General features: G+C 42.1%; 2 protein-coding genes across 3 annotated transcripts; one reads left to right on the forward strand and one right to left on the reverse strand.

Moving 5' to 3' along the window:
- Window positions 1-1,751: 1,751 nt before the first annotated feature.
- On the forward strand, window positions 1,752-22,076 carry LOC139364960 (monocyte to macrophage differentiation factor-like). Of its 2 annotated transcripts, none has more exons than XM_071102236.1 (7): window positions 1,752-1,847; window positions 10,190-10,271; window positions 12,054-12,214; window positions 12,734-12,808; window positions 18,898-18,999; window positions 19,264-19,333; window positions 20,400-22,076. In XM_071102236.1, the coding sequence occupies exons 1-7, from the start codon at window positions 1,810-1,812 to the stop codon at window positions 20,601-20,603; spliced, it is 732 nt and encodes a 243-aa protein (XP_070958337.1). In that variant the 5' UTR covers window positions 1,752-1,809; the 3' UTR covers window positions 20,604-22,076. The 2 variants fall into 2 exon arrangements, with proteins under 2 accessions (XP_070958337.1, XP_070958338.1); XM_071102237.1 differs by lacking the exon at window positions 1,752-1,847 and adding an exon at window positions 7,770-8,173.
- A 2,537-nt stretch (window positions 22,077-24,613) lies between these two features.
- LOC139364961 (hepatic leukemia factor-like) lies at window positions 24,614-36,317 on the reverse strand. The gene is made up of 4 exons (XM_071102238.1): window positions 35,967-36,317; window positions 32,796-33,152; window positions 26,987-27,204; window positions 24,614-26,487 (listed from the first exon to the last, which is right to left on the reverse strand). Exons 1-4 carry the CDS (start codon window positions 36,076-36,078, stop codon window positions 26,272-26,274), a joined length of 903 nt encoding a protein of 300 aa, XP_070958339.1. The 5' UTR covers window positions 36,079-36,317; the 3' UTR covers window positions 24,614-26,271.
- Between the last annotated feature and the right edge of the window lie 24,667 nt (window positions 36,318-60,984).

Below are 60,984 nucleotides of genomic sequence, written 5' to 3' on the forward strand. Positions count from 1 at the left end.
GTGTGTGTGTGTGTGTGTGTGTGTGTGTGTGTGTGTGTGTGTGTGTGTGTGTGTGTGTGTGTGTGTGTGTGTGTGTGTGTGTGTGTGTGTGTGTGTGTGTGTGTGTGTGTGTGTGTGTGTGTGTGTGTGTGTGTGTGTGTGTGATGGCAGTCTGGGTCAAAGTTCAGATTATCATCCTACAGATGGTGCTGTTCCTACTGCGCAGCTCATGTTGACGATGATGACTGCCCTCTGCTGCTCATCTAACCCTCTCGCTTGAAAGCAAAAGGATGAAAACCATACCACAGGAACAACACTAGCTTCACTCAGTAAAAAGATATCAGTAAATAAATATGGTAGAGAAATGTCCTTGTGGTGGACGTTTTCTCTTCCACAGAGCATGTGTATTTGAAAATGAAAAATGGCATGCGTCAGCACAGATTATTGACCTCATAGGAACGCTTTCAATTCCGTTAATCCGCCCTCTGATATCTCTGCAGCGGCAGCCTACAACGACTGTGTCAATCCTCTGCTACACACAGTGAACAGAAGAGTACTGATCACACATATTTACCACAATAAATATGCCTGCATTGATATTTAACATTGAAATATGAAAGTCAAAGACCCCTCTTTCACATCTGAGTAGCTTTTTAAGTCTCCATCTCGGGTCTCTATTTAGCCAGATGGCTCCTCTCTCAATCCCCACTCACAATCAAGATTAAGATTACACACACACACACACACACACACACACACACACACACACACACACACACACACACACACACACACACACACACACACACACACACACAGAACACAGTGCTCATAAATGCGTCATACACATGTTCATACTAACGACAGACTGTCCGTCCCCACCCTGCTTTTTCTGTTAATTCTCTAAATCCGTGCTGTTTCCGACATTAATATGCCCTTGATAAACAGATTCTGGTGATATAACACAGGCTTTCAAAAATGGTCTTTTTAAATGGGCAGAATCCTATACGAGATTCAGTTGTTGAAATTACAACTGAGGCTTAAGTTATTAAACAGAGCAGCTTTAATCATTGATCACAGAAATTCAAGGTTGGAGGAATGGCATGGATTAAAGTATTTTTACCACAAAGCCACATATCCACTGTGATCTGAGAGAGAGAGAGAGAGAGAGAGAGAGAGAGAGAGAGAGAGAGAGAGAGAGAGAGGGGGAGATTGACGAGGATAGATTGACAAGGATAGAGAGACCGCAAATACTGTCATTTGCTAGTTTAGTGATTCCAGCTCCACTGAAGGCGACCGTCTTCCATTCTCCGTCCCATCCACCAGCTGTTTCTTCTGGGCCTGTGGGCCGCACAGTATGAGGCAGCTACCATGGGCTTTAAGGAAAACTTCTCGGAGATTGATCCTGTCACTTTGAACCTCTGCATCCTTATCGCCAGCTATGTTATCTTGCTTCTGGTGTTCCTGATATCTTGTATAATGTATGACTGCCGGGGCAAGGATCCAACCAAGGAGTACGCGCCGGACCCTGTGCCGACCCAATCCCCCATCAGACTGGTGGTGATGCAGCAGACCACCCCTTCTCCGCAACATCAACGCTGGGACCAGACCAATATGGTCACCTCATATGAGCCTCAGCCCAGTCCAGACTTCAGGGAGAAGAAGAGCACCATGGTCTAGATTCTAGAAGGACTACTGTGGTGCTGAATAACTCAGTCCACCACCCGTTGGAATTATCGCAGCGGAATAAACTTTTGTACATATATGTTTTTTTAAAATCTGTTTCTACATTTATTTTTTAGATTGTATTTTTCCCTGGTGGCCAGGACAATGCTAGGATTGGACCTGCAGAAGACCAGTCTGAGACGGTAAGAGAGAAGCATGTGTGTGCAGTGTTGATGCACATGAAATCCGTCTTTTAGAAAGCTCTGGTGGATCACAGAAGCCTACAGCCTGTTCTAAAACAAGAAATGTCACAACTGATAATCAACATGGAATTCAGGAGCTGTACTATTAACAGTGGTTTGTGTTACACAACATGAGAGGGAAATGCAATTGACTGAAAAAGGGTTGCAGTTTTCAAACCTTATCTTTGCACGTAGCTCAACTATTTACTACATCACAAAATGCCTCAGTGTTTAAATGTGATACAAAGTATTACCAGTTATAATTGTTCATTTTTAAAGAGAGACAGGTCTGTCCCCTCTCAGTGAGCGTTCATTGTCATCTTGCTTCACTACTTTGTCAAATGTTACTTGATAGACATTTGTATGATGCTCTGCTAGTGTAATGTTTTCATCGATGACAGACTTGTTGTCCTATCTCAACCAGGACTCAGGAAGAGTGTATTACAAAGTGTCCCCTGGCATTTTCAGATTAGGAGACTGCCCAACATTTCCTCGTATTGTTTATAGGTAAACTAAGGTAGCCATTAGCCAATTACATAACTTGACAGTGTTGAGTCTTTATGAAGTAACCAACCACAGTTCAGCCAAGTGCTGTCCAACCATGGTCCTGACCTGTGAGGCCCAGATTATTCTGCTATTTTGAGACTTGCTTCTTTAATCGCTCTCCCACCCGCCATGAGAAACAGGTTATTTATGGAGCCCTTTTCAGATATGTACCTGCTAACCCTTTGATGTCAAGACATGTGACTTGATTCAGCCAACGGTATATTGTGAGACAGAGGTTGTAGCTAACACTTATCCAATTATTCAGTCAATCTCCTTGAATTAGGATCTCTAAAAGAGAGTGCAAGCTGAAGCTATTAACTGAATTAAGTCCTTGCATGTAATATAATTAAACACCAGTAATCATACATTCACTCGAAGGTGTGACGGAAATCCGTAGTAGTCACTGCCAAAACTAGCACCTGTACACACCGAAATAGCTTTGCCCATGCCGTCTTACCTGGAGCATAAACAAATTAAGCTGTTTTAGTCCTTATACTTAGAAATGCTACATGTATGCACCTTGCCCTGAGCTGACACACCTGGCAAAGCAGCTCCAATAGCATGATTACAGTACAACAACATCAACACCTACAGTACCAATAGAATATTACAGTACATCAACATCAACACCTAGAGTACCAATAGAATATTACAGTACAACAACATCAACACCTACAGTACCAATAGAATATTACAGTACAACAGCATCAACACCTACAATACCAATAGAATATTACAGTACAACAACATCAACACCTACAGTACCAATAGAATATTACAGTACAACAACATCAACACCTACAGTACCAACAGAAGATTACAGTACAACAACATCAACACCTACAGTACCAATAGAATATTACAGTACAACAACATCAACACCTACAGTACCAATAGAATATTACAGTACAACAGCATCAACACCTACAGTACCAATAGAATATTACAGTACATCAACATCAACACCTACAGTACCAACAGAAGATTACAGTACAACAACATCAACACCTACAATACCAATAGAAGATTACAGTACATCAACATCAACACCTACACTACCAATAGAATATTACAGTACAGCAACATCAACACCTACAGTACCAATAGAAGATTACAGTACAGCAACATCAACACCTACAGTACCAATAGAAGATTACAGTACAACAACATCAACACCTACAGTACCAACAGAAGATTACAGTACATCAACATCAACACCTACACTACCAATAGAAGATTACAGTACAACAACATCAACACCTACAGTACCAATAGAAGATTACAGTACAACAACATCAACACCTACAGTACCAATAGAAGATTACAGTACATCAACATCAACACCTACACTACCAATAGAAGATTACAGTACAACAACATCAACACCTACAGTACCAATAGAAGATTACAGTACAGCAACATCAACACCTACAGTACCAATAGAAGATTACAGTACAACAACATCAACACCTACAGTACCAACAGAAGATTACAGTACAACAACATCAACACCGACAGTACCAATAGAAGATTACAGTACAACAACATCAACACCTACAGTACCAATAGAAGATTACAGTACATCAACATCAACACCTACACTACCAATAGAATATTACAGTACAACAACATCAACACCTACAGTACCAATAGAAGATTACAGTACAGCAACATCAACACCTACAGTACCAATAGAAGATTACAGTACAACAACATCAACACCTACAGTACCAACAGAAGATTACAGTACAACAACATCAACACCTACAGTACCAATAGAAGATTACAGTACAGCAACATCAACACCTACAGTACCAATAGAATATTACAGTACAACAACATCAACACCTACAGTACCAACAGATGACTACAATACAACAACATCAACACCTAGAGTACCAATAGAAGATTACAGTAGAACAGCATCAACACCTAGGGAATCACACCATCTCTTTATCAGTTATTGACAGAGAGAGACACATAGATTATTGAAGTAATTTACTTGGGAAAATGTATTTCTCAAAAGCTGGAATCAAGAGATTCCAACTGATGAGAAACTAGCAATCTGAAAGGATCATGATCAGCTGAGTATTCAGATGTAAAAATAATTACCACTAAGATAGAACATCACGGAATCCCATCTAAGAATATACTGTATGGGAACAAATAATTGTACCATTTAGAAAAGGCGACATGTTGCAGGACAATGGGGCTCCTAAGGTCTAATGTGAACATAAATCCGAATGTTCCAAATATCTGAAAATGCTTGCAGTATTTTTGTCAACAGTGAAGAGCAATGTTACACCAATGTATTAGCTGGGTGCAGGTCGACTGTCATGCCTCTATGCAGACACTACACCAGTAATCCTTTGCTACAGGGGGAAATGTGCTTTACAGTCTAAGAACACGCCATACTCAGCTTGTTAGCTACTAGATCAATTCTGATCTCTGTTGAGGCTGGGACACTACACAGGCTCTATCTTACTTTACAGAAGTTTGATTTATTGATTGAAATGGGAATTGACAGCATGGCTATAACATACACTAATATATCCACCGTGAATTGCAAAAAGCAGCCATTTTATTTTTTCTCTTTACTGAAACCTCAAAGGGCATAGCTATGTATTTAGATGTTTAGCCTTTTCACATTGACAACATTGATTCATCAAGCATCTGAATATCACACCTTTACATTTCTTGTCATCTTTGTCAGACAGAATTAGCGTTGTTGTTATTCTAAGTGTGAGGATGGGAATATTCCGTGGCTTTTCCTAGAGGTGTTTCCAGCCTATTGTAATCCACAGTATTGGGATTCCCATGTCTTCCCTTTTTAGAGGTACTGCATTCCAGCATGAAACAGTAAACCAATTACAGAGCTGTTTAACCCTGGCATCACGTGTCTTCACAAAGCCTCTGTTATCCTGTGCGTAGTCCCACCAGTGTCTGTCTTACAGTAGCCACTAAAGATGTCATATTAACAGCATGGCCTGCTGTGTGCATGTACAGTACAGTACATTGCTGTTGGGCAGTATGGAGCATTGTTTAATACTGTTGATCTACATGGTGTAGAGAGATTTACATCCTGGCAGAGGGCTTTGTTGGGCAAGCTTTGAGTGTTTAAAAGCAATCAATGAAAATAGGTCACACACAGCCTTTACAGTATGTGTAGTTATATTGTGACACAGAGGGTGATTCTTGTGAGATGCTTAACATAATACCTGACCTGACGGACCTTTAACCACACTTCCACTGTAACATGATCTCTTCCACTTGCACTGCCTGTTGTGGCTAGTGGAGTAAGTGAAATGGGTCTTCAGGTTGTTGACTGTGAGCAGAGTGGGGTAACGAATGAACTCTGCATGTGCCTCCAACATGTAACAGTGTCAGAAATAGAATGAGCTAAACACTGTTTTATAGCATATTTAGAAACACAGGGACACTCTGCTGAGCTGCTAAACCTTGTGTTGTATGACAGAATGCCAACCTCCATGTCTCAGTCCTGTATCGCATTAGGGGTGTTATGGCACCATGGGGGAACTGCAGCTTTGCAGCAAGAACAAGGAAACGCTAAACCCTAACATATGGCTGCTCGCATCCTCCCGTTGTCTCTGCTAATGTCATTCTTAAAAACCCTGCCTGCCTGCCACCCACCATCTCAGCTGTACTTCCACAGCTCGTAAACCATGAGCTCCTCCTGGGCTGGATAAACAACATTTGAACTGTCTGATGCATGGTGTACCCTAGGGATAGGATCTTGTGCAAAAAGTGGATTTTACTTTCATGAACTACAATACACATTAGGCTAGGGCTACTTTTGTAATCCTTTGGCATCACAACATATAAAACCAGAGAGATTAATTCATACTTAGAGGCTTACCCGTCTGTCCAAATATAACATGTGAAATCTTTCTCTAAGGGGTTGATTATACATCTTATTCTGAGTTTACCAATGCAAACATTTAAAATGGATACATTTGGGAATGTTATCTTCTCATGCATAAATGTGCTGGTTATTAATGGTTCTGAAAGGTATTTTGCAATGCCACTGCGTTGAAGTTGAGTCAGTATGGGCTTATGTTTCACTCTGGTTGTAATAGCCCAAAGATAAAAAAAACTGCAGGCATTTGTCAGTTTGAAACTCATTAAGACTGCATATCGCACTTAAAGTCTTATGTAAACAGCTATGTGTTGTGTTATCTAATGTTGTTCCTGAATGATCCAGTTACATTACTGTCACTGTTATGTAACTCTATGGGTTAGAGAGTGCTCATCAGATACATTGCTGAGTTACAATGCTGTCACTGTTATGTAACTTTATGGTTAGAGAGTGCTCATCAGATACCTTGCTGGTGTGCAATTCAACATTGGCTAGCAGCACAGCACACTTATGATCCAAGATGGCGTAGCAGTGAAGACGTGTTTTGTTCGTGTCTCGTGTACTTTTGTATTTTTTGTATATATATTTCAACTTTATTTTCAATCTCTTTATTGACTTGTTTATTGTTTACTCCATGTGTAACTCTGTGTTGTTGTTTGTGTCACACTGCTATGCTTTATCTTGGCCAGGTCGCAGTTATAAATGAGAACTTGTTCTCAACTAGCCTACCTGGTTAAATAAAGGTGAAATAAAATAAATAAAAATTGTTTTGTGTCCTGTCCACATACAGCACAACACTATTACCCATAGGGACATATTTGCATCTGATAACATTGTGAATTAATCTCTTTGCATGCAAGTATGCATCTGTTGAAACAGGCCTATGATGTAATATCAGTTTATTTGCTCAAGTTTATTGACACTGAGATAAAAAGTCAATACTAAAAGGCTGAATTCAGAAAAATACATGATTAATTCATGACACAGGACATGATATTGGACTCTGAACAGAATACAAAAATAATGTTGATGCATATTCAGGTTTTCGTCACTAGTTGCCACACCCACAAAGTCATAAACCCCGGCAATTTATACAACTTCTCTTCTTGAAATTAAAATCTGATTTAAAAGCTAACGCTAACATGAACCTTAACCACACTGCTAACCTTATGCCTAAACCCGAACCTTAATTTAAGACCAAAAAGCTACTTTTGGCTCTCATGAATTTGATCGATAATGTGTTTTACTTTAGGGTTGTAGTAACTAGTAGAAACCCATATTCAGGGTTGCTGGTTGAAAAACAAAAGTAACTACTACTGTTACATCTGTCTATCATGGTGTGACAGATTTTGAGACCTCCTCCAGCCACCCACACTGTCATCAGATCTTTGATTGGTCTGATAGGTTGATGTCCCACACTTTTAGTGCTATTATTGGTTCAAGCATCCGTCATTCAAAATCTCTTTGCATGAACTAAATACATTTTAATCGTGAAAAAGGGAACAACGCCGGTGTCTACAAGGGGACACAAGTGTTAGGAGGATATGTCTTTGCTAAATGATTGTATTAATGTAATCGATTGAAGCTAGTTTATATTTGCAGCACAATGGTATTAAGGAAAATACTAAAATAGTGTATCGATTTGGACTGGGGGTATCTTATTATGTGTACAGATTACTGATTAGTTGATGACGTTAGCTGGGCCTTCAATTTCTCTTGTTTTGGCTAGCTTTCTAATTTCCCATTTGGCTAACTTGCGGATTTTCTATTTGATTGTAGCTCGCTAGCTTAATCTTGCTTCGTGATTTCCTCCCTTCGTTTTACGTGAAGGCATTGAAATGAAGAGAGTGAACAGCCTTCAAAGGTGGGTTAGCTAAAAATGTGGCAGTCATCCAATGTTTGCGTTATGATGAATTTAGCTATAGATAGATAGCTGGCGTTTATTTGTTCAGGCAAGTGGTCTTGTTAACGTAAGTGAACCTAGCTATTGGCATTTACTGAGCCTTAATCTGAGATGGATTGTTTGTTTGTAGCCATGAATGAAGCAGAAACATGGTTATTGTATCATGCAGTATCATAGCCTACGAGCTACAATGTTCCCACCAGGAAATGCGATATAGCGCAGGGAAATGGAATCCGGTAAAACAAGTCGCCATACATGTCCAATCATGGCTTTGTAATTAATTGGTATATGTCCTTGATGAAGGGTAATTCCATGTTATCAGAGTGACGCTGAGACTCACTTTAAAATGTGTGGCAAACATAAACGATTGATCGCAATGTTTAAAAAAAAACATACACCTATATGCAAAAGTATAGTTTTAACAATTGCCACTGAACATTTTACAAAGATACTTATTTGAGGAACAGTGCAGATGCAAAGTTTGGTAACAGTATAACAGTAAAATCTCCCTCACTTTTTTATGTGACCACGTTTTTCAAAAACGTAAAAAGTACTTCGAATTAAGATTCAAAGATGATCGCATTAAGAATTAGGTTTCAGCTATGATATGACACCTTGAGTATGAACAAATCTGTTTTGGTTATTGAACTACACTAAGTGAAGTGGATCAATACCCGGTAACAGAATGACTGTAACAGATTGACATCATGGGTCTGTACTATACATGTATAATTATGAATATCATTCTCTTCATGGTGATGTGTCCTATACAAAGGTAGAAAAATGTAATATTCTCCTTTGCATGTTTGAGTATTATTCTACACACTGGCTATTATTCAAAATGTTATTTTTTAAATTTATTTAACCCTAATGAGCTCTGCCTCCATACTTGACCAAATGTGGTTGGTCCAGACCGGACCAAATCTCTACCAATCATGGATGTCTATGTTTTACAAGTTTGGACATTACAGTAAATTAAAGGTATAGTACAGTATAGTGCTGTAGAGTAAATAGTTCAATATAGCACAGTATATAGTTCAATACAGCACAGTATAGTTCGGTCCAGAAGAGTATATTACATTATATGGTATAAACTTCCATCTCTGTGCCCAGAAATCAAAGCTTTTGCATATTCCACATTTTTAGGATTTAAAATGGTTGAAAAATGTATCTATGTCTTAATTAAAATTAAAAAAACACAGACTCTTAGCTTTCATTTGGAACAAGATGTTATATGCTCCTATAAGCTCCTATAAACTCCTGTAAACTTCAGGATAGTGCTGATGGGTCCTTTTTACATGGAAATGACCTGAAACTAAGCAACTTTAATTTGTTTTCTGTGGTCATCACTAAAATGTGAATGTACCAGTAGGCCTTCTTGTGTTAGTTATATGCTATTTTTCTTTGGTCAATCACTAAAATGTGAATGTACCAGTAGGCCTTCTTGTGTTAGTTATATGCTATTTTTCTTTGGTCAATCACTAAAATGTGAATGTACCAGTAGGCCTTCATGTGTTAGTTATATGCTATTTTTCTTTGGTCAATCACTAAAATGTGGGCCTTCACGTGCTTCTACACCTGCATTGCTTGCTGTTTGGGGTTTTAGGCTGGGTTTCTGTACAGCACTTTGAGATATCAGCTGATGTACGAAGGGCTATATAAATAAATTTGATTTGATGTGTTAGTTATATGCTATTTTTCTTTGGTCAATCACTAAAATGTGAATGTACCAGTAGGCCTTCATGTGTTAGTTATATGCTATTTTTCTTTGAGATGTACTGTATGTCAGTTTCTGGTCTTCTCGTGTTATTTTCCTGCTTCCTTCAATTGGCATGGCATACTGTTGCATGAACAACCCAGAACAGTGTGAGAACAGCCCTGAATCAGGATAACCTCTAACACCGGTATTGTAACAGCCCCTAGTCCTCCCCGCTACCTGCCCCACTAACACTTGCTGCATGTTGCTGTATGTTTCAGGTTCATGAACAGGCGGGCCAGTGCTAACTGCCGCTACCAGCCCACCTGCTATGAGCATGCTGCAAACTGCTATACTCACGCGGTGAGTTCATCTTCCCTAAGTGTAGGCCTACTGTACAGTCGTGGCCAAAAGTTTTGAGAATGACACATTAATTTCCACAAAGTTTGCTGCTTCATTGTCTTAAGATATTTTTGTCAGATGTTACTATGGAATACTGAAGTATAATTACAAGCATTTCATAAGTGTCAAAGGCTTTTATTGACAATTACATGAAGTTGATGCAAAGAGTATATTTGCAGTGTTGACTCTTCTTTTTCAAGACCTCTGAAATCTGCCCTGGCATGCTGTCAATTAACTTCTGGGCCACATCCTGACTGATGGCAGCCCATTCTTGCATAATCAATGCTTGGAGTTTGTCAGAATTAGTGGGTTTTTGTTTGTTCACCTGCCTCTTGAGGATTGACCACAAGTTCTCAATGGGATTAAGGTCTGGGGAGTTTCCTGGCCATGGACCCAAAATATCGATGTTTTGTTTCCCGAGCCACTTAGTTATCACTTTTGCCTTATGGCAAGGTACTCCATCATGCTGGAAAAGGCATTGTTCGTCACCAAACTGTTCCTGGATGGTTGGGAGAAGTTGCTCTCGGAGGATGTGTTGGTACCATTCTTTATTCATGGCTGTGTTCTTAGGCAAAATTGGAGTGAGCCCACTCCCTTGGCTGAGAAGCAACCCCACACATGAATGGTCTCAGGATGCTTTACTGTTGGCATGACACAGGACTGATGGTAGCGCTCACCTTGTCTTCTCCGGACAAGCTTTTTTCCGGATACCCCAAACAATCGGAAAGGGGATTCATTAGAGAAAATGACTTTACCCCAGTCCTCAGCAGTCCAATCCCTGTACCTTTTGCAGAATATCAGTCTGTCCCTGATGTTTTTCCTGGAGAGAAGTGGCTTCTTTGCTGCCCTTCTTGACACCAGGCCATCCTCCAAAAGTCTTTGCCTCACTGTGCGTGCAGATGCACTCACATCTGTCTGCTGCCATTCCTGAGCAAGCTCTGTACTGGCGGTGCCCCGATCTCACAGCTGAATCAACTTTAGGAGACGGTCCTGGCACTTGCTGGACTTTCTTGGGCGCCCTGAAGCCTTCTTCACAACAATTGAACCGCTCTCCTTGAAGTTCTTGATGATCCGAAAAATGGTTGATTTAGGTGGAATCTTACTGGCAGCATTATCCTTGCCTGTGAAGCCCTTTTTGTGCAAAGCAATGATGATGGCACGTGTTTCCTTGCAGGTAACCATGATTGACAGAGGAAGAACAATGATTCCAAGCACCACCCTCCTTTTGAAGCTTCCAGTCTGTTATTCGAACTCAACCAGTATGACAGAGTGATCTCCAGCCTTGTACTCGTCAACACTCACACCTGTGTTAACGAGAGAATCACTGACATGTCAGCTGATCCTTTTGTGGCAGGGCTGAAATGCAGTGGAAATATTTTGGGGGGATTCAGGACTTTGCAATTAATTGCAATTCATCTGATCACTCGTCATAACATTCTGGAGTATATGCAAATTGCCATCATACAAACTGAGGCAGCAGACTTTGTAAAAATTTATATTTGTGTTATTCCCTACTTTTTGCCACGACTGTACAAAGACTGGTTTTCAAATGTCAGACCTCAATTGCTCTTTTTCCCCATGCTTAATTCTATTGACAGAATTCTACCTGGTGTTGATAGGGTTATGGAGAAAACACATTTGACCAAAAACACTGTCATTGTAGACTATACTGAGTGTATGTTACAAGGATAGTTTTCAACAGTTGGTCATGTTAATCTGTCTCCCTTTGTCTGTACCCTGCAGCTACTCATCGTACCAGCCATTGTGGGCATGGCCCTGCTGCACCGGCTCTCAGACAACCGCTGGGAGAAGATCACAGCCTGGGTGTACGGAATGGGCCTGTGTGCCCTCTTCCTGGTCTCCACTGTGTTCCACATCATCACCTGGAAGAAGAGCCACATGAGGTGAGGAGGCAGAGGAATGTTCTATCACACTAGACCAGGGGTCTTCAACCTTTTCTTGCCAAGGGACCCCCTCCCAAGCCAAACGGTGACCCAGGGGCCCCATCATAAGATATCACTTTTTTTTCTTTCTTTTTTTACATGTCTTGTCTTATCAGGTGAATGGAAAGGAGAAGTAATCAACATTTTCAAATGAATAGATTTGTTTGATTATTTTGACCTCCCCACATTCTAATTGAAAGAGGAAGTGTAAACTCAAAGCCTATTAGTTAGAAAGGTAACTCCAAACTCATTTTCGCTAAAAGCAGCTGTTTATCTGGTTAAACAAAGGTTTGCCATGTGTTGGTAAAAATGAATGTCTAAGCCGAGAGCTTAACAGGTCTGATTACAGTAACCGGTCTGACTACCTGAGTTATATTATACAGCACCCAGCACATCATTTTAATTGCATACTAGGTATGAGTGTGCAGACACAATCAAAGGCCAAAGAGAGAAAAACTGAATGCTTGGTCTTGATTCTAGGTCTGTGGAGCACTGCTTTCATATGTGTGATAGAGTGGTCATCTATTTCTTCATCGCTGCCTCCTACACACCATGGTAAGTTCTATTTCTAATACCAATTTCCATATGTCACTTATGGGATGCACCTAAGGGGTGGATCGCAAACTCGAAGTATCCAATCACACAGCGTCTGTTGGAGACAGCGTGACGAATGAGGTGAGCCCCTCTCCTTCATTAAGGTAGCCACTCGTGGAATTGGCCAAGATGGCGTCGCTGTGAGAGGGAGTGTTTTCGCGCTCTTCAAAGCAATATTAAAGGTTAGGTGGTTAACAGTCAAATATTGGCTATTAATATTGAAAGAAACTAACTATAACTTTTTTATGGACATGAGATAAGTTTAGAGTTAGTTTTTGTCAAGTTGAATGGGAAGAACACGACAGAAAGACAAAAGTAGACGAAATATCCAAGTCTCACAGAAGACGTCTGACATGCTAGCTAGCCACAACGAGGACCAGAGCAGCATGGATACACAAGAAGCCGCGATCTCAAGCAAGAGAAAGAACACAACAGACCAGGATGAGATCCTTGCAACCTTTTTACCTCAGACCCCAAGTAAAAATCCACCGGTGAAAAAAGTAAAAGAAGACATTTCCATGTCGGAACCTTTCTCTGCAATCCAGTCCCTGTCTACTAAACAAGACGACAACGCTCTCCAAATATAAAATAAATAAATGAGAAAGCAAAAACAGTTTTCGAAATGCTTGCAAATGTGTATATATAAAAAAACAATACCTTATTTACATAAGTATTTAGACCCTTTGCTATGAGACTTGAAATTGAGCTCCGGTGCATCCTGTTTACATTGGTCATCCTTGAGATGTTTCTACAACTTGATTGGAGTCCACCGAGACTCTTCCTAGAGCTGGCCTCCCAGTCAAACTGAGCAATTGGGGGAGAAGGGCCTTGGTCAGGGAGGTGACCAAGAACCCGATGATCACTCTGACAGAGCTCCAGAGTTCCTATGTGGAGATTCCAGAAGGATAACCATCTCTGCAGCCCCACCAATTAGGCCTTTATGGTTGAGAGGCCAGACGGAAGCAACTCCTCAGTAAAAGGCACATGACAGTTTGCCAAAAGGCCCGTAAAGGACTCAGACCATGAGAAATAAGATTCCCTCGTCTGATGAAACCGAAATTGAACTCTTTGGCCTGAATGCCAAGTGTCATGTCTGGAGGAAACCTGGCACCATCCCTACGATGAAGCATGGTGGTGGCAGCATCATGTTGTGGGGATGTTTTTCAGTGGTAGTGACTGGGAGACTAGTCAAGATCGAGGGAAAGATGATTGGAGCAAAGTACAGAGAGATGTATTGATGAAAAGTGCTCTGGAGCAGGTTAGGACCTCAGACAAGGGAAAAGGTTCACCTTCCAGCAGTACAATGACCCTAAGCACACAGCCAAGACAATGCAGGAGATACTCTGAATGTCCTTGAGTGGCCCAGCCAGAGCCCGGACTTGAACCCGATCGAACATCTCTGGAGAGACCTGAAAATAGTTCTGCAGCGACGCTCCCCATCCAACCTGACAGGGCTTGAGAGGCTCCCCCATAAGAATGGGAGAAACTCCCCAAATGCAGGTGTGGCAAGCTTGTATCGTCATACCCAAGAAGACTCGAGGCTGTAATCGCTGCCAAAGTACTGAGTACATGGTCTGAATACTTACGTAAATGTTATTTCAGTTTTTGTATTTTTAATGTATTTGCTAACATTTCTGAAAACCTGTTTTTGCTTTGTCATTATAGGGTATTGTGTGTAGTGGGGGGGGTGGACTATTTAATACATTTTAGAATAAGGCTGTAACGTAACAAAATGTGGAAAAAGTGAAGGGGTCTGAATACTTTCTGAAAGCACTGTATATGAAGACTGTTTTGTGCCAAAAATAAGGGGTTAAATACATTTATCTGGGACTATCTGTTCTACCATATAGTCAATGCGTTTGTATGGGCCAATAGCACTAAGGCCCAACATTTTTAATTAAATACATTTTTTTATATATTTTTCTGATAACTAAAGAGGTCTTAAAATTCCAAATCAAATAGCAAAATTATCCTTGGTATGACCTTCTTTAAAATAATTCCATATAGCTTAGTAGTAGCTCAAGCCCTGATGTCTCTGTATCGATTGGCCAGCTCTGGAAAAATACTCCTATCCCGCATGGCCCCGCTAAGAAACTGCTTCCCACGGTGACAGCCTGCCTCAGAGAGGCTAGGAGCTCATGGAATAAGCCCCTTACCAGCAGCATCCTGAATCGGGGTTCCCTAGCAAGAACATGTATGATCTGGGTTTCGCAACCCTCCCAAGGTGGAGCCGTCACTGGCTGACCACCTCCACCCCACACACTGTGCTGCTAGCACTACTGGCACTTCCCTCCCTGGAAAGATGGATCACTTTATTGCCTCCATTTTCCATAAGTCAATGGACCTTTTGGACCTTTAAATCTGAGAACTTAATGTGACCTCTTTATTGTTGGCCTACCAGGCAGAGTTACAGGAGGATGTGGGGGAAGCAACTGGATTCAGGTACTCTGAATCTGTTTTTTTGGGATGAGATCTGTATGGCTACAGATCTAAACCTCTGTGCCTCCCATAATGCCATCCAAGGCTGTGGTCATACTATGAGTCTGGCGGTGGTGGGAGAATGGGCTCTTTGGCTAAGCTTGTCCAGCTTGACAGACAAAGAAAAAGTGGACCTCCTGGATGCCCCTGTGATACCCAAGGAGTTGTTCGGCCCGCTGTCGCCGCCATGCAGCAGAAGTGCGACGTGTATGGAAGGTGAAACCTTCAACTTCTGCATGCCCTGCAAACCAGACCCTTTGGCAGCCCGTTGGTCACTGCAACTCGTCTTAGCCTCACAGGGGGCTAAGGGGGCCCTAAACCCAGGGGGCCCTAAACCCCAGCGACACAGCAGACTGCCAATACCCAGGCTAAGCCCTTGAACCAAGGCAAACCTGAAGCCAAACAATCCTTTTCTGCGGCCTCAGCAAGGTTCCGCCCTCCTAACCCCCCTAACGGGGGCAAGAAGTGCCAGTCAAACTAGGTCACAGCTCTAAGTGGCAGAGGAGGATAGTGTGCAAAGCCTACGGTCTCTCTCTCGGGTTTAACGTAAGCTGTCCCTCCCCCTCGCGTGACAGTGGTGAGGCACATCTGTTAAAAAATATATATATATGTATACACTATTCCCTTTTGCAACAGCGCACTTTCGTGACATTGCTCACATGGGAAGATGGAGGATGTGCACTCTTACCACGAGTGCCATCCCCCTTGGACTCTCCGCTTAGCACCTTCTCAGGTTTTAGCCAGGGATGAAAAAGTTAGCATGTTCGTTCTCCCTCTGGTCTCTTCTGACATACGGAGCTGGATGACAGATTGACTTTTGCTATTATACCATGGCTTCCTTATTTTTCCTTGCCTTACGGCATTGTTGCCTCTAACTGTCTTTTGCACTAGCAACACAGTAAAAACAGGCTAATGTGGGCACCACCTCGGTGCTACCACCAGGAGGAGTTCGCCATCACGAACTGAGCAAGGCAGGGGAGAAACCTTGCACCTTTCTCTGTTTTCATAGTGACAAACAGGAAATCAGGTTTCCGGGGTTCACTTTAAGGATCAGTCTTTTTTGGGCAATTTTATGGCAACTTAGCTCTATTGATAGAAAACTATTTTTGTTGAGCTATAGGAGAGTCAGTACAGCATTCCATATTCCAAAAATAAGAGGGGGAAATGGTTACCTTTTGCTGGGCCCCGGAGCCCCAGATAGCAATATGGTACACTAAGTCCAACGTGCTCTGGCGTTTTTTTCCTTGTCCCGTTCTTACCTGTGCTTGGTTTGCACAGTCTGAGATTAGTTCAGCTCCACCTTTGCTTTCTGAACGAGCGGCTGAGGAGATCTTTTCTCATTCTAACCCTCCCTTCCGGGGTAGGGCCAAAACAGACCAGACACATACAGGCAACTGCCAGAATAAAGGAAACACCAACACAGAGTCTTAATAGGGCGTTGGGCCACCACGAGCTGCCAGAACAGCTTCAATGCGCCTTGGCATAGATTCTACAAGTGTCTGGAACTCTATTGAAGGGATGCGACACAATTCTTCCACGAGAGGCTTTGATGGTGTTGGAAACCACTGTCTCAGGCACCACTCCAGAATCTCCCATATTGGGTGGAGATCTGATGACTCTCACACACACACACACACGCTTTGAACCCCCTATGCTTCTTTGAGACCCCTCTTTCAAAGACCATGAACTAATGGGCAACTGGGCATTTTTATACATGAGCATGATGGGATATTAATTACTTAATTAACTCAGGAACTACACCTGTGTGGAAGCATCTGCTTTCAATATGCTTTGTATCCCTCATTTTCTCAAGTGTTTCTTTTATTTTGGCAGTTACCTGTAGCTTAGGATTAGGATCTGGGTAATAAGCATATTTCATTATTTTGGCTACAGGGGTTGCCCCTGTTAGTCATTCCATTGGCCGGTCTCTCTTGCGCAAAGAACCCCGCTCAGTGACACGGTATAGCCATACCTATAGCCACTTGTAGTCCAAGAGGATCAAGCAGGTTTTGCAAGAAACATTCATGCTCATATGCCTTCGACCCATTACGAGGTATCCTAGTTAACTGGGACACTTTGCCTCTCCCCCCGTGGTGTTATTCTGCCCTGGGATGAGCATGACACTCACGTGCTGGCACTTCAAACCAGTCCCTGAGAACACGGCCTCCCCATCTATCCAGACTGACTCGAGAAGACACTGTTAGACGGAAGGAAGGAAGGTTTTTATGGCAACCTCTCAAGGGTAATACCGTATGCTTTTTCTCTCTCCTAGGCCTGACACCCCCACTCTAAGCAGAGCGATGTAACAGGCTTATCCCTGATCTTCGACTCCTGCAATGACTAGGTGCATCCTGGTTAGCGGAGACCACTCTCTTGTTCTATAACTAGTCCTGATAGCCACTGTTATGCAGGGATCCACGGACCCTAACATACGGAGATATTTGTACCCTCACCCAGTAGCCGTGACCCTCTGAGCATAGCCCGTGGGAGGATAAATCTGAATGTGACAAGCCGGCCACTCAAAATCTTTCACAATCCAGAGTGCCAGTGCCACACATACATGCCCATTGTTGAGAAACCGACAACGCGTTTTTTGGAGAAGTGGTGTAACCTACACAGATCATTCCTTAAATGCTCCGTATGCTTCATTGCAGGACTTTTTTTGGACAGAGGGAAGATCTCCAAACGTCCAGTTGACTGCTATCTCGCCTGTCACACAGGCCTCGACAGGTGTTATACTTCTCTTTCTAACCCGCTTTACCGTCTGCCCTATGCCTGCAAAACGAATAAGCGGGCTGTACTCACTGGCAGCCAACCCCTTTTTTTGGGGGCACCTCCCTGCAAAGGGAGGCCCCCTACATTGTTAACGGCTATATTGAGATAGTGTAGGCTATTGTTTTGGAAAATATAATAGCAAGGTTACAGCCTAGAAGGGCTCATTCCACTAGAGATATGACTACCTCTTGGGCACTGGTCTAAGGCATCTCCTTAGGGGAGATTTGCGCTATAGAGTGTTGGGCCACCCCTCATATGTTTGTGGTCTTCACCGACTGGATGTCACTGCACCTTCGTGGGGCATACTCCCTCAGTGTCGTAGCCTCTGAGGGGTGATGCTGTTGGAGCTACCCTGGCTTCAGAGAGCATGTCTGTGTTAGTTGTCCATATCCCATAAGTGACGCATCAAAACAAGTATAAGAAATATAGAACCCTGGTTCTATGAGAATATGAGTGAGATGTGTCACCGCTTTTCCCTGTTCGCAAGAGCTCAAGGACTAGAGGCATGGTTGAAAATGACCAGTTGACTGGCGAATGGCTCCCTTTATGGGGGAGAGGGGCTCACCTCATTCGCCATTCCACCAGTTTGTCTTCAACAGACACTGTGTGATTGGATAATTTGAGCCTGTGACCCGCCCCTTAGGCATATCCCGTAAGTGACACATGTCACTGGTATTCCCATAGAACCGGGGTTACACAAGTAATTCAAAATGATCTCGTATGTGATGAGGATCCTGTAGTTAGTATGTTTCCCTAGGCTAAAGTGTGGAATGAACATCATCTTTCTCTCCTGCCAGGTTGAATCTTCGTGAGCTTGGCCCACTCGCAGTTCACATGCGTTGGTTTGTATGGCTAATGGCTGCGGCAGGAACGATATACGTCTTCAACTACCACGAAAAGTCAGTATAATAATCTTTCTGCATTTTAAGTGTGCCTTTTTTGCAATGTAAATATATATATATATTTTTTTTAACTAAATCTTCAGTGGAGTAATTGGATATGTACAGACTACGGTCTCAATGAATCCTATAACAATGAAGCTGATGAACAGGGCCATTGTTATATCTGCTAAACATCATCACTTTTGTTCTCAATTTTGTAGTTGTTCTGGTGATAAAGTAGGTATTTTTTATATGGAATATTCTGTGTGTTTTTTGTTCTAGGTATAAAGTTGTTGAGCTCGCCTTCTATTTGACTATGGGTTTTTTCCCTGCGTTGGTTGTAACATCAATGGTAACGTACTCAGTTTTACATATTGACTTTCTGCTGTAATCTCCTTACTCAGTCACCACCCACACTCACAGTGGTAGTGGCAGTGCTGCTTACATCTGCATCTGCTGCTTACTGTTTGCTTTGACACTCTGTTTCGAGCTCTCTGGCAGACGCATTAAACATGACCGGTTCTCCATAACTTAATTAAAAAGGCCCTAGAAAATCTGGAATCTGTCAATTCCACCAAACCGGTGGCTCCATATGTGAAAACAGAGCATTTCTATGATCTGTGGTTAACAAAATAAGGTCCTAAAAAATGCTTCTCTGTGACATCACAGGGTAGGATTAAAAGGGAAAAACAGATTTTCAGAACCTTGTGTTTCTTGCCCAAGGGAGGGTATTTTCTTACTCCCCACATCTCCATCAATCTCATGGTGTTTGAAAATCACTGTTTTTAAAATGGTTCAACTTTCGATGATGGAACTTTTCACTTAATTTTTTTCTATAAAACTTAGAAATGGGCCGTTGACGCTGGAGTTGTGCTGGAGATAGTGAAAATGAGGTTGGAAAGTGGTGGAGTTGTTCTAAGGTGCTCTATCATTTTGCACCTTTGTAATGCCTACCGTCATCTGGTGTTCTTGCAAAAACATCATGTTAATGTGTGTATTAGTGACTTACTATACATTATCAGTAGCATCCATCACCAAGGCGTAGTGATCACAGCCTCCATCACCACCCTTCACTTGTGTACCACTATATCCCTCAAACTCAACTCTGGACCTTGAAGCCAGTCCCACTGCATTTTTTCATTATTCCCCTCTAATCAGGGTCTGATTTAGACCTGGGACACCAGCTGTGTGCAATTGATTATTAGGTAGGACAGAAAACCAGCAGGCTCCGGACCTCGTAGGGTAAGAGTTGAATAGCCCTGCGCTATATGATCAGCAGAATATCTGTTGTTCAGCTTCCCATGCCCCCCTGTGGACTTCTTGTGGTAGTTCACTCAGACTCCAAAGGTTTTTAGGGTTTGTATTACTGTACTATATTCTAGTCCTTTACAGGAGATTTTCCCCCACATTTTCCACAGAACAACACGGATGGACTGTACGAGTTGGCCTGTGGGGGACTCATCTATTGCCTGGGCGTGATCTTCTTCAAGTCGGACGGGGTCATCCCGTTTGCCCATGCCATCTGGCACGTGTTTGTGGCGCTGGCTGCAGCCGTGCACTACTACGCTATCTGGAAGTACCTCTACAGGAGTCCCCCTGCTAATACTATTCGGGACGCCTGACCCCCACCGCATCAAGTAGGCTAACTGAAAACACATTGCCCTCCAGTGCCTCTCGACATGGGCACCAGCAAATAAAGACTCCCACAACTGCCCACCGAGGATGCAACCACAGCCGGAAAGTTTACGAAAATGACCATGCATTGTTTACTGTTTCCAGGTAGGGAACAGTTTTTCTGTTTATCTTTGACTGTACAAACGTTGAACAAAGGTTATTTGTAATTCTGTTTGTGTACAACTGTTATTCAGTTGGAACCCCCAAAACAACTAAAATGATCAACTTTTGACTTCCATTTGGAAATTGTTCTCATCTTCTACACACGTTGGGCTGAGTTGATATCAATGCTTTGTATCACTTCACATTCCATACTTAGTATCTTCTGTCAGTTGTAGTGATTTTGTCAGTCATCTTATTGATTGGAAAGCAGTTGGGAAGGACATTCAATAGAGTTGGGCTTTTCACTCTGAGGTAAATGTGCACGGTACACATTGGACACAAAATGTCTGAATCAGTATTTATCAGTATCTAAGTGCAGTCTTATTTTTCAGAAGCACTTTTGTATGATAAGAACCACAAAGAACCATTGGATATGATGTTTAATAAGTACTCTGATTTGTGTAATTGTATTCTTTCTCACAAATATGGAGCCTTCAGAAGGTGAGTATTTGAGTTGGTGTAGCTTTTAAAAAGGGTCTCTGTGATTGGACTGAACTTCCAGAAAGATACAATATCTACAGTACATCTGAGATGTCCTGTACTTCTGCACATATCACTGCTGCCACTTTAATGGTATAGTAGATAGTTCCATTATATCACACACTTCCTGATTTAAAAACTCTTCACATCCTAAATGACCCTTCTGTTCTTTGTGTTCATTTGAACCTGTTATGTGTTTTTGGATCTTCAATGGTACTCCATTCCCTATCTTTCTTTTGAGGAGTATTTGCCATTTCAGTTGAGAAACTATGAAGACCAGTACCATTATACTATGAAGTTGAATTGATTGAGAAACGTGTCATGTACAACCAACCCTATAATGATTTTTAATGGTTGGTAGATTTATCCATTTTTAGCTTTCTCACTTGTTTCTCAAATTGCCAGAGACAGTTTTTGGAACAGGTGTTCACAAATGTTCCTTGTGTAAAACACTGTACAGCCCTTGGTGAGCATGCCTTTTGTTTTCCCCTCCCTGACATTTTGTTAGCTATGCTAAGTGGAGAAGTCAGATGATTTTTGTTATGGATTGTAGCCATTCTGAAATGTCTTGCTCCCTTTACCATAATGTTTTGTAATATTTGTACATTCTGTTTTGGCACATGATCCTGTACTGGCCTTTTTAGGGAAAACATCCGCTTCTTATTAACTCCCTACTTTATCCATTGGGTGTATTGGTGCTGTACATATAGAAAACAATGTTCACTCTGTAAGACATAGGTTACTAATGTGTTGATGAAAAATAAATACCCTCAACATCGTTCCTTTCTTCTCAGTTTGTCCATGTCTTGTAAATGTGTACTAGATCTATAGGTTGAAACTATAGCTGACCTCTGGGGGCTTGTCACAGCACTTCATACAGACAGAAAACACATTTCTCCATTGTTCTGTGTAGGAAACCAAACCTTCATTAAAGGAGTTGCATTTCCCCTTAGCTCATTTCCTCCATGGACAGAATGGTAGCCATACAGAGTCCCAGCAAGAGACCTTCCAATCACTGACTTTGATGCTTGAGACAACTACTGGGCCTGGGAGCTTTTTGATCAATCAGACTGGCAGGTGGATGAGGAAAACACACAAGCCACTGAAATGTTGATACCAGCGGTTTCATTCATTTAGTACCATGTCCTGAACATACCACAACTGACCTTAACCCAGCCACCTGTAAAGGTTTTTTTACTCCTTAGAAATACTAGTTGTGTGACATTACTTTCCTAAATGTATGCTAAACATTAGGAACAACTTCCTAATATTGAGTTGCACCCTTTTGACCTCAGAACAGCCTCAATTTGCTGGGGCATGGACTCGACAAGGTGTCGAATGCATTCCACAGGGATGTTGGCCCATGTTGACACCAAAGCTTCCCACAGTTGTCAAGTTGGTTGGATGACCTTTGGGTGGTGGACCATTCTTGAAACACACAGCAAACTGTTGAGCGTGAAAAATCCAAAAACCGTTGCGCCCGCCACCGAATACCACTACCCCTTCAAAGGACCTTAAATCTTTTGTCTTGCCCATTCACCCTCTGAACAGCACAGATACACAATCCATGTCTATTGTCTCGAGGCTTAAAAATCCTTCTCCAACCTGTCGCCTCCCCTTCATCCACTGATTGAAGTGGATTTAAAAAAGTGACATAAATAAGAGCTCATAGCATTCACCTGGTCAGTCTATGTCATGGAAAGAGCAGGTGTTCGTGTTTTTTATAAACCGGGTGTTCGATCCCTGAATGCTGATTGGCTGAATGCCATGGTATACCATGGGTATGACTAAAAATGACTATTTACTGGTCTAATTACGTTGGTAACCAGTTTATAATAGCAATAAGGCACCTCTGGGGCTTGTGGTATATGGCCAATATACTACAGCTAAGGTCTGTTCTTAGGCACGACACAACACCGCCTCAGGCCTTATTGCTTAAGTACTATATAGACTCAGTGTATACAGTAAACAGTTTGAAAATGTTTGACACTAGCAGAAATAAGTGTGACACTCATCAAAAGAAACAGAAAATACTTTATTAGACACTATGAATTACAGATCGGGAGGCCAAGGCCTGAATATATGTTATGCATTCATTCCATGACAAACAAGACAGAATACTCCTTTCATTGTGTATCTATGTACCCTCTGTGAAACAGTCCATTGGTGTTGCCATTAATACAATGGTAATTAGTTAATTGTGTTTTAAATAAGTAAAAATAAAATTTTAAATATATAGAATATTTGCTGCATTAGATCTGAACCTATTCAAGTGGTGATAATGACAATACGTCGCTGAGAGACTGAGGAACAGTCAGTGTATTCAAGGCACTGGAATAGACTCAGAATTATGGTTACTTTTTTCCATTCATGGGTGAGGTAGTGAAGGGAGGTATGTGGGCAATGTGTGGACTGGTAATGGCTTTATCCTATTCTTTCATATGGTACGTCCATGGTACAGAATAGCATGTTAAAGTACATGGACACACAGCTAACAAAACCCATATCTGTACGGATGGGCTATAGAAATGTGAATAAGGAAAATCACCTCCAGCCATTTCTCTACAGCCAAAACATATCTACTCTCACCTTGGCTGGACCATGATCTGCAACAGGTAAGGAACACTACACTGTATTTGGTCAACTGTGAAAGTATTATAGCAGAATTAGAGAGATTTCAGTAAGCTATGCAGTGTCATTGAGAGTAATATTACTCAGGCAGTGGGCTAACTAGAACTGCAAAGGTCAAACAAGCAGACAAACAGCAGCTACAGTAACCTGAAATTGCCCTCCCCTTCATTGTAACATCGTTCTAACTAGTGAGCATAGATGGCTCCAAATATTAGTCATATTAGTTTATATCAGAATATGACTAAAGGTAAACCTTTTCAGTTTTACCATCAAAGGACTCCGGTGACATATTTTGGTCATCTCTGAGTGAAGGGACCCATAACAGGAGTCTAATTGAGACACCTAGTGGTGACATCGGGGACAATCAATAGCAAGCAAGCGTTGGCATCTCTTTTGCAATAGTGGGTCTCTACAGAAACCGATTAAATATAATTTCATACATTCCGTCCTCCATACTCACAACTTTATTTCATGTTAACGTTGGGGAGACTCGAGCTTAAAGCACTACGATTCCATGACACAAGGAACTAAAGGTTACTGACGGCTAAATCTATAGTATAACCAGGATACAGGAGTGTCTTTCCAATAATGCCCAACAGTATCCGTTACTGCTGCTGGATTTGGAGGAATATCTGTAAAACTACCACATTATTATGGTTAAGATATCAAAACACTACTATATTGGTTCTTTGAGTAATGTATTTGTATTCTTTAATATAATAATAATAATAATATTCTGGATTCTGTGCCTTTAAAATACATAGCCAGTAATGTATAGTAAAAATACTGTACAAAAAAACACATATAGAATAGCTTTATATAAACATCTCTTATAACCAATGTATCATCTCTGTACTGAATCTTTTGGTTTGTAGTAAACTAATTGTTTGGGATAACCACAGAACTGGACAACACCATTCAACTTTTTTTCCCCCAACATCTTTTACATTCATACAGCCATCTTACAGAAGGCAAACACATATCTACAAAAATACAGATATCTCTATTGATTATTAAAAGAACCACGCTTGTTAATCATGCTAAATAAAAAGGAAATCATTCAACCACTTTGCGATTAGCTTGAGGTTTGTGTTCTGAGAAATCATGCTGAAATATTCAAATAAAAATGCTGAGATGATAATAAGAACAACAATATCAACGACACAAATAGAAGTCATAATAATAACAATTCAATATTCAAAAAAATGTATCTGTCCTTAACAGAAAAGATACATAAATATCAGGCAGATTAGACTGAGGAACATTGCACCAGGGCAGATTGTGACACGTGTTAGAAGATTGGTGCAGAGAGGGTTAGCGGAGTTGTGGTTGTGGAACAGGCTGCAGCAGAGAGACCACTGAGCACAGGGTGGGAAATCTGTCCACCATCACCATGCTAGCTGGCGCAACTCCCAACAGAAAATGACCGTGCCGTGCAACGCGAGGCAAGAGGGTTGTGGGTTCTACTGGAGACCAAGAGGTGCTCTGATTGGGGAATCGGTGTGGGAGGAAAAACTTGGTAGCATGAATTAATATAGCTTTGGAAAAGATTATTGCTCAATGTGTGATAGAAAAGAATCGCTGGTTTTTCTTTTCAACTGTACAGTTATACTGAGGTTTGAGAGAGAGGTTAAGTGCTAACAAAGAAAATATTAAAATCACAAGAGTAGCTTATAGTCCTGATGTGATGAACTGATGGTACAGCGCAAACAAAAATGGACACGAAAATGTATAATATTAACGGAAGTACAATAACAAAACGAATTGCAATACGAATGTATGGTACAGACCGTTTGAGAAAGGATGCTACAGGAAGGTACAGGACATAACAACAGACAGGAACAGGGTCTTAGGTAGGAGGAGAATCCCTCTGAAAACAGCACTGGAAGAACATAAGGATGGGGAGGGAGATACATTACAACAGCTCTCAGTCCTGATCACACATATAAAACAGGTGAGAAAGGGGGAAAACAAACACCATGGCATCATTTACAAAATTAACAGTGGAAGGAGGGGACAGGGTAGGGATCCGGAGAGTAGGTTGTTGGCTCAATAACACTCAAAGTGCCTTGTAGTACTTGAAAGAGGAAAGTGTGTGTGCATACTGTACATACATGTTTGTACATGAAGGATGAGTGAGAAAACAAAAAGGAACAAACAATCAGATGCCAGTGACAGAATTCAAAATGATAGAATCTTATAGGATTATCATGTACAGGGGTGAGGGGCTGGTGTGTGTGGGGGCCAGTGCCACCAAAAGGGAGGCACATTGTCCTTCAATCTCTTGGGTGAGGGGGTGAGAGGGAAGGGTGTGGCGCGGACGTTGGGGAGGTTTGGGGAGGTTCACAGGGGCCCATGCCGAGCCTCATATTTGGCCACAATGTTTTTGGTGCGACCCAGTTCCTTCCTCAAGTCGGCCACCTCTGAGCGAAGTGCACCGTTCTCCTTCTCTAGGAAACCAGCCCGGATGGCAATTTGGTTCTCCTTCAGTCGCCTGGCATCTCGTGATCTTTTGGCTGCTACGTTGTTCTTTCTGCGTCTGGCCCAGTACTTGTCATCCTGGAAAGTGGTATTGTAAAAATATAAGTGATTCATCTGAGTAATAAACAGTATTCCAAATGTGACCTATTATTTATGTCATCACGCATCTCATTTTCACTTATTACATTTCCATAACGTTGTTTAAAACTGCCTGACACATTCAACCTCCTTTGCACCCTGCAGGAAGCCATCTTACCTCAACAAACAAAATAGTACATGTGATACACCTCTTCCAACATTGTATGACTTGGGTAAAGGGTGAATGACCACGGCTAAACCTGTCAATCTAAATCCTGGTCAAGTTCGCCTCCTCCCTATCAATACTGAAAAAGCTGCCGGTTTGGGTTTGCGCCAACAGTCCTCCTTATATTGTGGTTTAAAATACTTCTGGTTATTTAGGTGGAATAAGTCCACTTGCTGATTACATAACATAAGAAAACATGGTGCTTAACGTTTTTGGCCAAACAAGTGGCGAACCCTTTCAACCTTCCACATAAGTAGGCTCCAGGTAGGTTACCTTGAGATCTTCAGGGATGAAGATCTTGCGTGCCTTTTTGATCATGGGCTGTGGTTTGAGCTCCTCTGGGGCGAACTTGCGTTTTCGGGGGTCAAACATCTCCTGTCCGGGTACGCTGGACAGAGCCAGGTCTGCAGGGTCGGGCTCGTAGCCCACTGGAACTTGAATAGACTCTGGATCGATGGGGCTGGGGGTGTTCCTGGCAGCTGATGGCAGCACTGCAGGAGAAAAGGCAAAGGAAAACAGGCTAGAGGGTCTGCTGAATTACATCTGGGCACTGTTTAGAAGAGACTGTACTCTCTGAAAGAGCAGGCTTTGAGGTGCAATGATCCTTGAGAAAGTAATGGTTAGGCCTTATTAGACCTCAACTAGTTTCCTTAAAATGAAGGTTCTAGAATCTGCCATTAAATGTAATATAAAAAGATATGACAAATGTGGCAGTCATTAGTATACTACTACCCCATACCATACATACTAGTACCCCATACCAGGGGTACTTTTGAGCTCTCTAGAAAGCCCCCTTTAAAAAGTCCCTAGGAGGGCACTTGGGGGAAACTAACACACCTATTTATATCATAGTATTCTGCCATTCTCTTCTTTAACATGGTTGTGCTTTACAAGCATACCACTGCTGGCTTGCTGCTGAAGCTAAGCAGGGTTGGTCCTGGTCAGTTCCTGGATGGGAGACCAGATGCTGCTGGAAGTGGTGTTGGAGGGCCAGTAGGAGGCACTCTTTCCTCTGGTCTAAAAAATATCCCAATTCCCCAGGGCAGTGATTGGGGACACTGCCCTGTGTAGGGTGCCGTCTTTCGGATGGGACGTTAAACGGGTGTCCTGACTCTCTGAGGTCATCAAAGATCCCATGGCACTTATCGTAAGAGTAGGGGTGTTAACCCCGGTGTCCTGGCTAAATTCCCAATCTGGCCCTCAAACCATCATGGTCACGTAATAATCCCCAGTTTACAATTGGCTCATTAATCCCCCTTCTCTCCCCTGTAACTATTCCCCAGGTCGTTGCTGCAAATGAGAACGTGTTCAGTCAACTTACCTGGTAAAATAACAGATAAATAAAACAATGCTGATCCTCTAGAACAGGGGTGTTAAACATACAGCCCGGTTCAACGCGGCCTACGGGTGGTTTGAGTTTAAAAATCTCTTGTTTGTTTTTCAACAGGACAATGACACCTCCTTGCTGTGTAAGGGCTATTTGACCAAGAAGGAGAGTGATGGAGTGCTGCGTCAGATGACCTGGCCTCCACAAATCACCTGAACTCAACCCAAATTGAGATGGTTTGGGATGAGTTGGACCGCAGAGTGAATTCTTCTACTTCGAAGAATCTCAAATATATTTAGATTTGTTTAACACGTTTTTTTGGTTACTACATGATTCCATTTGTTATTTCATAGTTGATGTCTTCACTATTGTTCTACAATGTAGAAAATAGTAAAAATATAGACAAACCCTGGAAGGAGTAGGTGTGTCCAAACTTGACTGGTACTGTATGCATGCATGCAAGCATGCATACATACATACACGTTTATCATTTCTACACATTTTCAATTTGGTTTTATTTTCATTGACGACCGTATGCAGCCCCCGGGACCTCGTTGACGACCGTATGCTGCCCCCGGGGAAAGATTTGTTTGACAACCCCTGCTCTAGAATCAATACCAGCCTTACAAGTGAAGACTGACTATATTCTTATGTCCATCTTATTCTATACATGCTCATCAAGTCAATTACTATTTCAGCTAAATAATTCTACAACTGGCCTTGCCCACAGGGAAGCAAAACAACTGTGGTTGCACCTTTTAACCAACAGGTGGAGCACAGAGAACACAAACACAGATTTACCGACACACAGACACTCTCACAAACACAGAAGATATGTTATTTAAGCTTTTTTGGGGCCCTGTTATCAGTGCCTCTAGTCAGCTGAGCTCAGGCAGACAACATTTTGTCTGTAAATTGACTGAAGGCAACCTCCTCCTCAGCCAGCCTCAACATGTGCCTCTGCAATCTCTCTGTGGATGTTACGTAACACCTAATAGATTTATATTGCACAGAGCAGCAGGTCAGCAGTTGACACAGTTTCACATTCTACCCTTCATAATTCAGTGGATTAGCAAGCAGAACTGAAGAACTTAATTGGATGGCTTCATCAAATCAGCTGTAATTTGATTGGTGGCTGGCAGTGAGCATCTTATGACAGTAAGCTAATAGAGCCCAATGTCAGTGTATTTACTTGAGATTCATCCACTTAAACAGCTTGACAATTACAACGATTCACAATCGAAGGACTGTAGTCTTTTGTAGTTGGTTTGAAAACTTAATGAGGAATGAAAGAAATACAAATTCTTCCTGCTGACGGTGAAAACACTTCACTCAAACAGAATTCAAAGACCGACATTTTAGGTCACTTCCTACGTCACGACCCAGCTTCTCTGTGCTTTAAGCTGGCTACAGCCTTAAGCCTTCTGACCTTTGGTCACAGCAGCATTTCTAGCTCCAGCCAGTCCTGGTTGAGATTTAAGCCGAGGCCAACATACAGGTCTGACCTGCTTGTGCGTTATGCAGAAGGAAGTAAGACAGCTACTCCAACCCTTTCAGAAGAGAAAACAAATATGTATGAATTAAGAGAAAAAAAAATATGGATGAATATGTATGCACTCATAAGTCGCTCTGGATATGAGCGTCTGCTAAATTACTAAAATGTATACACGCAAGCGTGACAACTACACTCTAGCGTTACCAGTGAATCACTGCATCAGTAGTCACCGACACATTAAGCTAAAATGGCTGGCCATACAAAGTGGTACTTCAGCGGGGGTCCAAAATCAATGCCTCATTTTTGTGAATTGTCAACAAACACGTTGGCTGCATGTTAGTCCCCAACAATGACAGGCCACTGACTTAACACTGTCAGCTTAGTGCCAAGCTACTTACAAGGGCTAGATCAGACACTGTCCAAAACAATCTGTCAAAAGTATATCACCTGTATAAATAACAAGCACTGTGGCCCAAACATCTTATCACTTTAACCATTAATTCTGACCAGATTACTGGAGTAAAAATACAGTGACATGCTTTACTGGCTAAGAGTGGCCTGGTGAAAAGCTTGGCTGATAGTGCCCTATAGTATTTGGCTGTGACCTCTCCTCTATGAACCTCCAATAGGAAGAGACAACACACACCCACCCGTCTGACAACATGTGTCAAACGTCCACCAAACATAGATAGAAGGTAAGAGCTCTGCGTCTTGTTCCTTCTCCTGTAGGTAAATGCTCAGATTTGCATTGTATGGGTGGGTAGTAGAACCAGTGCAGATGGGATGGAGGGCTAAGATGGCTCTGACCTGACTCTTACCTGCATGTTCTTCTTCTGACAGGAGAGAAACTCAAACCCTCTTAAAACTGGTTTGATTTTCATTAACATGTTAAGCTTGACCCCTAAGGAATGACAACATTGAGTCTGTGCCCTTTCCAACCAATCTTCAAAATGAAGTGTGAGCTAGTAGGGGATTCATATTATTGTGTTAAGTGTTTACTGTATATGAATGTGATGCTAAACAACATGGAGTCAACAGAACTAACCACGCCTCCCCTTTATCTGTTTACTATAGGGAGAGGATTTCCATAGGTACCACACACCTTAGACAGTCACTTCCATGGCACACAAGTTTAGACCTGACCTTTGACCTAGTCTACGTTCCACTTCCCTTTTGGCCCCTGCCAATAATACACTGTGGGCCCCATATTGAACCAGCAGTGGGACCCGCCCATCGCTAACTCCACTGGATATCTGCTGTGATAACAAAGCTATCTCAGGCTGCATTGTGCTTGCATGCAATATGGAATTGGGAGGTTGGTGGGGCGGGCTAGGCTGGAGGTGTATGTGATAGCAGTATAGCCTTGACCATGTGATCTCATCAGGGTTCAGCCTGTGCCTCGGCTATGGCTCTGACTGGGATCTGTCTGGTGAGGGACAATTAAAAGGAAGGAGGAGATGCTCATGCCAGTGGGGAAATAAATACTGAGAGGAACATTGTGGTCACTGTACATACATGTTTATCATTGGTCTCTCGTGTCCCCCTGCAGCAGACATAGTGAGCAATATGTCGAATATGTCGAATATGTCGAATCACAGAAATCGCTGTATCAAATCAGAATACATATAGAATCGCAATAAATATCGTATTGGCACCTAAGTATCGCGATAATATCGTATCGTGAGGAGCCCTAGTAATTCCCAGCACTACCATTTAAGTGGTATGTCACATGAATTCAAGTCCACTACACAGGCCAGTTTCACTAGATCACCATCACTGTTCACGTCGGGACATGGTAGATCATTAATGACTAAGATGAAAAACCTTTGGACATACATAGGTCTATTGGAATAAAAATGCAGCAGAATGTGTTTTGTGTGAGAGTTCAACTTCTATTCAATCTGAGGATGTTTACTGATAATGGTGTCAACTCATATCCATAAAACCTCAAGAAGTATGGGACAAATAATATAGGTCCCACCGAGCAGAGACATTGTAAACATGAGCTTCTGTTATACACCGGAACATTATAAAAAGGCAGGTTTCCATACAGTGTGGAAGTGATTATAAGGATTGTTTTTGGCACACTGTGCTCTACCAACAATGGTAATGAGAAGATATCACACACACCAACCAAAATATGTACCAAAGTTACTATATAACACAAACCAATGGGCACACAGAAATATTCCCATTAAACATATTACATACTTATAACTGATGTGATAATCAAGTATATGTAAATAAGATGTTAAATAAAATAGGGTCATAAAGACAACTACCATCCTCATCATTAATTAACTCATTTCAAAATAAAACAATTACAGGCAATAGAATCACTGTTTTCCCCTCGACTAGAAGATACAGACAGGATGTCAATTTTTTAGAAACAAAGAATTGGCTAGCACAAACCAGATCACATCTGCCTGCTCCAACAAACACACCAATTACACTGACCATCTTTATTCACTCCCCCACTTTCAAGAGGCTGAAACCATGACAACTAGCCTTAGGGAAGATGTTTGCCTTGGTGATGCCTGTAAATAAAGGTATGTTTATCCTCACACCTCTAAATAACTGGGTACCAGGAATGTGTGTTTCATTAAGGAGAAACGTTTTACTTGTTTCTGGTTGTCACTTCAGTAGGCAGCAACAGATACGTCAGGATTCACCTTAGGCAAACAAAGCAAAATGGAGCATCGCGTGCCAAGCAACAAAATGAGCCTAATCTAAATCAATATTGGAATTTCATCAGGTATGTAGTAAAACTGAATGTTTGTTGACAAAAACTACACAGTTGAGGGATCAAAACTACAACCCACCCAAGTTGTACAACTACTGTCCCTCCAGTTTAACTTTCTAGTACTTGGCACAATGCCACTCAAGCTCCAAAGTCCAGGGCCAGAATTGTAGAAGAAATGTCCTAGCATACACAAAGCCCCTGAAGTAGCCTAAATACTGAGAAACCTCTATCTGTGCTTTTGGTCAGAGTGGAATGGGGTATACAGTAAAGGAGAATGTTCAGTGTTGAGAAGACAACCTGGTCATGATATGCGTGCTGAGTATACCAGGTGGATAAACAGCGCCCGGGGCATATTATTACAAAGCGCAACAACTAAGGCTTTGACCATAGAGATTTGCCCTAATTTGAGAGCTGTAGGAGGGTTGTGTGTGTGCGTTTGGTTGACCTTGCAGATGTTAGCACTCGTTTGAGAGTGTTCCTGTGCTGTGTGTGTGCCGTGTGTGATATGGTCTTTTACCTGCTCTGGCTGGGGGGCTCTGGAGACAGTTCTGGGAGACCATGGCTGTATGAGCGGAGGTAGTGGCGTGGCTGCTGAGGTCGACCACAGAGGGTATGGGGGGTGCTGGGGAAACCTGCTGGATAGTGGGCTGCCGGGACTGCTGTGGCTGATTTTGGTTATTCTGAGCTGGGTTTGCGGGGATGCCATTCTCTGACAGAAACTCTTCCAGGTCCATGTACTCTAGCTGAAAGTTGTCCCCATCATATGGCAAGGTCTTGTCCCACAAGGTTGGCCCTAGGAAGGCCGACTGTGGAGTATTGGCACCGCCTTCCTCATCCAACTTTTTCTCTTTCGCATTCTTCTCTTTTCCAAAACCTGCAAATATTTGGAGAGAGTCATATCACTGTTAGACCAAAACAGCCAAACAATGCCTTTACAATGTCAAAACGGCTAAGCCAATAAAAGGCAAAGTATTTTTTATTTTTTATAAATAAATGTCCACTTGAGCTGTATTTGAATGTTTATATACTTGATGCAAATAGATAAATATCCAAACTACAGTAAACACCCCATCAACTCCAATAGCAAAAAAAAACCTCTAGGGGACAACCTCCAGTCTCAGGAAATATATTTTAATTTCTCTTCAACCTATTTCCAGAAGTTTTAAAGAGTTTTTCAAATCTTTATCTATATATTCCCTATCAAGTTGTTGACAAATAAGTACTAAATGGTTTCTAGACTGGCTAGTCTTTGGAATACTAACTATAGTGTATTTACAGTAGATTACAAACTTCCCACAATGTACTACTGTTGGACTTGCTTTTGCCCTTTAAATGTATTTTTGTAGTAGTGTTAAGATTTTTGCCTAAGTTGTTGGGAAAGTGGTCCAAATAGCTGATGTGTCAAAAGTCTAAATGTTTACTCATTGTCTCATGGTAGAAATGTGCTCACCCAGTGCTATAAAATGTTACATTTCTGAAACTTATATGACAGTTAATTCAACAGTGGGAAGTTAGCTCAACGAATGCAGTGGATAACCATTACTAAAACAGCTGTCACTTTTGATCAGAAGAAGGTAATTCTGTTCTGATTACAGATTTGAATGTGTTGTCACGATACCAGAGTTTTGACTTCGATACCAGGTTTAGTATCACGATACCAAAAATGATACCAATTGAAAAAAAATAAAGGGTATTAGCCAAAGTCACAGAATGGTAATTGATCCAGATGGATCTTTTGAGTCCATTATCATTACATTTGTAAAATGTTTTAATGTATGCATTAATTAATTAATTATTAAATAAATGTCTTCTTTTTTTTTTTTTACCAATCAAACTTCATAACATTATGGTCATCGTTTATTTGAATGGTAAATCTCTAGTCTATTGATAAACTGGGTAAATCAAGATGTAGCCTAGGTCTATTTACAAAACAAGTGAATGCATATTCAATAGGAGTGTGTCCATGCATTTAGTTATTGACCTTGTCTTGGCTGATTTCATTGGAATACAGATGAAAACCAATCTGTTTTCCTTCCATTTGGGACTTATTTTAAAGTATGCACGTTCTCTTTAAGACCCATGACGTCATTCACACATGCACACACTTTTGAAAACAGTTTCAACATTTCTACATGCTGTTTTTCATTATTCAAGTGTGTTAACTTATGTGCCGCATAAGTGGTGATGCAGCTCAGACTCCCAGTGGTTCCTCCTGACAGGCTTGGGATAGCAATGAGTAAGTGGAGCAGGCACGGTGCTCTCGCGCTATAAGCGGACATCGGCTACGCTGATTGACAGACTTGGTCCTACCTCAATCCGTAGACGACATGAGACATGGCAGAAGTACCAAATATAACAAAAATGCTGGTACCCAACCGTTTTTCAGGTTCTAGTATAGAAAAAGTACTGAAGTTTCGGTGTATCGTGAAACACGCATTTGAATAGCAGAGAAGTAGACCAAGATCTCATACCCTCGAAGTTTTTTTGTCTAAAGTGCTGGGGAGTTCGGCAAAAACAATTTTTTTCAGAAAATGCAGTTGATGCGCTTACTAAAACAGCTGTACCGTTTTATCGCAACAATATATTTTTGTTACAATTTCAGATTTCAATAGAAGAAGTAGAGGAAGATTCCATACACCCTAACTTTTTGTCTAACTTGTTGGCAAAGTGTCTATGTAGCTGATTGTTGTCACAAGTTATTGTGCATAGAATGTTGGATGTAATGATGTCACAATGGGACCTTTAGAATGTTGAAATCCCTTTAGAGTCGATGGAGGACAAAACGAAGGTCAAAAAGCTTTATAGTTTATAAAGTGCATCCAAAAGTTGTATTCAAGCACACTGGTCCTGACCACTCTGCACTTTTTAAACGTTTGAATGACGTTTATAGCTTAAACGGTGTACGAAAAAAATAGCACTCCAAATAATAATAAGTACTGTATGCCAAAACTTACAGTGGGACGTTTTCTGTCGTAAATCACATGAATTAAAGGGATAGTTGCTACACTGTATCCTTATCAGGCCGGAGCTGTCATACCAGGAATGTATTTTTGACATTTAATGACAAATTGCAACCATCATGGATCATACTGTACTCCTTCCCGATCTGGCTAGATGTAGTAGTACTAATACATTACACTTAATGCGGAAATCAGCAGTATAAACAATAACAAAGCGGATCCCCGACACTGGTTCGGTAAAAAGCTGAGGGATGGGGCTAGAGAAATGTAACCACCGAAATGCATAGACATTAAGAGTTTGAGTTATGGATACAAGGATTGCATTAGGGCTATATAGTGTTTGTTTACAAACATTGGAGTAAAACAATCTTATATTTGGGGTTCTGATGGGGTATGATAGTTGAACTAAGCTCATGAGGCATTTTATTTATAAGTTCTACTCTTCAAGAATCAATGAATTTATAAGTCCAAAAATGGATGTAGCAACAGTGATTGTCCCTTTAATTTACACTTGAATCAACGCCAATTCTTAGTAAACGAAGGTAAGAAACACCGGGCTACTGAAATATTGTAGCCATCCGTTGTTTTTTTTCTGTATTGTTACTTGCTTGCTCACGCGCTGCAACACTGACAGATCATGCTTGAAAGCAAGAACGACAAAACAATCGTCTCAAAAATGAATGTAAACTACCACGTAACAAATTATTTGATGTCTGCGTTTTGTTTACCTTCATGATGAAATGGCAGCTTCATTGGATTCTCCAACAGGGATTTCAGTACGCCATTAGTTGGAGTTTGGAAAGATGAGTTTAAAGGAACAGGTCTGGCCATTTTCTCCATTGGTCTGGAGGACGATAGTATAGCGTACAATTGCTGTTATTCCAAAAGAAGACCCACGTTTGAAAATATGTTAAACAAACACCAAACGTCAATGCTTGACCCAACCTGTAGTTCAGACCGAGAAATTGATATCCGCGCAGAAAATAACAATTACGGTTTTCGTCGAACGACGCTAGTTCGAGAAGGCAGAGAACTAACTGGATGTCAAGCTCAAGATGGTTCACAATCCATTTGTGGACACCTATGTACATGACGTCAAACCTTTGGCAAATACTTGAATACCGACTCTGCGAATGAGAGGGAGGGAAGGAGGGACTGACCACTGCTGAATTGGGAACTTATTTGTTTCACGTTTTTTCCCTATCATTTTTTCTCTCAGTCCTTTTCTCCTTGAAAATATATATGTCAATCATGTTAATTGAAAGATTACTCCGACATGGCGTATGTGATCGCTGTACTACCCACATCCATTAGCCTTGGTATGTAGTGCAAGATCCATAGATTGAGCCCCAGTTACAGTTCTCTCTCTCCCGGTTAGGCTACACCATTGTGTTATTTACTGTATGTTTGTTCATTCCATGTGTAACTCTGTGTTGTTGTTTGTGTCGCACTGCTTTGCTTTATCTTGGCCAGGTCGCAGTTGTAAATGAGAATTTGTTCTCAACTGGCCTACCTGGTTAAATAAAGGTGAAATAAATTGATGAAACACTGGTGGCAGCAGTGGGCTCATTGTGGTGTTCTCTCAGGGCCTTGTAAGCATGTGAAGCTTTGAGTGTGAGGACATACAACCCTTCTTTAAAGAGGGGGAATATTGTAATTTAGGCCTACTGCAATGTGGTGTAGAGAGCTTTGTTGGACATATACACAGAGGCCTGTGTTATTAGGTGCTCAGCTCTGTAATAGGATATGGATCAAGCCCCAATCATAGCTCTCTCGCTCCTGTACATTCAATAGATCATTTTAAAGCTCGTTTCCACCAACTCGTTTCCACCAACTCTAATAATTTGTCACACACACACACCGCATAGTTGTAGTGAAATGTGTTGTTTTACAGGGTCACCCATAGTAGTATGGCACCCCTGGAGTAAATGAGGGTGGCACCCCTGGAGTAAATTAGGGTAAGTGCCTTGCTCAAGAGCACAGCGGCAGATTTTTCACCTTGTCAGCTCAGATATTCAAACCAGTGACCTTTCAGTTACTGGCCCAACGTGCTAACCGCTGGGCTACTAAAAATAGTAGGCTTATAACAGGTGTGCCAACTGTACATTTCTTAACCTTAGACCTATAGACCTACTATTGGCCACATAGTAATTGAATTAGACAAACATTTATTTTATCTCTATTATGCCCTACAAACATTTAACCTATGGTCTACAACAGCCCTCTACACTCTTTGTATTTCTTCAAACCAATCAATTAGAATGTTAGTACAAAAAAATGCCCAGGATATCTACAGCACCCAATGTCACAGGAAAGCAAAAAAGAACATTAAGCACATCAGTCACATGCGCCGAATACAATAGGTCTAGACCTTACAGTGAAATGCTTACTTACGAGCCCCTAACCAACCACACAGTTTAAAAAAATAAGAGATAAAAGTAACAAGTAATTAAAGAGAAACAGTAGAATAACAATAGCGAGACTTTATACACAGGGGGTACCGATACAGAGTCAATGTGCAGGGGCACCAGTTAGTTGAGGTACTATGTACATGTAGGTAGAGTTAAAGTGACTATGCATAGAAGACAACAGAGAGTAGCAGTTGTGTAAAGAGGGGGGGGGGGGGGGACTGCAAATAGTCTGGGTAGCCATTTGACTAGATGTTCAAGAGTCTTATGGCTTGGGGTTAGAAGCTGTTTAGAAGCCTCTTGGACCTAGACTAATGAAGCTGGTTGAGAGAATGCCAAGAGTGTGCAAAGCTGTCATCAAGGCAAAGGGTGGCTACTTTGAAGAATCTCAAATATAAAATACATTTTGATTTGTTTATGACTTTTTGGGTTATTACATGATTCCACATGTGTTATTTAATAGTTTTGATGCCTTCACTATTATTCTACAATGTAGACAATAGTAAAAATAAAGAAAAACCCTGGAATGAGTAAATGTGTCCAAACTTTTGACTGGTACTGTATATTAAATGTCAAATGTATGTCCCGGATTGGGTCCATATCAAGTGAATGATTGGCCTATGTTGGGATCCCTATATCTGAAAGTTTGGGAAACAACCTCAGTTCACCTCAACAGAGGAGCTGAGTCTAACAACTTGATAAAACATAAATAAATATCTAGTTTTATTGGCTAAGTTGCTTTAAAAAAAAAGAAGAGTCAATTCAGGCCATATTTCAGTCATGGCTTGTTGTGGGTGGTAGTGGTAGTGGTGGTTGAGATGGATTTATTCCTCAGAGTAGTTCTGACTAAAACTGCACCATTCTACACAGCCTACCTGAGTGGGAGTACATAGATCACAAATACTGTATGTGAGAACCTTACTTTGCCTGCAGCCGTTTTTGGGGTTCTTGTGAATAGGGTTGAAATGATTAGTATATCCAAACACACTACCCTGGACCTTTCCCCCTCACTCCCCCACAACCAAAATATAGAATTGAAGATTCAACTGGTTGAAATGTGTAAAATGAAACCCACAGCTTAATTTGAATTGTACCGACAGAGAGGAGACTATGGTTTTTCAAGAAGATTGTCCCACTTAGCCGTGGAAGTCATGTGAATAAGAATTCAGGGGCTGGACAGAAAAAGAACAACTCACTGAAACGAGCCACAGTACAGTAGCCAAAGGCCTGTGGAAGGGACTGAAACGAGCCACAGTACTGTAGTTAAAAGGCCAGTGGAAGGGACTGAAACGAGCCACAGTACAGTAGCTAAGGCCTGTGGAAGGGACTGAAACGAGCCACAGTACAGTAGTTAAAAGGCCAGTGGAAGGGACTGAAACGAGCCACAGTACTGTAGTTAAAAGGCCAGTGGAAGGGACTGAAACGAGCCACAGTACGTACTGTAGTTACAAGGCCGGTGGATGGGACTGAAACGAGCCACAGTACAGTAGTTACAAGGCCGGTGGATGGGACTGAAACGAGCCACAGTACAGTAGCTAAGGCCTGTGGATGGGACTGAAACAAGCCACAGTACAGTAGCTAAAGGCCTGTGGATGGGACTGAAACGAGCCACAGTACAGTAGCTAAGGCCTGTGGATGGGACTGAAACGAGCCACAGTACTGTAGCTAAAGGCCGGTGGAAGGGACTGAAACGAGCCACAGTACTGTAGCTAAAGGCCGGTGGAAGGGACTGAAACGAGCCACAGTACAGTAGCTAAGGCCTGTGGAAGGGACTGAAACGAGCCACAGTACAGTAGCTAAGGGCATGTGGATGGGACTGAAACAAGCCACAGTACAGTAGCTAAGGGCCTGTGGAAGGGACTGAAACAAGCCACAGTACAGTAGCTAAGGCCTGTGGAAGGGACTGAAACGAACCACAGTACAGTAGCTAAAGGCCTGTGGATGGGACTGAAACAAGCCACAGTACAGTAGCTAAGGGCCTGTGGAAGGGACTGAAACGAGCCACAGTACAGTAGCTAAGGGCATGTGGATGGGACTGAAACGAGCCACAGTACAGTAGCTAAGGGCCTGTGGATGGGACTGAAACAAGCCACAGTACAGTAGCTAAGGGCCTGTGGAAGGGACTGAAACGAGCCACAGTACTGTAGCTAAGGGCCTGTGGAAGGGACTACTGGGTGGTGCCCACTAAGTACCTTTAAGATACATGATATGGATAACATTGGGTCTTAAAACATTCCTTGAGAGCCCTTGATATTGACCAACTATTTTGGGACTTAGCATCATGTGCAGCTATTGATTAGAACCACTTGACATGATTTATTGTCCACCACAGCCAATGAAAAGTATATTTACCATTCAAAATTATTGATTTTATTTGCAATTATTATACATTTAAATCAATTTCAGTGGCCTAATGTAGACATATTACAAATCAGTGAGGTGCACTTGCCATCTCGAAAGGATGTTGTGTGTATTTGATCTCATAGATCTACCAACCCTGCTCTAGCTCTGGCCATGATGGTTAGTCCTCCGCCTTAGCTGCACTAGCTGTGTCATGTTCCCCATGGCTCCCCACCTGGGCGTAGGCTTCCTGTGAAACTACTGGGCCTGAAAAAGAAAGCATGACAGATCTCACTCGGCCTGTCTGAGGAGCTAGATGGGAGACCAAGCCCAGAAGGGTTTAGAATCCTCTCCTCAGTAGTGGCAAGCTACTCAAGCTGGAAGTTTTCATTGTTTTAATTCCAACTTCTTTGTGCACTGTGTATTTTGTACTTTTAAATATGCAGTGCACTTTAACTTGAAGTTGAGCCTGTGAGAAGAGTCACATTTCAACATTCTCTTTGTCATGTTTCAACTGGACCATAGCATAGCTCTATCCTCTGTGTTTTTTTACAAGTAAAAGTGATGGATTACCAGTAATACAAGTGTAAGTGTTGATAAATGCAGTCAATTTGACTGGCTTTTAAAGTACAGCTGAGAGTAGACTTGTACATTTCACAGTTGGCCCTCCTTACTCTGCTCCATGCAATGCAGATATGCCACCGTGTATTTTCAATGTCACTGCTGTGATTTATTAAGCGCACATATAGGTAAAAGTAAGAGTAAAGAACAGTCAATTGACTTATACTATTCAGGTCATCAGAGTTTGTTTACCTGGAGATGTAGCATATAGATAGATACATTTAAAAAATGCTGTGCTTTGGAGACATTTAGTCACAATGACCCACATCTTGGTGACATTGAGTCCAAGCAGATTTCTTGAGATTTGAAGCAAAGCACAAAGCATGTGTTGACATACGACCATTACATGTTGCCATTAATAAAACAAAAAAATCTACTTCAAATAAGCTTTTCTACAAATGACCTGTTTGAATCCATTGATTGTATTGACTTGGCCTTTGATCAAAAAGTCAATAGGGAAAGCTGCTTAGTGGTTTACACTTAGAGAGGTTACTGAGGATGAAGAACATATTTTCAATACTTTTCAACCTACTGGAAGCGCATTTGACAAATCTCTACACAGAGTAATAATCATAACAAACATATCTGTCTGACCTTTGTTCAAGGTGCACTTGTCCATGTCATTCAGTTTCTATGCCCTGGGGAAAGGACTGTACATTTCACTATATGGAGTTGTGTACTTTCTGAGAAATTTACTTGAGTACATTGTGACTTCAGCAAAGTGTCTTGCCTCATAGCTTACCTTACCGTGGCCAAGATTCAATCAGATAAAGTGTTAACCGAAGATAGCCGACACCCTCATAGCTGATGTTTTTGCAGTGTCTGAGGTGTAAAGGCATCCACGTATTAGGTTCGGTTTGCTTCTAGCAGAACTTGGATAAACGAAGCGAACGTCTGTGCCTCGCATACTCCCTTAAAAGACCATTGCTTGAAAAACTGCAATATTACTGTTTGTCCCTCTTGAGACACCATAGCAACAACATACCCAGTATAAATTTCCTCAAAATAGTCTGAATTAATCTAAGATAAATCAAGAATGAATTAATTGAAGTTTTTGCTGAGATCTTAGTCGCGCAATTTTACATCTAACTAAGATATTTGGTGCAGTATTTCTCAAGTAAAAAAAATCTGCATGAAAACCAGCCATCTCTCACTGAATGATAACAAACACTTAATTGAGGAATCACTTCCATAGCTCTCACTCCTACTAGGAGTAGTACTGTTGACCAATCACAGAGGAAGCGCTACCGGAACAGCTTAAAAACCTGCCGATCACCAAAACAAACAAAAACATCACAGAATGTTGTCATAATATATGCACAAACTGTTTTGACTGGGGAGCATGCGGCAGGCTTGACTGCATCGGAGCTGTCAAATCGGTGAGCAGCTAATCTTGATCATTAACATGAAGCACGTCCCACTCCTGTTAGAAGTTCAGAATGAGAAAGTGTAGGCTATATAGAAATAATGATGCTCAAATTGAAAATCATCAAATTAAATCAGCCTAATCGAGGTGTAGATTACGTCTCACATTTCAGTGTTCAAACTTGTAAACAGGGCTGCATGGGATTTCTCTTAATGCGACTTCGTGCAGCCAATGGCAATGTCCGCTTTAGGTATAATGCCAGCAGACACTTGTGGATTTGACCGCTCTAACACAGTTCCACCTCCAACACTGCCAAAACAGTGTTTTTACATAACAGAAATGATGCACATGATTGAGCATAATAACATTCTTAATATAAAACATTACGCTGCAGGACATCACTCCTTTATGGTTTAGGTAAAATACACATTTGATACGACTGGCTGCTCTAAATGGACCATTTATTGATTACTTATGCTTTTAATGACTTAATATGATTTGAACTTTAAAACAGCATTACAATGTAAATGGAGTTGTTTGTATGACCCCGCTCTGGCTTTAGTGTGATCTGGCAGGAAGAAAACAAATACTTTGATTAAAATATAATATTAACTCTTATAATGAATCAGTCTAATCTCAGAATGACAGACTGGTGGTGATTGCTTCGTTAAAGTAATCTCCTTTTTATATTGGATAGGGGACTTTCTTGTATCATTTTTGCAAGGCACAGTAGCACTTCTTTCTTTGCCACCCATCCCTTGCTCCTCTCCTCCTCTGCAGGGTATTTTTCCGTGCTTAGTTATCATCATCCACGTCCACATCTGCTCTTTGATGGTTTGTTGTGTCACATTGCTGCCCAGTTGGCCTTCACATGGCACACAGTAGAACCCGGCAGGCCAGCCGCATTGCTGCCCAAGGGGATGTGTGTCCCTCGGGGATCTGCTGGGGAGAGACCACCCTCAGCCTACACACAACACTCATCATCCCTGCAGAAAATACTCTGCTAAAACAACAGTATCCCCACAAACACACACACAGTAAGAAGTCACATGCTGCCAGTGCACACAGACACGTTTTCTCACACACATAAACATTCAGGGGAGAACGGATACATCTCCTCTTTCATCAGTGGATACACACAGCCACGCACGCAGGCACGTTCACACACACACACTGAAATAGAGCTGTGTCCATCTGTTGTGGCTGGTTGTTTTTACAGTCAACAAAGATAGAAACAGCATGTTGGCTAGGGCTAGGGACCAGCAGAGATGGAGCGTTCAAGGGGAGTGAGTCAGAAAGTGAAGATGGAGACAGGGGATGTCCACAGCATAGCAGACCATTCTCTGTGCCTTGTCTGTCATTTCTCCATGACACAGACAACAGTCTGAACCCAGGCACCTCTCTCTCTCTCTCTCAATTCAATTCAATTCAATGGGCTTTATTGGCATGGGAAACATGTGTTAACATTGCCAAAGCAAGTGAGGTAGATAATATACAAAGTGAAATAAACAATAAAAATTAACAGTAAACATTTCACATACAGAAGTTTCAAAACAATAAAGACATTACAAATGTCATATTATATATTATTATATATACAGTGTTGTAACAATGTACAAATGCTTAAAGTACACAAGGGAAAATAAATAAGCATAAATATGGGTTGTATTTACAATGGTGTTTGTTCTTCACTGGTTGCCCTTTTCTTGTAGGAACAGGTCACAAATCTAGCTGCTGTGATGGCACACTGTGGTATTTCACCAGTAGATATGGGAGTTTATCAAAATTGGATTTGCTTTCGAATTCTTTGTGGATCTGTGTAATCTGAGGAAAATATGTCTCTCTAATATGGTCATACATTGGGCAGGAGGTTAGGAAGTGCAGCTCAGTTTCCACCTCATTTTGTGAGCAGTGAGCACATAGCCTGTCTTCTCTTGAGAGCCATGTCTGCCTACGGCGGCCTTTCTCAATAGCAAGGCTATGCTCACTGAGTCTGTACATAGTCAAAGCAGTGGTCGGGTATTCTGCCACTGTGTACTCTCTGTTTAGGGCCAAATAGTATTTTAGTTTGCTCTGTTTTTTTGTTAATTCTTTCCAATGTGTCAAGTAATTATCTTTTTGTTTTCTCATGATTCGGTTGGGTCTAATTGTGCTGCTGTCCTGGGACTCTGTGGGGTGTGTTTGTGTTAGTGAACAGAGCCCCAGGACCAGCTTGCTTAGGGGACTCTTCTCCAGGTTAATCTCTCTGTAGGTGATGGCTTTGTTATGGAAGGTTTGGGAATCGCTTCCTTTTAGGTGGTTGTAGAATTTAACGGCTCTTTTCTGGATTTTGATAATTAGTGGGTATCGGCCTAATTCTGCTCTTCATGCATTATTTGGTGTTCTACGTTGTACACAGAGGATATTTTTTGCAGAATTCTGCATGCAGAGTCTCAATTTGGTGTTTGTCCCATTTTGTGAAGTCTTGGTTGGTGAGCGGACCCCAGACCTCACAACCATAAAGGGCAATGGGCTCTATGACTGATTCAAGTATTTTTAGCCAGATCCTAATTGGTATGTTGAATTTTATGTTCCTTTTGATGGCATAGAATGCCCTTCTTGCCTTGTCTCTCAGATTGTTCACAGCTTTGTGGAAGTTACCTGTGGCGCTGATGTTTAGGCCAAGGTATGTATAGTTTTTTGTGTGCTCTAGGGCAACAGTGTCTATATGGAATTTGTATTTGTGGTCCTGGCGACTGGACCTTTTTTGGAACACCATTATTTTGGTCTTACTGAGATTTACTGTCAGAATCTGTGCAGAAGATCTAGGTGCTGCTGTAGGCCCTCCTTGGTTGCTGACAGAAGCACCAGATCATCAGCAAACAGTAGACATTTGACTTCAGATTCTAGTAGGGTGAGTGCCCGCGCCAATTCGTTGATATATATGTTGAAGAGGGTGGGGCTTAAGCTGCATCCCTGTCTCACCCCACGGCCCTGTGTGAAGAAATGTGTGTGTTTTGCCAATTTTAACCGCACACTTGTTGTTTGTGTACATGGATTTTATAATGTTGTATGTTTTACCCCCAACACCACTTTCCATCAATTTGTATAGCAGACCCTCATGCCAAATTGAGTCGAAGGGTTTTTTGAAATCAACAAAGCATGAGAAGACTTTGCCTTTGTTTTGGTTTGTTTGGTTGTCAATTAGGGTGTGCAGGGTGAATACATGGTCTGTTGTACGGTAAGTTGGTAAAAAGCCAATTTGACATTTGCTCAGTACATTGTTTTCATTGAGGAAATGTACGAGTCTGCTGTTAATGATAATGCAGAGGATTTTCCCAAGGTTACTGTTGACACATATCCCACGGTAGTTATTGGGGTCAAATTTGTCTCCACTTTTGTGGATTGGGGTGATCAGTCCTTGGTTCCAAGTATTGGGGAAGATGCCAGAGCTAAGGATGATGTTAAAGAGTTTTAGTATAGCCAATTGGAATTTTATCATTTCATTGAGGATACCATCAACACCACAGGCCTTTTTGGGTTGGAGGGTCTTTATTTTGTCCTGTAACTCATTCAAGGTCATTGGAGAATCCAGTGGGTTCTGGTAGTCTTTAATAGTTGATTCTAAGATTTGTATTTGATCATGTATATGTTTTTGCACTTTATACTTTGTTATAGAGCCAAAAAGATTGGAGAAGTGGTTTACCCATACATCTCCATTTTGGATAGATAATTCTTCATGTTGTTGTTTATTAAGTGTTTTCCAATTTTCCCAGAAGTGGCTAGCGTCTATGGATTCTTCAATTACATTAAGCTGATTTCTGACGTGCTGTTCCTTCTTTTTCCGTAGTGTATTTCTGTATTGTTTTAGTGATTCATCATAGTGAAGGCGTAGACTCAGGTTTTCCGGGTCTCTCTGTTTTTGGTTGGACAGGTTTCTCAATTTCTTTCTTAGATTTTTGCATTCTTCATCAAACCATTTGTCATTGTTGTTCATTTTCTTCGGTTTTCTATTTTGAGATTTTCAGATTTGATAGGGAAGCTGAGAGGTCAAATATACTGTTAAGATTTTCTACTGCCAAGTTTACACCTTCACTATTACAGTGGAACGTTTCACCCAGGAAATTGTCTAAAAGGGATTGAATTTGTTGTTGCCTAATTGTTTTTTGGTAGGTTTCCAAACTGCATTCTTTCCATCTATAGCATTTCTTAATGTTACTCAGTTCCTTTGGCTTTGATGCCTCATGATTGAGTATTGCTCTGTTCAAGTAGACTGTGATTTTGCTGTGGTCTGATAGGGGTGTAGGTGGGCTGACTGTGAACGCTCTGAGATACTCTGGGTTGAGGTCAGTGATAAAGTAGTCTACAGTACTACTGCCAAGAGATGAGCTATAGGTGTACCTACCATAGGAGTCCCCTCGAAGCCTACCATTGACTATGTACATACCCAGCGTGCGACAGAGCTGCAGGAGTTGTGACCCGTTTTAGTTGGTTATGTTGTCATATTTGTGCCTAGGGGGGCATATGGGGGAGGGAATGCTGTCACCTGCAGGCAGGTGTTTGTCCCCCTGTGTGCTGAGGATGTCAGGTTCTTGTCCGGTTCTGGCATTTAGGTCGCCACAGACTAGTAAATGTCCCTGGGCCTGGAAATGATTGATTTCCCCCTCTAGGATGGAGAAGCTGTCTTCATTAAAGTATGGGGATTCTAGTGGGGGATATAGGTAGCACACAGGAGGACATTTTTCTCTGTTAAGATAATTTCCTTTTGAGTTTCTAGCCAAATGTAAAATGTTCCTGTTTGATTAATTTAATGGAGTGACAGGGGGGGGGGGGTGCTCAGAGGGGGTGAGAGCCGCTGGGCTTGGGGTTCTTCATTTGTCTGTTCTGCTGTGATGTCGACGCTATGGTCAGGGTCTGGTGTGGACTGTTCTGCTGTGGTGTCGAGACTTTTGTCGGGTGCTGAGGTGGGCTGTTCTGCTGGCTTCTCTGTGGGGGTGGCCACCTCTCTAGTGGATTGTTCTCTGTCACACACCATCCCCCTCAACCTCTCCTCCAGCAGTCTGATCCTCTCCTCTAGTGCTCTGTTCTTCTCCTGCTCCTGCTCTTTCCCCTGTTGAAGTTGTCTCACCACTGTCCAGAGTGCAGATATGTCTCTTTCCACCTCCAGCACTCCGGGTCTGGTTAAGAGAGTGTTGTTGTGCTGGACTGTTGTCTGGGTCTGTGCTGACTGAAGTGTAATCACCTGCTGTTCCAGCTCCACCTGCCTTACCTCCAGCTGGGTGAATTTATCCTTCATTTCAATGAGAGGGTAGTACTCTGTGCTGGGAGGTTGACTTTCCGCTGGTGGTTGCTCGTCTGTGGGGTTATATAATGAGGTCTGGTCTGACCCGCTCAGGGTGGGGCTATCTTTCCCAAGGGAGAGCTTTTCCTGCTGGGCTAATTCTTTAATTAGGTGAAAGTCCAGCTGAAACTGTTTGGGGTTACCCTGTACCATTACTGTTCCAGACTTATAGAGATTTATATTAGCTGACTCAGAGTCCTCGTTGTCAAGTATCCTGAGTTTCCACCCCTTGTTAACACCCCCTCTCTTAACAGAGGGGTAGTGTGCTAATATAGCACTGTGCCATGCCAGGGGATGGTTTGTGTGGAAGATAAGGTTGCTGATGTTCCCATTTTTTGTAATAGTCAGCAAAAAGTGTCTCTTGATTTTCCATAAGGAGCTTAATTTTGTAATATTTTCTTGCCTTATCATTCTTTACATACACAGGGTACTGTGTTTTAATTACCTCTGAACAGCGGGAGGCAACTTCTAAGGCCTCTCCATTTGGTTGGGGTAGACTGTGTGACTCTCCTGCCATTGTTGGGCTAAAGGGCTTTGACACCTCTCACTTGACACGCCAGTGCTAATTGAAGCTGTATCAAGCTTGGCAGAATTATGTTAGCGTTCAGTCCTTATAAAGTTATGTAGTATGTTTTTCTTCTTGGCTTTTGGAAATAAAATATAGTTTCAGACTAAATATTACTCACTCAGTTCCAGGTTGGGTGGTGTTTTCGGGTTTCTGTTGTTTCCGGAGAATTTGTTGTATAGAATAATAATCTTTGGTAGTTGTAAACTTTCCAAGTTATTCCGTAATTCTGTCTAAAATCAGTTTGTAGGTTTTGAGAAATTATTTAAAGTGAGGGTTATGCTGTAGAGGGTCTAACTCTAAATCTACCTTTTTTTAAGAAAACCCTGAAAAATGCAGGAGCTCACCTGATCGTGGCCTCTCTCTCTCTCTCTCTCTCTCTCTCTCTCTCTCTCTCTCTCTCTCTCTCTCTCTCTCTCTCTCTCTCTCTCTCTCTCTCTCTCTCTCTCTCTCTCTCTCTATCATCATCATCATCATCATCATCATCATCATCATCATCATCATCATCATCATCATCAATGGAGAAGTGTGGTTGGCCATCCTAACACAGTAATCTGCTTAGAGTCTACCGGTGTGTCTTTGGCACTGATATGGTATGATAGTTGACAGGTTGAGATAGAGAGGAGGGAGAGTAGCTGAAGGTAAACGTTAAATTATAGACTGAGGGTAGTGACTGCAGTGATATTTTGAGATATATAATCAAATCAAACTTTATTTGTCACATGCGCCAAATACAACAAGTGTAGACCTTACAGTGAAATGCTTACTTACAAGCCGTTAACCAACAGTGCAGATCAAGAAGAGTTAAGAAAATATTTACCAAAGAAACTAAAGCAAAAAATTATAAAAAAGTAATATAAAATAACAGTAACAAGGCTATATACAGAGGGGACCGGTATCGAGTCTATGTGCGTGGGTACAGGTTAGTCAAGGTAGTTTGTACATGTAGGTAGCGGTGAAGTGACTATGCATAGTGTACAAAACAAATGGGGGGGGGTCAATGTATATAGCCCGGTGGGCATTTTATTAATTGTTCAGCAATCTTATGTCTTGGGGTTAGAAGCTGTTAAGGAACTGGATCCTGGACCGCCCGTCAGGAGATCCAGGATCCAGTTGCAGAGGGAGGTGTTCAGTTCCAGGGTCCTTAGCTTAGTGATGAGTTTTGTGGGCACAACGGTGTTGAACGCTGAGCTGTAGTCAATGAACAGCATTCACACATAGGTGTTCCTTTTGTCCAGGTGGGAAAGGGCAGTGTGGAGTGCGATTGAGATTGTGTCATCTGTGGATCTGTTGGGGCGGTATGTGAATTGGAGTGGGTCTAGGGTATCTGGGAGGATGCTGTTGATGTGAGCCATGACCAGCCTTTCAAAGCACTTCAGCGCTTCCTTGGACACAGGGACTATGGTGGTCTGCTTGAAACATGTAGGTATTACAGACTCGGTCAGGGAGAGGTTAAAAATGTCAGTGAAGACACTTGCCAGTTGGTCCGTGCATGCTTTGAGTACACATCCTGGTAATCCGTCTGGCCCCGCGGCTTCACACCATGAAAAAGTGCTAAGTGAGCATCATGCACTGTTCAGATTTGTTATTTCGTAGTTTATTAGGATCCCTATTAGCTGTTGCAAAAGCAGCAGTTACTCTTCCTGGGGTCCACACACAACACGAAACACAATACAGAATTACATAATACAGAACATCAATTGGCAAGAACAGCTCAAAGACAGAACTACATAAAAAAAATGTAAAGGCACACGCAGCCTACATATCAATACATACACACAAACTATCTAGGTCAAATAGGGGAGAGGTGTTGCTTCATCTGTTTTTTAAAAACCAGGTTTGCTGTTTATTTGAGCAATATGAGATGGAAGGAAGTTCCATGCGATTAGGGCTCTATATAATACTGTATGCTTTCTTGAATTTGTTCTGGATTTGGGGACTGTGAAAAGACCCCTGGTGGCATGTCTGGTGGGGTAAGTGTGTGTGTCAGAGCTGTGTGTAAGTTGACTATGTAAACAATTTGGGATTTTCAACACATGAATGTTTCTTATAAAAAGAAGAAGTGATGCAGTCAGTCTCTCCTCAACTCTTAGCCAAGAGAGACTTGTAGCATAGTACTTACATCAGCCCTCTGATTGCAATTAAGAGCTAAACGTGCTGCTCTGTTCTGGGCCAGCTGCAGCTTAACTAGGTCTTTCCTTGCAGCACTGGACCACTGGGACAGTGATAGAATCATGCACTGTTTAGATGTGATAGAATCATGCACTGTTTAGATGTGATAGAATCATGCACTGTTTAGATGTGATAGAATCATGCACTGTTTAGATGTGATAGAATCATGCACTGTTTAGATGTGATAGAATCATGCACTGTTTAGATGTGATAGAATCATGCACTGTTTAGATGTGATAGAATCATGCACTGTTTAGATGTGATAGAATCATGCACTGTTTAGATGTGATAGAATCATGCACTGTTTAGATGTGATAGGATCATGCACTGTTTAGATGTGATAGGATCATGCACTGTTCAGATGTGATAGGATCATGCACTGTTTAGATGTGATAGAATCATACACTGACAGCACTGTAGTCCTTTATCATCAGCCAAACACTATGCTCTATCTGACAGAGAAAGAAATGACCTGACCTGCAGCTCTAGCTGAACATGAGTACAGTATAGAGGATGGAGGGGGTAGAGGGGAGAGGGCAGGGGAGAAGGATAGAGAGTAAGGGACCATGACCATCTGCAGTGACTCTGCAAGCCTGAGAGGAGATACGCCCAATGTCTGCAGCCTCCACTGTGAAATCGATTTTAGCCTACAGAGATGTGTACATTCAGCCATGTCGTAATACAGGGAAGGTTTCAATTATATAACCCTCTGAAATGCATTATGAATGGCAAAGTTATTGTTGACACATGTCATCCAACCTACCAAAGGAATCCCCAAATGGCATCTTGATATGCATTTTCGTGTATGAAGTGAAAGGTATTCCATAGATTTCAGTTATATCCTGTGTACTAGGCTAGGACAACAACAACATATGTTGTCCCAGTGGTAGGGGTGGCTCCCCTGCAGGCCCGGGCCTGTGTGCTCCCTGGTCCACGTCCCCTACTCTGGCCCCAGGAGGGCGGCTCGGCCGGCGGCTGAGAGAACAGCCTGTGCCGGAGGAAGTGGCCCCCAGCCGTCTGCGTTTGTCACGGAAGCCCCTTGGATGGATGCCAGTCACCCTTTAGACCCAGTTACAGTACAGAGTGTGAAGTGCTCTCACAGACACTCATGTCAGAAGGAGAACAAGCAACAGGCTAAAGAGTAATGACCAGGCATACACCAATCGGACAATCAGTATGGAAATTATTACATTTTTCATGAATAATATTTAGAGGTTTTAGCAAACTCCACAGATATTGTAAATTATGAGTCCACTCATACATATGCCATATCTTAATTTGATCCAGTTTCTCAGAAAAGAAGGAAAATAATCAGGAAAAGAATCCTGCAGAAACAGGAAATGTGAATTATGTGTGGCAATTTTAGCATGTAAATCTTGGTGGGGCAAATTCAACAACAGCAAAAATATGATGATTGCCACACAACCGCTCACTGAATAGCAGGCTAGTGATTGCTTTGCAACGCCTGCAGTTAGCCACTGATTCCTTCCAAACCATACATTTTTGAATTTGCGATTTCCAACTTGTTATGTAATGTTTATGTCCAATGGCTGATGAGCACTGATATGTTTTATCTATTATTTCTCTCCATATGACAAGAATTGAAAAGGATTTGCCAGTAGATAGTTTGACTTGATTACTTAATGAGAATGGCTGCTTGTCCAGCGTGCTCACTAACATTTTGAAAGTATGATGTTGACATGATCAGTCCAATCAAAGCTATGGTAGATTTAATGTAATTTGATGTCATTTTATCTGTGGCCAATGACCGTGAGCCTTCTTGGATGGGCACTTCTAATGTAAATCTATGGCAGCACCCAAGGGGCTTGAATTTTATAGCTCTCCCTGTAGATTTTGCTGTGAAGTAGTGTCCCCATGAGCGACAGAACACTGAGCCAATCACAGCGCAATTAGAGAACATTACCAACCCCTACACTCTGTATTTCTTGCTGTCTGCATCACCACCACAGAAAGCACTGAGCTAGCCTGAAACACCTGCATTTTGGAGCTGCCTTACCACCACAGAAAGCACTGAGCTAGCCTGAAACACCTGCATTTTGGAGCTGCCTTATTTAAGAAAGCACTGAGCTAGCCTGAAACACCTGCATTTTGGAGCTGCCTTACTTAAGAAAGCACTGAGCTAGGCTGAAACACCTGCATTTTGGAGCTGCCTTACTTAAGAAAGCACTGAGCTAGGCTGAAACACCTGCATTTTGGAGCTGCCTTACTTAAGAAAGCATTGAGCTAGGCTGAAACACATGCATTTTGGAGCTGCCTTACTTAAGAAAGCAAAAAAGAGACCATATTTGTATGCGGCTTTATTAACTCAAAGATGATTTCAAATCAAATTGTATTGTTATTGTAGATGTTATTGCGAGTGTAACGAAATACTTTGTTTACGTTGTTTGCAAACTGATATGTGACACGTACTAATGCCAAAATATTTTTTAGCTAAACAGGTGGGGCTCAAAACAGGCTCTGCCCCACCTGCCCTGAATGACGTGTCAGGGAAAGGGAAAGGGGGATACCTAGTCAGTTGTACAACTGTCACCACTGATTATAAATAATGGAAGACATTTTTTTATTTTTTTATTTTACCCCCTTTTCTCCCCAATTGTTAGTAGTTACTATCTTGTCTCATCGCTACAACTCCCGTACGTGCTCGGAAGAGACAAAGGTCGAAAGCCTCCGAAAGACAACCCAACCCAGCTGCTTCTTAACACAGCGCACATCCAACCCGGAAGCCAGCCGCACCAATGTATCAGAGGAAACACCATGCACCTGGCGACCTGTTTAGCGTGCACTGAGCCCAGCCCGCCACAGGAGTCGCTAGTGCTTGATGAGGCAAGGATATCCCGACTGGCCAAACCCTCCCTAACCCGGACGACGCTAGGCCAATTGTGCATGGGGCATGCTTATTTAAGATGGTGAGGAAAGCACTTTTAAAGAATAACCAGGCATCCTTTACTGACGGAATTAGTTCAATATCCTTCCAGGATACCCGGGCCAGGTTGATTAGAAAGGCCTGCTCGCTGAAGTGTTTTAGAGAGTCGTTTGACCGTGGACCCATTACGGACTCAGGCAATGAGGCAGTGATCGCTGAGATCCTGGTTGAAGACAGCAGAGGTGTATTTAGAGGGCAGGTTGGTCAGGATGATATCTATGAGGGTGCCGTGTTTACAGATTTGGGGTTGTACCTGGTAGGTTCCATTATCATTTGGGTGAGATTGAGGGCATGGCATCTAGCTTAGATTGTAGGACGTCCGGAGTGTTAAGCATATCCCAGTTTAGGTCACCTAACAGTACAAACTATTTTTTATTTTTTTTTCACATTTATTTAACCAGGTAGGCTAGTTGAGAACAAGTTCTCATTTACAACTGCGACCTGGCCAAGATAAAGCATAGCAGTGTGAACAGACAACACAGAGTTACACATGGAGTAAACAGTTAACAAGTCAATAACACAGTAGAGAAAAGAGAGTCTATATACATTGTGTGCAAAAGGCATGAGGAGGTAGGCGAATAGTTACAATTTTGCAGATTAACACTGGAGTGATAAATGATCAGATGGTCATGTACAGGTAGAGATATTGGTGTGCAAAAGAGCAGAAAAGTAAATAAATAAAAACAGTATGGGGATGAGGTAGGTCAAATTGGGTGGGCTATTTACCGATAGACTATGTACAGCTGCAGCGATCGGTTAGCTGCTCAGATAGCAGATGTTTGAAGTTGGTGAGGGAGAGAAAAGTCTCCAACTTCAGCGATTTTTGCAATTCGTTCCAGTCACAGGCAGCAGAGAACTGGAATGAAAGGCGGCCAAATGAGGTGTTGGCTTTAGGGATGATCAGTGAGATACACCTGATGGAGCGCGTGCTACGGGTGGGAGTTGCCATCGTGACCAGTGAACTGAGATAAGGCGGAGCTTTACCTAGATGTAGATGACCTGGAGCCAGTGGGTCTGGCGACGAATATGTAGCGAGGGCCAGCCGACTAGAGCATACAGGTCGCAGTGGTGGGTGGTATAAGGTGCATTAGTAACAAAACGGATGGCACTGTGATAAACTGCATCCAGTTTGATGAGTAGAGTGTTGGAAGCTATTTTGTAGATGACATCGCCGAAGTCGAGGATCGGTAGGATAGTCAGTTTTACTAGTGTAAGTTTGGCGGCGTGAGTGAAGGAGGCTTTGTTGCGGAATAGAAAGCCGACTCTAGATTTGATTTTAGATTGGAGATGTTTGATATGAGTCTGGAAGGAGAGTTTACAGTCTGGCCAGACACCTAGGTACTTATAGATGTCCACATATTCTAGGTCGGAACCATCTGAAGATAGATGGGGGGCAATTAATTCACATATGGTGTCCAGGGCACATCTGGGGGCGTCTGTAACAAGGGGCAACAGTGAGAGAGTTATTTCTGGAAAGGTAGATTTTTAAAAGTAGGAGCTCAAACTGTTTGGGCACAGACCTGGATAGCATGACAGAACTCTGCAGGCTGTCTCTGCAGTAGATTGCAACTCCACCCCCTTTGGTAGTTCTATATTGGTGGAAAATGTTGTAGTTGGGGATGGAAATTTCAGAATTTTTGGTGGCCTTTCTTAGCCAGGATTCAGACACGGCTAGGACATCAGGGTTGGCGGAGTGTGCTAAAGCAGTGAAAAAAGCAAATTTAGGGAGGTAGGTACAGTTGGATCAGTAATCCATAATATATACTGTATAGGTACAGTATCTGAATGGTGCCTGGAGGTCCCTTTAATAGTGCTAAAACATCAGGAGAGCAGCACAGTAGTACAGTGCCCTTGACCATTTATTTTAAGGATTACTGTGCAAATCCTCTGGTGACCTGGAAACTTCCTACAGATCGTAATTTGACCTATAAATTGTCACAGCAAAATAATCCTGCAGCAACAGGATTTGAAAGTTTAGTCCATAATGTTGATTGATCAGCAGTTAGGCTATTAGCTGGCCAAAAGTAGGCTACATGAAAAGCGCCATTCTGTTAGTGTGTGTTTTCAGTGTACTGTATGTACTGTATGTAAATCACAAAGTTCATCTGCATTTCCTGCGGTGCAGCAAATTCTCAGCAACAAAAGAGTGATCAAATTAAAATCCTAATTCTGTCGTGAGAGTAAACTTTGGGTCTCCTAAAGGTAAAAATAAAAATTAGGCTTTCTCTTGGGTCACTACTGTACCAATCAATCAAATTGATTCATGAAGTCCTTTTTACATCATCAGTTGTCACAAAGTGCTTATACATTAACCCAGCCTAAAACCCCTGAGAGCTCCATACTGTTGCTGATGGCGCCGACAGAGATAGTCGCCTCGCTTCGAGTACTTAGGAAACTATGCAGTGTTTTGTTTTTTTATGTATAATTTCTTTCATTGTTACCCCAGGAAATATTAACTCTTATTACATACAGTTGGGAAGAACTATTGGATACAAGAGCGACGTCAACTTACCAACATTTCGACCAGGAATACGACTTTCCCGAAGTGGATCCTCTGTTTGGACCACCACCTAGGACAATGGATCTAATCCCAGAAGACGACCCAAAACAATGCAGCCGCAGAAGGTGCAGACGGAGCAGCCTCCTGGTTAGGCTCCGTTGATGTGCACATCACCCACTGCTCCCGAGTATACTACTCGCCAATGTCCAGTCTCTTGACAACAAGGTAGATGAAATTCAAGCAAGCGTTGCCTTCCAGAGAGACATCAGAGATTGTAACATCCTCTGTTTCACGGAAACATGTCTCTCTTTGGATATGTTGTCGGAATCGGTTCTTCGCTTCTCCATGCATCACGCCGACAGAGATAAACTTAGAGGAAGGGGTGTATGCTTCATGATTAACGATTCATGGTGTAATCATAACAACATATGGGAACTCAAGTTCCAAACTAGAATTCCTTACAATCAAATGCTGGCCATATTATCTCCCAAGAGAATTCTTGTCAGTTATCGTCACAGCGGTGTACATTCACCCTCAAGCAAACACCAAGACGGCCCTCAAGGAACTTCACTGGACTCTATGTAAACTGGAAACCATATATCCTGAGGCTGCATTTGTTGTAGCTGAGGATTTTAACAGCAAATTTGGGAACAAGGCTACCTAAATTCTATCAGCATATTGATTGCACTATGCGCGGGTGTAATACACTCGACCACTTCTTCTCTAACTTCTGCGATACATGCAAAGCCCTCTCCCGCCCTCCCTTCGGCAAATCCGACGCCATCTTGCTCCTACCGGTTTATAGGTAGAAACTCAAATAGGATGCATCAGTGACTAGAACCATTCAACACTGGTCTGACCAATCGGAATCCACGCTTCAAGATTGTGTTGATCACGCGGACCGGGATATGTCCCGGTCAGCCTCAGATAACAACATCGATCTATACGCTGACTCGGTGAGTGAGCTTATAAAGAAGTGCATTGGAGATGTTGTACCTACCCTAACCAGAAACCATGGATGGATGGAGAAATTCTCGCAAAACTGAAAGTGCCAACCACTGCATTTAACCATGGAAAGAGGTCTGGGAATATGGCTGAATATAAACAGTGTAGTTATTCCCTCCACAAGGCAATCGATCAAGCGAAAAGCCAGTACAGGCCAAAGACCCGAGATGTATGTGGCAGGGTCTACAGGAAATTATGGACTACAAAAAGAAAACAAGCCACGTCACGGACACCGACGTCAAGCTTCCAGACAAACTAAACACCTTCTTTGCCTGCTTTGAGGATAGTACAGTGCCACCATCACGGCCCACTAACAAGGACTGCCCCCCCCCCCTCCTTCTCCGTGGCCGACGTGAGTAAAACATTTAAACGTGTTAACCCTCGCAAGGCTGCTGGCCCAGACGGCATCACTAGCCACATCCTCAGAGCATGCGCAGAACAGCTGGCTGGTGTGTTTACGGACATATTCAATCGCTCCCTATGCCAGTCTGCTGTTCCCACATGCTTCAAGATGGCCACCATTGTTCCTGTACCCAAGAAGGCAAAGTTAACCTGTTGCGACGACCAAACCCGGATCCGGGATTCTATTTATAGACCTAAGCTCATTACCATAACGCAACGTTAACTATTCATGAAAATCGCAAATGAAATGAAATAAATATGCTATCTCTCAAGCTTAGCCTTTTGTTAACAACACTGTCATCTCAGATTTTCAAAATATGCTTTTCAACCATAGGAAAACAATCATTTGTGTAACAGTAGCTAGCTAGCGTAGCATTTAGCGTTAGCATTAGCGTTAGCATTTAGCAGGCAACTATCACAAAAACAAGTAAAGCCTTCAAATAAAATAACTTACCTTTGAAGAACTTCTGATGTTTTCAATGAGGAGACTCTCAGTTAGATAGCAGATGCTCAGTTTTTCCAAAAAGATTCTTTGTGTATTAGAAATAGCTCCGTTTTGTACATCACATTTGGCTACCAAAAAAAAAACAAAAAAACGAAAATTCAGCCCTCAAAACGCGAACTTTTTTCCAAATTAACTCCATAATATCGACTGAAACATGGCAAACGTGGTTTAGAATCAATCCTCAAGGTGTTTTTCCACATATCTCTTCAATGATATATCCTTCCTGGAAGCCTGGTTTCTCCTTGCTCTCAAATGGAAAAATAATTGCACCTGGCTTTACGCTCCAATTTCGACGCAGGGACACCAGGCGGACACTTGGAAAATGTAGTCTCTTATGGCCAATCTTCCAATGATATGCCTACAAATACGTCACAATGCTGCTAACGCCTTGGGAGAACGACAGAAAGTGTAGGCTCATTCCTTGCGCAATCACAGCCATATAAGGAGACAATGGAAAACAGAGCTTCAGAAATCTGCTCATTTCCTGGTTGACGCATCATCTTGGTTTCGCCTGTAGAATGAGTTCTGGGGCACTTACAGACAATATCTTTGCAGATTCTGAAACTTCAGAGTGTTTTCTTTCAAAAACTGTCAAGAATATGCATAGTCGAGCATCTTTTCGTGACAAAATATTGCGCTTAAAACGGGAACGTTTTTTATCCAAAAATGAAATAGCGCCCCTAGAGATCAAAGAGGTTAACTGAACTAAATGACTACAGCCCCGTAGCATTCACTTCTGTCATCATGAAGTGCTTTGAGAGACTAGTCAAGGATCATATCACCTCCACCTTAACGGCCACCCTAGACCCACTTCAGTTTGCATACCGCCCCAACATGTTCACAGACGATGCAATCGTCATCACACTGCACACTGCCCTATCCCATCTGGACATGAGGAATACCTATGAAGAATGTTGTTCATTGACTACAGCTCAGCATTCAACACCATAGTAACCTCCAAGCTCATCATCAAGCTGGAGACCCTGGGTCTCAACCCCGCCCTCTGCAATTGGGTCCTGGACTTTCTGGCGGCTGCCCCCAGGTGGTGAAGGTAGGAAACAACATCTCCACTTCGCTGACCCTCAACACTGGGGCCCCACAAGGGTGCGTGCTCATTCTCCTCCTGTACTCCCTGTTCACCCAAGACTGCATGGTCATGCATCCTCCAACTCAGTCATTAAGTTTGTAGATGACACAACAGTAATGGGATTGATTACCAACAACGACAAGACAGCCTACAGGGAGGAGGTGAGGGCACTTGTCAGGAAACCACTCAACCTCTCACACAACGTCAACAAAACAAAGGAGATGATTGAGAACTTCAGGAAACAGCAGAGGGAGCACCCCCCTATCCACATCGAAGGGACAGCAGCGGAGAAGTTGGAAAGTTTTAAGTTCCTTGGCGTACACATCAGAGACAAACTGATAGGGTCCACCCACACAGACAGTGTGGTGAAGAAGGCGCAATAGCGCCTCTTCAACCTCAGGAGGCTGAAGAAATGTGTCTTGTCACCCAAAACCCTGACAAGCTTTTACAGATGCACATTTGAGAGCATCGTGTCGGGCTGTATCACAGCCGGGTACAGCAAATGCACCGCCATCAACCACAAGGCTCTCCAGAGGGTGGTACGGTCTGCACAAAGCATCACCGGAGTCAAAATACCTGCTCTCCATGACACCTACAACACCCAATGTCACAGGAAGGCCAAAAGGATAATCAAGGACAACAACCACTCTAGCCACTGCCTGTTCACACCGCTACCATCCAGAAGGCGAGGTCAATACAGGTGCATCAAAGCTGGGACCGAGAGACTGAAAAACAGCTTCTATCTCAAGGCCATCAGACTGCTAAACAGCAATCACTAACTCAGAGAGGCTGCTGCCTACATTGAGACCCAATCACTGGCCACTTTAATAAATTGATCACTAGTCACTTTAAACAATGCCACTTTAAATAATGCCACTTTAATAATGTTGACATATCTTACATTACTCATATCAAATGTATATACTGTATTTTATACCATCTATTGCACCTTGCCTATGCCGCTCGGCCATCACTCATACATATATTATACATATTCTCATTCACCACTTTAGATTTGTGTGTATTAGGTTGTTGTTGGGAAATTGTTAGATTACTTGTTCGATATTACTACACTGTCAGAACTAGAAGCACAAGCATTTCGCTACACTCACATTAACATCTGCTAACCATGTGTATGTGACCAATAAAATGTGATTTGATTTGATTTGAGCAATCAATCCAGATGTAGAAGCACGGCGTCTAAAAACTCCCAGGAAAGGTTGGAACCTACTGTAGGAAGAAACCTGGCTCTGTGTGCCATGGTTTCTATACACAGATGAATCTATTTTTCATTTGTGTTGTTGTTGTGTGTAGTCCTTTAACTCTTGAAACTATCAATCCCGGATCCGGGATCGTAATAATAGCCTCAAACGAACTTCAGATGCTTTCACTCAGGAGACTCCCTGTTAGATAGCAAATGTTCCTTTTTTCCAAAAATATTATTTTTGTAGGCGAAATAGCTCCCGTTTGTTCATCATGCTTGGTTGAGAAATCGACCGGAAAATGCTACCACTACAACACCGAACTTTTTTCAAAATTAGCTCCATAATATCGACAGAAACACGGCAAACGTTGTTTAGGATCCATCCTCAAGGTGTTTTTAACATATATATTTGATAATATATCCGTCGAGGCAATTGGTTTCTCATAAGAAGCGATTGGAAAAATGGCTACCTCAGTATTTTACGCAAGATTTTCTGCGGGAGACACCATGTGACCACTTGCTATATATGGTCCCTTACGGCTATTCTTCAATGGAAATGCGTAAAAAGACATCACAATAGACACCTTGGGGAATACGTGGAAAACGTCAGCTCATTCGTAGCTCATTCACAGCTATATAAGAAATCATTGGCATGAGGCAGTTTCAAAAAATGCGGCACTTCCTGGTTGGATTTTTATCTGGGTTTCGCCTGTAACATCAGTTCTGTTGCACTCACAGACAATATCTTTGCAGTTTTGGAAACGTCAGAGTGTTTTCTATCCAAAGCTGTCAATTATATGCATAGTCAAGCATCTTTTCGTGACAAAATATCTTGTTTAAAACGGGAACATTTTTCATCCAAAAATGTTAATAGCGCCCCCTAATGCTTAACTGGTTTTAAGTTAAAGTCTGTATCAAGTGTGTACACTTACCAAATCCCCCCCTGTCTTTAGCCACACGTGCGTCACCAAAGTGCCGGTCTCAATGAGATGAGAAGCATGACTGAGACATGTGCTTTGTGTAACTCAGCTCAAAAGAATAAATCAGGTTGGTTAATCAGGTTTCATTGAACTGGCAGTCTTCTCTTCAAGGTAATTCCAACACCAAAGGAAAATAAACCCTTAAGAGCAGAGATGTTCTCCCACACAAACACAGCTAGTCTTGTGTATTCTGGCAAAGCGCAGGGACCTAAGGAATAGGAGGTTTCTTCTCTGTCTCCCAGCAGTATCTAGGCAACCTCCTCACAACCAATCAATTTGAGATCAAAGGACAGTTCAAGCTGTCTGTGCATCTTCCTAGTTCCGTTA

This window comes from Oncorhynchus clarkii, chromosome 13, assembly GCF_045791955.1.
Source record: "Oncorhynchus clarkii lewisi isolate Uvic-CL-2024 chromosome 13, UVic_Ocla_1.0, whole genome shotgun sequence".
NCBI lineage: Eukaryota > Metazoa > Chordata > Actinopteri > Salmoniformes > Salmonidae > Oncorhynchus > Oncorhynchus clarkii.

Bases quoted from the DNA above. Each gene is read 5' to 3' on its own strand.
- LOC139364960 (XM_071102236.1), top strand. From the start codon at position 1,810: ATGCTAGGATTGGACCTGCAGAAGACCAGTCTGAGACG. The intron at 12,809-18,897 runs GTAAGTTCTATT...CTCTCCTGCCAG, and splicing joins GCTGCCTCCTACACACCATG to GTTGAATCTTCGTGAGCTTG. The intron at 19,334-20,399 runs GTAACGTACTCA...CATTTTCCACAG, and splicing joins CGTTGGTTGTAACATCAATG to AACAACACGGATGGACTGTA.
- LOC139364961 (XM_071102238.1), bottom strand. From the start codon at position 36,078: ATGGAGAAAATGGCCAGACCTGTTCCTTTAAACTCATCTTTCCAAACT. The intron at 33,153-35,966 runs GTAAACAAAACG...AAATATTTGCAG, and splicing joins GCTGCCATTTCATCATGAAG to GTTTTGGAAAAGAGAAGAAT. The intron at 26,488-26,986 runs GTAACCTACCTG...ACCACTTTCCAG, and splicing joins TCATCCCTGAAGATCTCAAG to GATGACAAGTACTGGGCCAG.